We start from the raw sequence: 72,089 nt of genomic DNA, 5'->3' as shown, positions 1-72,089 counted from the left end.
ACCAATACTTCAAAGTCAACCCTATTGAAATTTAAATATGTCTTGGGCTGCTGTGCTCTAGGTTTGATAAAGGACATTTGAAGTTTTCCCTCCTTGATGTCAAAAGTTGACATCAGTCTTGTTTGATTTGTGGGAGTGAGTTTCAGATATTATGCATAAGTTTGAGCTTTCAGTTTCTCATTCCTCATTTTGATTTCTTTATACCTGTCCTTTATGTCTTGGTCCTTGTCAGCAGGCCTATTGAATGAAGACACTTCCACACTTAGTTGCCTTTCCAACATCTGAGTCTGTGATGTGGATGGCTCTTGTATGTCTCCAGATGGAGTTGTGGGCCTGCTTCTGTCTACCTCTGTGTTGGTTACCTGTGTTGACCCTTCTATATATTCCTGTTTAGAGGCAGGATTGAGCCTTTGCCTCTTGTTGTGACTTGTTTCCTGCTGCAGATTGGAGGTGTCCATTCCTGAAGTGGAAGCTCCCTCTCTATTTCTTTTTGGATTTTTCTCCTCATTCTAAGGAGTCTGCATGATAAGAGGGTTACTCATGGTGGCTTCTTTCTGTCCTGGCACCTGGAGAAATGAGCTCTCATCAATTTGCCTCTCTAAATCAATCAAGGTATTCTCAATGTCTACCTTTCTACTATCTCTATCTATAAGAGTGTTCTCCACCCACTCAGATTGATTGGCGTAGGCTTCTATTTCAAGTATGGGGTGATGAATGTAAGGCCCCAATTTGGCCTTTTTCCTAAGTCTGGTCATGAATCCCTGAGGGTCATATCTCCACATGAAACTCTGTTGGAATTTCATTTACTGCAAAAATTGGTTTGCTTCCTTCCCTACCTCTCTAGAATTGCAGATGAAGGGGCCCAATTGATCTTTGACTCTGAAATGGGTTTTCTTCTTGGCTGAAATGAAATTTTACTTCATCTGAGTTCATTATCTACCTATAATATTCCAAAGCAAATAACCTCATAGGGAGGTATTTGGGTAGTTTATATGGTGCAAGATGTCACCCATAGATCCTTATCTCTATGTGGTTTTGGTAAAGATACCAATCTCCCACTTTGGTTTGTTTGGATAGCTAGAGGACCCTTTTTATCTCTGGACTTATCCTAGGTGGAGGATTTCCTGTGAGCATAGTCATGACTGGATGTACAAAAGAGTCTTTAAAATCTGAATAAGTGTGTGGTGATCCAAATTTGTGAAGTAATGGGGTCCAAAAAATGACAGACATGGGCTGGCCTTTAGTATCAATCTTCTGGAGAGTGAAAGGAAATCTGTCTGGTTGGTAGTACAGGAACATATGATAGAGGATAGATGAGTACTTAAACACTCTTTCATTGCTCATTCTAGTAAACTTCTCATGCGTCCTATCAGCTATAAACTCAACAAAATTGTACAAAATGGCAGGAGGCTGTCCTGGGGTATAAATGGACATAAAGGCAAGTATAAGCTCATCAATGTATTCACTGGTAGTGTAGCCCAAAATGCAGGATATCATGGTCACAATCTGCTTTCCCCTTGTTGAGAAGTGTCAGACGGAAAGAGTCGATAGTGCGGACACAACCAACCTCCCTAGGAGCCTAAGACTCTCTAGTGACAAACAAGACAAACGAGAGCAAACCTTCTCTAAATATGCATTCACTATATAAGAAATCAAGTGTTTAGATCCTACCTGTAATCCAACGCTGTTGTAGCAGTCCAGCTCCACTGATCCAGATGAGCTCCTCCTTCACTTTGAAACCTGCATCCACTAACAATCAAACAATTAAATAGCACTTGATAATCTCATAGAATAAAACATATTTAACACATAGACCAAGGAGTACATGAAACAACTCATAAATAACAAGTTATTGAGAAGAATGGACTCATTTGCATTAATAGGAAACAAAAGGAACAATTACAACCTGAGCCTTGGTGTTGTGCAAGTCCCTCCCAGGGTCCATCAAGAGTTCTCCTTTACTTTGACAAAGCTCACCCACTTCCAAATAGAACAAGCAAAGATGGCAATCTCTCCTCACAAGCTTCTAAATGGGAGTCCTAATTCCAACAACATCTACCCTTAGAAATGTTTAGCTTCCAACCTCTCCTCCTTCTAGCCCAATGCCTGTATTTATAGTGGTCTAGAGGAAGTTATTCAGGTCCACCATCAATGGGATAATCCCCTCTTTGGATGGGATAGCTCCCTTATTGATGGGATAAGTTCCTCTTTGATAGGGGTACATGAACCATCTGGAGGTGCTCATTACACGTCGAACAACCTTCTAGAATGCTCTAGAAATGACCACAAGTAACTTTTTAAAGATGAAACTTGCGCATTTTGACCTTTACAGGGGGACGCACCTGCCCCTTTACATACAGAGCGTACAAGGACGCAGCTTTTGTGAACATTGGGTGCGTACCCGCAGGTAAGGTTGAGAGAACCTGCGTACCCAGAGATAAATACATTTATAAAGACTTTCTCTCTTTTTGGAGTTTGACATGGAGAGCAGAGGCATAAGACTTGCCCAGGAGGATAGCATGACTGTTGATAGAGCCATACTGACTGTAAATAGCCATGGTGACATTTTTTAGTGTAACAGATTGCCCCCTAAAGTGCGAAGCCTGTAATAGATTAGGGTTTTATATTATCTAGGAAGGGTGAAGCGCTTTATCATTTCAAGGATTATCTCGTGGAGAGCCTGGTCAGAACCTGCAATTTTCAACACAAAATACATGTATAAGATTATATCATCACTGAGGTAGGCATTCCCATACTCAGATCAAAACTTTAAACTAACAGACTAACTATTCTGATACAGGAATGATCTTGTAGTACATCATAATCTTAGACTTTTGTAGACACAGTATGGGCGCAACCATCTGTTTATGATTAGTCTACTTAATAATGAATACAAAACTCCTCGCAGCCTGGATGGTGGAAACTAGATCCAGGGTCTTCATTTCTACTTCCCGAATTGGTACGATTCTAGCCATGCGAATAAATGAGTTGATGTCGAACATGGTAGAAACCACTTGATTACCAGTCGATGATGTAAACTGTTAACAAGTGTGAGAGAGACCACCAGTAATGTCAATGGTTCTCAAAGTACCCAGTACAATCCATGAGATGTGAATGAATGAGTTGATGTCGAACATTTCACGGAATCCTTCGATCGAAAGTCAATGATGTAAACTGACGTCAAAGGCGTGAAACCTGCCATTGATGCATGCAGACTTCAAGGTACTGACGATTTCTAAGTCATATCTCTAGATAATGTGCTGATGTCGATAGAAAGCGACCCGTTGCAGGCAAGCCCACAACACGAAATCATTGTTCAAGTTGAAGAAATGTTGCTGTAAGGACTGACTCAGGGATGGTCAAATGGACGACAAGTATTTTGCAGATGAAAGTTTATTTGCAGAGACCTCTTGAACACATAACGACACGACAGATGGTTTGGTTACGATTTGACCCAAAGTTAATACCTGGAAACGATTGAAGAGTTTCAAAGTGGTTTGATCAACTTTTAAGGCAAAGGATTTCCCAACCCAGGTGAACGGAAAGTGTCGTGTTCAAGAGCGGTGATAAGGTTCTTCTGTAACAAAGGATAACAAATAGGTTCATTCTTCTCTCTTTTCCCCCACCATTTCTGGCAAGTACCTCTTTATTTTTAACAAGCTTGAGGAGGATAACATATGCTTGGTTATAAGCTCATCCTTCGGATGAGTCCAACTTAGTTTAAATTCGGACCCTAAGAAGGAGTGGACCGTTCCTGTTTGTAATCGAACAGGTCCTTTACTGTAAAATGTTTAACGAGCCCAGTATAGGAGAAACTCGGCGTTTTTCAATTTTAGAGAGTCTAAAAAAGTTAAGAAGACTCCAGGTTGAACTTTTTCGTAGATTTGTGTCCCTCAAGCCCGAAAAAGTATAAAATAATACCTGGGGGAACCGCTTGATCTTGCGACCAAGGAGTACTTTCATAATTAGTGCCACTGACCTAAAAAGTAAAAAGCGATCAAGGACACGTCGTTTTATTTCCAGTATCGAGTTTGAAACGACAAAAACCCGGCAACCTTTTCCTGTTTTTACGTCCAGAAAAGGGCTATAAGGGGACCGTCTTTTAATTCCGTTTTAACGAGTGTAAAAGAAACACTCGGCGATCTTTTCATATTTTAGGAGTCAGAAAAAGGGCTTAAAAGATGACTCTGAGGTTTCACTTTTTCGTAAGTTTTAACGAGTTCGAAAAAATGATAAAAATGTACTCATATGGCCGACTTTCAATTTAATTTACGAGCAGGAAACGACGGAAAGAACTCGGCATTTTCATTTGTTTTACGAGAATGAAAGATAGCAAAATAATCTCGGGATTTTCATGAGTTTAACGAGTCTTGAAAATAACCGAAATTGACTCGAGATAGGTTTCATTTTTACAAAAGCTTGAAACAGATAAAAACTATGCTTCAGAGTAGTTTCATTTTTACACAAGCTTGAAACAGAGATAAAACTGTGCTTGATGCCCCCTAAGCATAACTGCTAGAGCGCATGCCCCCCAGCTTCATTTCATTCAACTAAGTACAAGTTGGATGGAATGAAGGTTCATGAACGAGATCGTTTGAAAGACTCGACCTAAAACTGTAAGAAAATTATGTAAAAATCTGAAATAACTAACCTAAATACACAACTTAACATTTCTGAGATTTAGTCAAACTCTCGATTCAAGTAGAGGAGGATTTGTTTCATTTTTTAACGAGCTTGACACAGGAAAAGAACTATGCTCGGATTTGGTTTCATGTTTACGCAAGCTTGAAATGAAAAACTATGCTTGTTACAAGTTCGCATGCCCCCAGCATAATGACGCAAAACTAGGTACATGCCCCCCAAGCTTCATTGCATTCAATGAGGTGGATGGAATGAAGCTTTACTTTCGAAATCTTAGAAAGACTCGAGGGAGTTGTTTCATTTTTTAGTGAGGTTGACACAGGAAAAGAACTATCCTCAAAACCCTTGTTTCATTTTTTAAACGAGCTTGACACAAGATAAGGAACTATGCTCATAACTACTCTCTACAATCTACCTACTTAACCTACCCTTGTTTCATTTTTTAAAGAGCTTGACACAAGACAAGGAACTATGCTCAAGACTCCTTGTTTCATTTTTTAACGAGCTTGACACAAGACAAGGAACTATGCTCCAGAAGTTCGCATGCCCCCAGTATAATGATGCAAAGCGAGGTACATGCCCCCCAGGCTTCATTGCATTCAACCAGATGGATGGAATGAAGGGTTACTTTCAATATTTAACTTGAAAAGGATAACAAATAGGTTCATTCTTCTCTCTTTTCCCCCACCATTTCTGGCAAGTACCTCTTTATTTTTAACAAGCTTGAGGAGGATAACATATGCTTGGTTATAAGCTCATCCTTCAGATGAGTCCAACTTAGTTTAAATTCGGACCCTAAGAAGGAGTGGTCCGTTCCTGTTTGTAATCGAACAGGTCCTTTACTGTAAAATGTTTAACGAGCCCAGTATAGGAGAAACTCGGTGTTTTTCAATTTTAGAGAGTCTGAAAAACTTAAGAAGACTCCAGGTTGAACTTTTTCGTAGATTTGTGTCCCTCAAGCCCGAAAAAGTATAAAATAATACCTGGGGGAACCGCTTGATCTTGCGACCAAGGAGTACTTTCATAATTAGTGCCACTGACCTGAAAAGTAAAAAGCGATCAAGGACACGTCGTTTTATTTCCAGTATCGAGTTTGAAACGACAAAAACCCGGCAACCTTTTCCTGTTTTTACGGCCAGAAAAGGGCTATACCGGGACCGTCTTTTAATTCCGTTTTAACGAGTGTAAAAGAAACACTCGGCGATCTTTTCATATTTTAGGAGTCAGAAAAGGGCTTAAAAGATGACTCTGAGGTTTCACTTTTTCGTAAGTTTTAACGAGTTCGAAAAAAATGATAAAAATGTACTCATATGGCCGACTTTCAATTTAATTTACGAGCAGGAAACGACGGAAAGAACTCGGCATTTTCATTTGTTTTACGAGAATGAACCTATTTGTTTGATCCCTAGTGGAGTCGCCAATTTGTCAGGTGGAAAGAGTCGATAGTGCGGACACAACCAACCTCCCTAGGAGCCTAAGACTCTCTAGTGACAAACAAGACAAACGAGAGCAATCCTTCTCTAAATATGCATTCACTATATAAGAAATCAAGTGTTTAGATCCTACCTGTAATCCAACGCTGTTGTAGCAGTCCAGCTCCACTGATCCGGATGAGCTCCTCCTTCACTTTGAAACCTGCATCCACTAACAATCAAACAATTAAATAGCACTTGATAATCTCATAGAATAAAACATATTTAACACATAGACCAAGGAGTACATGAAACAACTCATAAATAACAAGTTATTGAGAAGAATGGACTCATTTGCATTAATAGGAAACAAAAGGAACAATTACAACCTGAGCCTTGGTGTTGTGCAAGTCCCTCCCAGGGTCCATCAAGAGTTCTCCTTTACTTTGACAAAGCTCACCCACTTCCAAATAGAACAAGCAAAGATGGCAATCTCTCCTCACAAGCTTCTAAATGGGAGTCCTAATTCCAGCAGCATCTACCCTTAGAAATGTTTAGCTTCCAACCTCTCCTCCTTCTGGCCCAATGCCTGTATTTATAGTGGTCTAGAGGAAGTTATTCAGGTCCACCATCAATGGGATAATCCCCTCTTTGGATGGGATAGCTCCCTTATTGATGGGATAAGTTCCTCTTTGATAGGGGTACATGAACCATTTGGAGGCGCTCAATACACGTCGAACAACCTTCTAGAATGCTCTAGAAATGACCACAAGTAACTTTTTAAAGATGAAACTTGCGCATTTTGACCTTTACAAGGGGACGCACCTGCCCCTTTACATACAGAGCGTACAAGGACGCAGCTTTTGTGAACATTGGGTGCGTACCCGCAGGTAAGGTTGAGAGAACCTGCGTACCCAGAGATAAATACATTTATAAAGACTTTCTCTCTTTTTGGAGTTTGACATGGAGAGCAGAGGCATAAGACTTGCCCAGGAGGATAGCATGACTGTTGATAGAGCCATACTAACTGTAAAAAGCCATGGTGACATTTTTTAGTGTAACAAGAAGATGGCTGACATATATGAAGGGGGACCTTTGGGAATATGTTCTTCTTCCACAATGAAAGTTTGGATTAACTGGGCCAATCTAGATGTATTTAACTTGGTGTACTGGTCTATCAGATCCATAATTGAGAGTGGGGTTAGATTGGGTCCTAGTTGAAAATGTAACATTTCATTTATGGATTTAGCTGTGATGGTGAACAAAACCTTCTGGTCATGAGACATGATAGTTTTATGGCTAGGGATGTAGCATGCATGGCACATGTGGACAATTTCTGAGAAGACATGCACTTTGGGGAATTGATATCTGGGCAAATTGGACTCCCAAAGGCCAATGTCATCTGAATGGTTCTGGTAGTTGTCTTTGCTCAAGCAATGAACTTTGAGCAAGAGCTCTGATGCAGTGGTATCTTTTATTTGGAAGTCCCTGTTAGTCAGGGGAAGGTGGTCTAAGTCCAAATGTGGGGTCGTCACAAGTCGGACATCCATGGCAATAGGGGCAGCCATTATTCAGTTCTCGAGGATTTGAATTAGGCATTGGGGGTTTGTTCAGAGGTTTAAAACGGAAATTGGGAAATCTCAAAGGGTTTTGGTCGCATGAGTTTTTAAACTTAAGGCATTTTTCAATTAATTTGACCTAATGAACCTACTGAATAGGCTAAGTGTTTCCAAATTTGAACTGGGAGTGGTATTCTATGGTGACATACTTGGAATTTGGGCTAACTGGCTTCAAATTGATGGTTCACAGCAGCTGCAGAGGTTTGTACGGTTTGGTACGAACTGGGAGGTTAGTTGGGCTGTCAGTAGCGTCTTCTGGAGTGAATTTGGAGGTTTGTTGGTCAATTCGGCGTTTGCAGGAGCCGCAAAGGTTTTCTCAGCTTTACAGGGAAAATGAGTGAAAAGGGCGAAAATAGGGTTTTCGGCCTTTTATATAAAAACAATGGTTTTTTGGCGGGTTCATTTACAAATGAACAGTTGGCGATTTATTCGGTTAAGTGGGGAAACAATATTGGAGGGCCATCGCACCACTTTTGTGGCACGGGTGGTATTCGGGAGGGGTCACCCGATGTGCCTTAGAGCACAACATGTAGCATTCATGGGGTTGGGGAAAACCACCTTATCGGGTGGGTAAAGGTCGGCGATTGGGTTTGGCCAATATGGATGTAGGCCGTCAGATGAGGAGGGCGATGATCGAACGGGAGTTGGGTGAGGGAATTTCACGTGGGATAAAGGAAAGGCTTTTAGGGGAGCCCATATGTTTAATTTTTGGCATTATGGGATTAGTTTAGGAATTAATCCTGGGTTAAGTGATCGGGCAGGGCTTTAATCACGGGATTAGGGGATCGGGTGAGGTTAGCGATGGGATTAACTTAAGTTTATCGAGATTAGGTAAACTAAGTAAAATTGTATCGGGATATGGGTAATTTATATAGCTTATAACTAAACTAGGGGTTGGGTTATTTATATAAAGGAATTAATTTAATATACGGGAAAAGGGATATGGGGGGATTATATAATAAAATTAGAAATTAATATGAAATTTAATGGGCGGAGGGGTTTTCCTAATTAAAAAGGTAAAACATAACATCTCTGTGCACTTTGATTTATACTTAGGATAAAGTGTTTTTTGTGGGTTTTTGAGTGAAAATGGATTTACATGGGGGTTTTCACTTTTCCTAGGTGAATGGTGTCAACCATAGGAAAAGGGGGGTTTATTAGGGAAATAAGGGGAAATGAAGGGAGATGAATTTTTTATGAAGGGGATTCTAGCACTTGTGCCCATAAGTCATTAAGCCAAGGGTCCGGTCCCTCCAAAAGTCAGAGAAATGCTCTGAGCCTCTTTGACTTAAATGATTTGAGTACTTAGAACTTAATTATGGGAAATTAGTAAGTAGAGGGGTGAAATGATTAAGGGGATGTTAAATAAACCAAGTTGTAAACCATTTTCCTTGCTTTGTTTACTGCTTATGCACATTTGAAAGATGCATTTAAAACCTAACATAAGTGCTTTTTGCGTGACCACTTGATATTTCTACAACCTTTCTTCTACTTACCCTTTTACTCACTCTACCATTTTTTCTTCATTTTATTTGGGTGCATTTAGGCTAGCAAAACCCTTATCAATTCCTTTTCTTTTACAAATAAAACTATCTAATTCTAACCTTATATCCATCCAAGGGCTCAGATTAAACTGATGAGCTCCTTTTATTTTCTCTACCTACCTAATGATCTGCCAAGATTAAACTGTTTGGTCAGATTCTATTCTCTAACTATATACATAAAATTCAAAACATGGTATAATCAAGATTAAACAATTTGATTACCATGGATCGTGGCATGAATAACAAGCTACACACAATCATTATTGTGTGTAAAAGTAAATAGGAGTGGCATTTTGACTTGCACACTTTCATGGTCTCTTTTGTTTTTTTGGGTTCATATATTTCATTTTTTTGACCTTTTCTTATTCTTTTTGTCCTTTGATTATTATTTTTTTTAGGACATACCCTCTTTTAATTTTTTAATTTTTTTAATATGGAAAACATTTGCAGAAAGCAAAGGTATGTACAATATTACAAGGCTTAACCTTGGTCATTCAAAATTATGACTCCTATTATTATAGGAACCTAACACACTCTTTTCATCATTTGATTGACTACTCTAACTAAGTTATCAATCTTATGATCAACAACATAAGTAGAAGGCTAATCTTTTATGGTAACTCTGTGTTCAGACTTTAGTTAGGATTTTTTGGCCAGGATGTTAGCTTCAACTTTAATTGCATTTTCTTGAATTTCTTCCAAAGTTGCTGGGTCTCTCTCTCTAAGTTGATATTCCATGTCTACATCAAAACCATATGGAAAATCAATCAGAGCTAGGCTAGGGGATGGATTGATGTCTTTTGTAATGGCATTGTAAACATTATTAAACCATTCACAATATTCTTCCACACTTTCATTTGGTTTTCTTTTCAAACTTTCATATTCATTTAGGAGTTGACGTGAATTCTTCTTGATCTCCCATCTAGCTAAGAAATTTTTATGGAAAGCATCAAGGATGGCTATACTTCCTGTAGGTAAACCCCTAAACCATTTCTTGACATCACCTCCTAAACTTTGGGCAAACAATCTCATTTTAACATCATCTTCAGCTACTTCTTGGAGGTCAAACACATCATTCATCCTATCCACAAGCTGCTGAGCAGTATAAGCACCAGTGTTATCAAAGGTCACAATTTTTGATTGATAATCTCCAGGCATATCATTTAGCTGGCCTGATAACACCAAAGGTGCATACCTTCCTGACGTAACTGCTCTGGAAGATTGAGTTGAAGATGGACCTAATGTAGGTGTAGTTTTGATAGTTATAGGGATAGTAGGAACAATAATTTGGGAAACCAAGTGCGAGGAGGTTGATACTATGTAATGAGTAGGACTGGGAAGTTGTAGATGAACTGACTGGGAGGATTGACTAGACAAAGAGGCTACTGCAACTGTTAAAGAAGAAAATTCAACAGATTGTTGAATAAAGGCTTCTTCAATAGCTTGGTCCAACACTAAACCTAGAACTTGTAATTTGTCAAATTATTGTAAAGATTCGAGATCAAGATATGTTTCAAGGAGTTGGGTTTGGGGTATATATGGTTGCAGTATGTCTTTATCTAGGACAATTTGGTCTACAAAAGACTCAGACTTTGATCTAAACAAACTTTGCTGGAAAGGCAAATCAAATTCTGTATCTTGTAAAGTTTCAAATTTCTCTGGGAGAGAATTAGACGTTGACAATGGAATATTCTCAGGGGGAGAATTAAATCTAGACAGAGGACTATTACTACCTTGACTCTCAGTAAAGCTTTTCTTTCTTAACAATTTCTTAGGGTTATCTACAATTTCAGCAGGGTTGGGATCAGGGTGAGACCTAGTGTGAATTCTTTTGGGAGCCAGGGCTATGAAAAATCATCACACAAAAATTAAAATTAGAACCATTGACACACTAAATATATACAAAATAACAAACTCAGATCATGTATTTCATAATGATACAACAATTGCTTATTGAAATACTGATTTAAAACTAGGGAATAATAATGTTTTGGATTAAAATGTATTCTTCCCCAGTATGGTCACCACTATGTTGTCGTTCTGTATTTTTGGGATTGAGGGAGTAAACACATTGGATAGCATCAAAACCACTTGGGAAGCTGGGATCTAGCCCTGCCAACTTCAAAGAGGGATCTCTCTGTTTGATTTAGCATTGTTTTATAGATAAATTTTAGACTAGCTATGATTGTACTTGTTTGTTTTGTTTGATTAGTTTGGTTGATTTGAGTGTTATAATTCCATTGGGCTATGGAGACTATAAACTAAAATGGACTTTGCATCAATTTTTAGAGGAGTTCTCACAGGGCAAGCTAGGTTGCAGTGAATGGATCTTTTTAGAATTTAAATGAATGGTGGAAAAGTAGAAGTGTAAGGTTTAGAAAAGACCAAAGAGCAGTTAAGAATTCTTTGACCCGACTTCAATGGAAAACATTAAAATTAACAATAGCCAAAATAGGGCGTTCTAGATAACGAATCCTATTTATCACAGTTTCTATTGATTAATTCATTAATTCAGAGTAACAGAGAAAGGAAAAACAATGTTTAAATAAATAAAGACAAGAAACACATCACCATTTAACACACCACATGAATCTTGTGAAAAGTCCCTGTATTATTGATGCTCGAGTACTTTAAAATTAGAATATGCAACATAAATTACATTTGGAAATCAACACTAATACTTCAAACAATGAAGTATTTATAATAAAAAATACAATAATGCTTACAAAATCGTTGTCAAATCGATAGTGTATTATTAGCCTAATTACAAACTAATATCATCTAATCCTGGCAAAAGAATAGGCCACATAGGCAGTTGAGGAAAATGGTGGCCTTGTTTGGGTGGTTTCTGTTGCTGAGTCATTCAAAATAGAATGCGATGCTGAACTGAAACTTTCGCTGGCTGTTGTGCTGGAAAAACTTTTCACTGCTGCTAATTTATTCCTTAGTCAAGTAAATCAAGTAACTCTTCCCATCTCTTTTCATCTGGTACTATTAACTTTGTCACCTTGTGGTAGATTTCATCTACCTCTGTATACTAAGCAAAAGTTGGTTTCACGGTAAAAATGTGTTTTACCTCACTCTGCACATGGAAGTCATTTGACATGGTCTCCAGAAATGCCTTTGCTCTCATGCTCCCTTTGATTCCACTGAACTTGATGCTGCTTTTGGCTACCTCTTTCATCTTCTGGATATAGTCCTCCTGAGTGATCAGCTTGTCATTGATGACATAGATACTGGGCAATCCTTTCTACATTAAGGCTTCAATCCTATTTGTAAATTTGTTCACTTGTAGCTCCAAGGTTTCACACCTTTCCTCCAACTGGTCAATCAGATTTCTCTTAGTCAAGACTTTCTTGACCTCCGAAATGGTGGCAATTCTATCACTGAATCCCACTTCCTCCAGCTCATATCTAGACTTTGAATTTAAGAACCTGATAATATTGGCAACTTCAGTTGGCATTTCTCCCAAATTTTCCCTTCCTTGCACAATGGTCTCAGTGGCCTTCTCTATTAACTCTTTCTGCTCAAATATAATTTGAATAGAAGGAAAAATCTCATTCATTGAGTCAAGTATGTTCATCCAAATTGTTTCCTTGGCTTGGGCCAAGGTTTGGCCAATAGATGTATCTATCTTTACCTGGCACAAATTTTCCAAAAGTCTCGGATATTTTTCCAATTTAGCAATCTGAGCAGCTTTAGCTTTGGCCTTTTGGACTTCTAAAGATTTTAGTTGCTCCTGCAAGGTCTCAATTTCCTTTGACTACAATGACATGTTTTGCAGTGTTTGTGCCACCTATTCAGCACTAGGTGTCTGAGTTGAAGTGGTAGGGGTAGTAGTTGTTCCTGTTCATGGAAATTGAGAAATAGGTACATCATCCAAGGGAACAATGGCCATATTCAAGCTATCTTCCTTCTCCTTTATCAACTTTTCCAACTCTGCTTCCATCTGCCTGATCTGTATGTTTTGGTCAATAATTAGTTTCATCATGTTTGCTTTCTAAGCTTCACCTTCTGCAATGTCCTTGGTCATTGGATTTTTTGTAGCTGGAAAATTGAACTGTTTCCTCAATGCTGCAATGTCCAAGTTTTTCTTCTTAATAATTTCTTCAGCAATAATAACATCCTTAGGGTCATACCCTATCTTAATCACCAAGTCTTCCAAAGTCTCGATCTTGTTGTCTTTGTCCAAGGAGGAGACCTTCTCCATATTCAACTGTGATTGCACATTTGTAAAAGAAACCTACAATTTGGATAAAGACATGGCAATGTTAGTGAGAGTGGAGGATATCATCTCACCAGTTTGTTTGTGCATCTCCATTTGATCAATGAGATGTATGTCATTTGTACTGAACTCAAAGGTGGTGCTCTTGTAGTCAGCTGCTGATTTGGGTTGTGGAGTCCGAGCCTCAAGAAAGACCATCTGCATTCTGCCATGTTCAGTATCATATACTGACAGAAGTCTAATTTGTGAACTGGAAGCCTGCTTCCAGAATTGGTTGTAGGTGCTGTTCTTCAAGATTTCATTTCTGAGCTTTATTTCTCTGTACCTATCAAACATTGTCTTCTCTTTTTCTGTCTGGACAGTGTGTCATTCCAACTTAGTCTCCTTGTGACTGTTTGAAGAGGAAGGTTCAAAAGGAGACGTGGTAAACTTGGTGGTTGCTGGTGGTGAATTTATGATGATGACAGCTGCCTGTTCTTCAATTTCTTTGTCTACTTATGGTTTGTGAGTCACCTTGGGATTATTTCTGTAACTAATTCTAAATTCTTTGGCTTCACTCCTGGTTGTAGATGATGACCCTTCCTCCCTCTGCCTTTTGCTGGATTTTTCTTGAGGAACAGGAATCTGCAAAATGGAAGTGGACACAATCTTCTCTTCAGCTTCTTGCAGGGCATTTTCTGCCCACTCCAACTGATTGATTGTTCTATGTCTGGCTTGGAAGTATGAATGTGGGGAGTGTTCTTATTGTCCACTCTTAGCTTTGAAGTGATGCCACAGGAGTCATAAGACCATGTGAAGCTCAAGCTGAACTTCATTTGCTTCAGTATCTTATTTGCCTCCTCACTTGTTGTTCTTGTGTTGCACACAAATGGGACCACCTGTGTTTTAATCCTGAATTGTGCCTTCTTCTTTGCTACTAAAAAGTGGATCTCATCTGAGTTCAACATTTACCTGATATATTCTAGTGCAAATATCCTCATTGGGAGGTACTTTGGGAGATTGTAGGGGGCCAATTCACTTCCATAGACTCTAATCTCTGTGTAGTTTTGGTAGAGGTGCCAATCTCCAGTCTTTGCTTGGTCTGATAGATGTAGTATTCATTTGATCTCCTCACTGATCCTGGGCTATGATGAGCCCCAAAAATGGACAATTATTTGGGCTCATTCAACCTCCTAATTTGACTTAATCCACCATTCTCATTAGTTTATTGCATGTTTTTGATTATATTTATGTTAATAGAGTGAATTTGGTTAGTCATTATGCCAACAAGTCTAATGGGTGCTTTGTGTAGCCTTTTTGGTCAATTTGGAGACAAAATTGAAGGTCTTAATGAGCACTTGGCAGCCAAATTCGTGGGAAGACAAGGGAGAGGATTTGTAGGACGGTGTCCCCTTCATTTATGGGCCCTTACCTCGAATTCTCCACCATCAGCTCGGAGTTCAAGGGCCAGCGAATCAATTAGCACAAGGGCAGCGAAGCAAGTCAAGTAGGACTGCTGTTAACTACAAGTTTTGGGCAGCCGAGTCCTAAAGTTTAGGAGGACTGTTGGGTCCTCAATTTGTATAAATAAGAAGGCTTAGGGCCTCATTTGGGTTAGCTAGTTAGCCAGTAGATAGTAGCTAGTGGTTAGTCATTTTGTAGCCAATAGTTAGCTAGTTTGTAGTTCGATTTTTATGCAATAGATTAGCTTTGCTTTCAGCTCATTTTCAAGTCCTTCTTGTGGACAGTTTTGATGTAACTCTTCATTTCTTGATCAATAAAGATGAATCCAGCTTTGCACCAGCTCTAAATCTCTCTTTGGAGGCTGTAGCTCTTGGGGTTGGGCCCATCTCAAGCGCCCAGTACCTCCTTTGTTTATCTTTATGTGTTTTGCTGCGTTCTTAAAATAAAATCTGCTATCTAGATTTAGATCTTTCTTTGTTATTTAGATTTCTTTTGATGGTTAAAGTAGCTTTTTATGTTTGGAATAGAGTGGTAGGATTTAGTCATGCATTCAGATCTTTTGGACTGTTCTTGCTCACGTGTTGTACATGGTTTCCTTGCAAATAAAGCTGCTGTCCATTCTTGTTACTGTTAGCTAGATCATATTAGGGTAGCATAACTAGATCTTTGTTTTCTTGCATGTCTTTGTTTGTTCAGTTTGAAAAACCACTTGCAGAGTACCTGTTATCCTTCCTTACCTGCCCATACTCCATCCAACCTACCTGCTTCATCCTTCACTTATAAACCTTACCTTACATTTGCCTCATCCGCTTACTTTGCCATGATTCTCATCTTCTTGTGCAACATCGCTTCATCCATCCTTGAACAAATCCAATCGCTCCTTAGCCTCATCCACCAAGTCCTAGACCTCTTCACACCCCTATTTCACCTCCATACTCATTCCTCCATCTTTTTCCCTCCATCCATGCTCCAAAATCCCATTTCGAAACATCCTGTAGAAGAATTACAGAACATCCTGTAGAAACCCCTGCAGACTTCCTGTAGAAGTTCATAAACATGGTTGCATGGCATCCAGACTTTGTGAAACTCTCAGAAAGAATGTTAGGGATCCCTTAAACCCTCTCTGTACCTTCCTGACCTCTTCCATGCATTTCTCCTCCTTGATCCACCTCTGCACAGTGAAAAGCCAATTAAAAGCACATGCATGATAATTCTAATAACTTAATAAAAAATACAAAAAGATGTTTTCTTCAGATAGTGATAACTTAGACACATGCATTTTACCTTCCTAGAAGTAATGGCATCTCTTTTCGTAGTTTGCATTCTCTCCTTTGCATCAGTAGGACTAGCTAGTAGAATTAGGGTTTGCTAGGGTTTGCGTTTCTTTTTGGCTTTCAGTTTCTTTTCGCAATTAGATTAGCTTCTTTCGAGTTAGCTTTCATCCATCAATTAAAAAGCTTCTTCTAAGAGCTCATAGAAGTTGGCTTAAGCTCCTAGCGGACTTGTGCCAGCTGACCAAGTGACAGCTGCGGCAAGAGCTAGTACTTGTGCATACAACACCGTCGCTTCCAAGTTTGTTACGAACTACCGGGTTGATAAAATTAAAGAAGGGAGTTCCAGGAGCTGTAGCATTATTGCTACAATACTGGAGCCCACCATCTTTTTGGCGCCGTTGCCGGGGAAGCGTCAGAGTATTGGTGATTGTCGCTTTTCTTCTATTTTCCACTACAATCTTCTGCTAAGTAGTTTATTTCATTTCCATTATGCAATTTCGTTTATGCAAAAGTAGATTAGCATTTCCCGCTTTCATAGATTAGCATTTCAATTCCGCAATTTCATTTCTGCAAGTGTAGATTAGCAATTCAATTCCGCAAGCGTAGCCTAGCATTTCATTCTTGCAATTTCATTTGTGCAAAATAGATTAGTCCTTTCATGCTTTCATTTCAATTCCACATTTTCGTTTTAGCAAGATAGTTAGTTGCAGTTCAACCTATTTTAGTTTTGCAGGTACAAGAAGAAAAAAAACCAAAAATATTTCCTTTCATGCCTTGTAGGAGTAGAGATAAGTTAGAAAAATGATTGCACAACACCCCCACTGCTTCACACAGCCAACGTTCTCTCTTCTTCGATGGCTGTGATTAAAGAACCCCTGGGTGGACATCAAGGCATATTTAAAGAACCTCTAGGGAAGAAGAAGAAGAAACCATTCCTCTGGAGCAAATGGCTACAAGCAGGAATGTTGGGAGCAGTACCTTGTCCCAACACGAATTTGCAAATCAGCTGGAAGATTTCAAGAGTGATATGAGGCAGTTTCTTACCATGCAACTGGATACCTTACAGATCCAAAGGAAGCAAGAGGGAGCCAAGAGCGCTTTGGTCATCTTTTGTCCTAGGTGCACTAGAAAGCATCCTAGGAACGAATGTCCAATGCACTCCCTAGAAGTGTGTTTCATCTGTGAAGAATACCATCCTACAAATTAGTGCCCTTCCTTGCCTGGACTTAAAGTTGCATATCAGAGAGCCAAAGGAGCCACTGAATCACTCTATTATATGAACCAAAGGAGGCCACATGGACCTAGAGCTTACAAGCAGGAACTGCAAGGGACATCCGAGACCTATTATGACCCTTATCAAGCCACTTTCATGCCTTCTTGGGGTCCCCCTGCTCATCCTTCTTGGTTCACACCTCCTCCTTGTTCCTTCACAGATCCAAATTATGCCCAACCAGTTGCTCATTCATTTCACTCTTATGCTCAGCCACAGCCTCAGTGGAATGCACATCATCAGGGGTGGAGGCCCCAATACAACACTCCTCCCGCTTATTTTCCTCCACCACCTGCTCATCCACAACCATCGCCTCCTCCTCCACCAAGTCAACCCCAAATGCCTACCCAACCACAATGCCATCCATCTCCATCTCAATTTCACACCTCCACTCAACTACCCATACCATTTCCAAAGCCATACAATGAAGTAGCTCAACCCAATTGCAAAGCTGAGGCACAACATGTGCAAATGACTCCTCTTGAGCTCAATGATGTTCACCAAAGCTCAGGAAGAGTGTTGCAAAACAGAGATTATATTGACAACATTGAAGGACCAAAGGAAAAATAAGATTCCAAAGAGGAGATCAAAGAACCATGGGCTGCACTTGATGAAGAGAAGAGATCAGAATCAGAGATCGAGAAAGATCCCTCATGGTTACCATCAAATATTCCATGTATTCAAGAGAAAGATCAGCAAAAGGAGGAAGATAAGAAAGTCATGATAGAAAGTGACATGAAGAATGATCCAGATCAGCAAAAGGAGGAAGATGAGAAAGTCATGATAGAAGGTGACATGAAGAATGATCCAGATCAGCAAAAGGACCAAGGATATCAAAGCTATATTGAGACATGGTTCCAGACAGTCACTAAGTTGCAGCAATACTCTCTTCCTCAGCTATGTTTGATCCCTTCAAAGTCAGATCATTTGGTCTCTAAAGTCCGGATAGTTGTCCAAGCATGCATTTCGAGCCTTCACATCATTTTTTCTCTAATCTCGATGTGCACATGGCTCCATTGGAAGTATTCTTATACTTGAAAAGAATTTTGTTTTTCAAGTAGGGTAGGGTAGAAAAAAAAGAAAAAAAGAAAAAAGAAAAAAATGAAAATAAGAAGAGAATTAAAATCTAAGGTGAAAACCTCCTCGGAGGCGCCTTAGATTGGCTCATTGATTGAAAACCTCCATGAGGCGGTCAATGGGTTGGAAAGAAGAGAAAATAAAAAGGCAATAAGATCTTTGGGTGAAAACCTCCCTTGGAGGCGCCAAGGCAAGCAATTAGGGTGAAAACCTCCATGAGGTGCCCTAGTTGTTTTTCAAAAAAAACAAAAGAGAAAAAGAAAAAGAAAATAAAACTAATTTCCATTGGCTAATTGCAGGTTGTAAGAAGGACGTTTCATGACAGGAGGAGCACTCAAATCAAGGTCAAAGGAATTTTTTTTTGTGCCTTCTACAGGAAGCTCTGTATTTCTACAGGAAACATCCTGTAGAACCTTTGGACGAACCAAATTCAAATTCAAAATGGAATCTGATGGTGGGAATCTGTTGATTAGACCTGCAAGCACTTGTGTGGCCATCCCTTGCCTTTCTCCATCATTTTTTCCACCTCATTGTGCTTCTCATTGTGCTTCTACAGGAACTTCCTGTAGAAATTGTGGGAAACTAGACATGGATTTCAAAAAGTGGTTTGGCGAACATGGTAGCTTCCTCAAGGGTTCAGAAGCCCTCATGCAATCTTCCAACTCCTCCTCCATCATCTCCATACCTGCATCACAGCCCAAGCTCAGTTTTCCCTTCCATGCAAACACTTGCAAAATGCCTTGAAGAAAAAACACATGGAACAAAATTTGTTTTTGCCATAACTTGAAAACCATGCATCCATTTGACAAACCGTTTTATGGGGAATTGTACAAGGGTGATGACAACATGCCTGAGCAGTTTCATGCCGTTCCGGTGCACGGTTTCCAAGAAATCAACCTCCATCGCCATCAGCCATTTTTGCGTTTTCTCCATATCCGTGCATCCATTTTAAAACCTGTTTCATGGGGAGATGCACATGGGTGATAGTAGCCTACCCAAGCAGTTTCAGCCGATTCCGATGCACGGTTTCCGAGAAATCGATCTCTGAAATCTTCAGCCATTTTCCATTTTTCTCGAAATCCGTGCATCCATTGATCACGATTTTGCTATGGGAGATGCATAATGATGATAGGAACATGCTCAGCAAGTTTCAAATCAATCCGGTTTACCGTTTGGGAGCAATGGCGAAAACAAGTTTTGGTTCTGTGTCAATGCAGCAGCAGCAGCTTGAACATGCATATTTGAACGTGGAAACAATTGCCTGGAGCTTAGATCTGGCCAGAGGACACCTGCACAAGGAAAAACAATCAAAAATCATCAGCCAAGCCCTCATGCAACCAAAGGATCCAAGCATGCAGCAGCAGAATATGAGCATGCAGCAGCAAAAAGCTTCACAGCAGCCATTTGACTTCAGGTACGTGACTAAAACCTATTCCTCTATTGCATGAATCTAATTCAAGAAATGCATGAACGAATGGAATGGTGAAATTAAGCCACGAATATAGGAAGGTTAACTTGACATCCAGTTCTCTAGCACTCACGAGAAAATCACGCAGCATGCATGGATCAGTCATGCACGTGAAATTTAAAAAACACAGACAGTGTGGATATTCTAAACTCCAGTGCAACTAATGGAAGTGATCCAGGTGGATATTGGTGGCCACCTGCCAAGTCCACCTGGACCCCCACCATTGTCTTTCTCAGCATTTTCAGTTTCCTTAATTGTAGCACAACTTACTATTTTTAGCAGTTTTTCGGGTCCTGAACTTCCGGAGCCGTTTTGAGGCCCTAAACGACGTTTTTTGGGGAATCCAGCGGCAACACGAGTCCATGGAATGGACTCGTGTTGCCTGTTCCAACAATGATAGTGCTCGGATAGATCTTTCTAATGAGCTATTGTACGCGTCAAACGGAGATCATATGCCAAAGTTACGACCTCGGGAAGTTGATGTACCAACTTACCCCCAAACGGGGCCCACAGTTTGGCGTTTCATCTCCTAGGGTTAGGTTTTGGAATGTTAAGGGTCTTTCCATTGTTTCTCAACAATAAATAGGCCTTCGAGCCTCATTGTAACACAGTTCAGAGGCATGTAGCCATCACATCTCTTCTCAGAGATAAGCTACCATCGCCCTAGCTAGTTTATTTCCATTTCTGTCTGTAAGCATATTTCAGTATTTTCCATTAATGAAATGAAGTATTATTTCCGCTGCATCTTTGTGTATATGGTTATCTCTGTAATTTGTTGCATTCCTGTTTAAATCCGGATCAGGAAGTGAATACAAGCAGAGAAAAAATAGTTAACCACTGCAGTTCATGATAGCACAACAGTTTGCATGGGCCAGCACACGTCTTTGCCACCTCACTCCACCAAAAATCACGCAGAAATTAATGAGCGCTCAGCTGAAATTCATAGACTGTTATTCAACTTGCACTTGCAACATGTTCAACTGAAGTATACATCCTCTGCTTCCACAAAATGATTAACCTATCGTCCTCCGCTGAGTTTTTCTACCTGTTTTCGAATTTCTCTAGTGCATCGGGCTCACTCAAAGGCAGAATAACATTCTACAGGAAACGGGTGGGGTCTTCTACAGGAAACGCAGAAACAACCATGCAGAAAGAAAATATGGGATTTTCATCGAAATTCAAGCTCCAAACGAGTGAAATCGAGTACCACATAAAACAGGCATGAAAGAGGAGGACAGACTTTTGCTGACTAGCTTAGGTGTTGTATCTGCTAACCCAGATGACATTGAGCACCAGCTACTTGCTAAGGCTGAGAACAGAGCTCACAAAAACATCAGTCAACTTGCACAGGTAAGCGATGGTGGAAAAACTCCTGAAAGAGAAGAAGGAAATCAAGAAAATTTGCTTACGAAGGTGCAGATTCACGCTCAATTAAGGGCACTGGAGGCTGAAATAGCTGCAGTTTCAGCAGGCCTTGAAATAGTTCAAAGCATTGCAGACAAAGATTCAGAGAGTTCAGAAGGTGAAAAGGATGAAAATGATCAAGACTCGAGTGAACATAAGCCTTTTGTAGTGGATGGAGGAGTGCTTCAACGAGCATTAGCTACTGAAAGGCTTAGAAGCCTTAAGCAGGAAAGAGGACAGCTTAAGAAACACCTAAAAGCTTTTAAGGGAGATGGCAAGACATGGGAACTTGAGGAACATAAAGTGCTTCTGGATTCAGTGAAGAATAAAGAAGAAGCAGTGACTAAGGGAACTGGGCGTCTGTTGGATAAGCCAACAAGAGGGAAAAAGAAGATTGTTTCGTTGCAGGAGGATGATGAGCTTGATGCAGCGTTGGATGCAGCAACTTCAGGGCTCATTGAAACTAAACGTGATAAGCTTATCCGTAAAGGAGTGTTGACACCTTTTGACCAAGTCAAAGGTTTTGAACGCCGTGTTCAAAGGTCTCGCCCAACAGAGGATGATGGGGACAAATTTTCTTTAAATTCTGTCTCAAAAGCTTCCAGATCATTGTCTGCACTCTCAACAGCTCGACATTCAACAAAGTTGCTTGATGCAGGAGATTTACCTAAACTGAATCCTCCCACACATGAATTCCGAAGGCTTAGAAGGTCTGTCAATATTCAAGAATCCAACGAGGTTGAGAAACCTCCAAAGGATCAAACAAACCATTTAAGAAAGCGAAGAAGATGACCTGTACCTGATCAATACTGGAGGAAAGCTACCTCAAGTGATGATGAGCCATGGAATGATTCTGATCACCATGAAGGCTGGGAAGACGACATCTTGCAAAAACAGAATGATAGGAATGAACAGCAGGAAGTTAGCAGACTGTTTCTACAGGAAGACAGAGAACTGTTTCTACAGGAAGTTTGGAGAAAGGGAAGCAAAAGGAGAAATCGGCCGAGATTTTAGCTGAGGAGACCACCAAGGCCATCAAAGATGAGGAGAGAGATTGGTTGCTCAGAGGATGAGCAACACTTTCAGTAGGGGGGTGATGATGAGCCCCAAAAATGGACAATTATTTGGGCTCATTCAACCTCCTAATTTGACTTAATCCACCATTCTCATTAGTTTATTGCATGTTATTATGTTAATAGAGTGAATTTGGTTAGTCATTATGCCAACAAGTCTAATGGGTGCTTTGTGTAGCCTTTTTGGTCAATTTGGAGACAAAATTGAAGGTCTTAATGAGCACTTGGCAGCCAAATTCGTGGGAAGACAAGGGAGAGGATTTGTAGGAAGGTGTCCCCTTCATTTATGGGCCCTTACCTCGAATTCTCCACCATCAGCTCGGATTTCAAGGGCCACCGAATCAATTAGCACAAGGGCAGCCAAGCAAGTCAAGTAGGACTGCTGTTAACTACAAGTTTTGGGCAGCCAAGTCCCTAAAGTTTAGGAGGATTGTTGGGTCCTCAATTTGTATAAATAAGAAGGCTTAGGGCCTCATTTGGGTTAGCTAGTTAGCCAGTAGATAGTAGCTAGTGGTTAGTCATTTTGTAGCCAATAGTTAGCTAGTTTGTAGTTCGATTTTTATGCAATAGATTAGCTTTGCTTTTAGCTCATTTTCAAGTCCTTCTTGTGGACAGTTTTGATGTAACTCTTCATTTCTTGATCAATAAAGATGAATTCAGCTTTGCACCAGCTCTAAATCTCTCTTTGGAGGCTGTAGCTCTTGGGGTTGGGCCCATCTCAAGCGCCCAGTACCTCCTTTGTTTATCTTTATGTGTTTTGCTGCGTTCTTAAAATAAAATCTGCTATCTAGATTTAGATCTTTCTTTGTTATTTAGATTTCTTTTGATGGTTAAAGTAGCTTTTTATGTTTGGAATAGAGTGGTAGGATTTAGTCATGCATTAAAATATTTTGGAATATTCTTGCTCACGTGTTGTACATGGTTTCCTTGCAAATAAAGCTGCTGTCCATTCTTGTTACTGTTAGCTAGATCATATTAGGGTAGCATAACTAGATCTTTGTTTTCTTGCATGTCTTTGTTTGTTCAGTTTGAAAAACCACTTGCAGAGTACCTGTTATCCTTCCTTACCTGCCCATACTCCATCCAACCTACCTGCTTCATCCTTCACTTATAAACCTTACCTTACATTTGCCTCATCCGCTTACTTTGCCATGATTCTCATCTTCTTGTGCAACATCGCTTCATCCATCCTTGAACAAATCCAATCGCTCCTTAGCCTCATCCACCAAGTCCTAGACCTCTTCACACCCCTATTTCACCTCCATACTCATTCCTCCATCTTTTTCCCTCCATCCATGCTCCAAAATCCCATTTCGAAACATCCTGTAGAAGAATTACAGAACATCCTGTAGAAACCCCTGCAGACTTCCTGTAGAAGTTCATAAACACGGTTGCATGGCATCCAGAATTTGTGAAACTCTTGGAAAGAATGTTAGGGATCCCTTAGACCCTCTCTGTACCTTCTTGACCTCTTCCATGCATTTCTCCTCCTTGATCCACCTCTGCACAGTGAAAATCCAGTTAAAAGCACATGCATGATAATTCTAATAACTTAATAAAAAATACAAAAAGATGTTTTCTTCAGATAGTGATAACTTAGACACATGCATTTTACCTTCCTAGAAGTAATGGCATCTCTTTTCGTAGTTTGCATTCTCTCCTTTGCATCAGTAGGACTAGCTGGTAGAATTAGGGTTTGCGTTTCTTTTTGGCTTTCAGTTTCTTTTCGCAATTAGATTAGCTTCTTTCGAGTTAGCTTTCATCCATCAATTAAAAAGCTTCTTCTAAGAGCTCATAGAAGTTGGCTTAAGCTCCTAGCGGACTTGTGCCAGCTGACCAAGTGATAGCTGCGGCAAGAGCTAGTACTTGTGCATACAACACCATCGCTTCCAAGTTTGTTACGAACTACCGGGTTGATAAAATTAAAGAAGGGAGTTCCAGGAGTTGTAGCATTATTGCTACAATACTGGAGCCCACCAGGCTACACTGTGCTAAATAGAATGTTCATAGCTGGATGAACAAAGTCTTCTATAAATTGCTTGTAGGTGAATTCTTGCTGTTCTTTCATGACCAGTGAGGTCCAAAAGATCACTAGTTGTTGGTCACCTACATCATCCAATTTCTACAATGCAAAACTGAAATTATTATCTCACGTAAATTAAAACAAAGGTGTAACTGAACACCTTCTCTATGAGGAAATTGATGAACTTCTCATGGATATTGTTAGCAAAGAATTGACTAAAATTGAAAATTGTAGAGGGCTTGCTGTCCGTGGAAAATGTGGAGAGGAATCCTAAAATGGGCTCATCTACTCACTGATCAAAATGATAGCCTAGAATGTGAGAAAGGAGGGAAATAATTGTTTGGCTTGATCAGGGAAAATGGAAGAAGGATAAGGATGAATATTCTTGGGCAATTGGGCATTCTATGGCAAGAAAATCTAAAAAATTCTAGCTCTGGTGGAAAAATCCAGCTTTTGATAAAGTTGGGTGAGGGCTTCTAAGGAGAAAGGGGCAACATTTTCCATAGAAGGGGCCAAAATCATTTGGTTAATAGATTTGGCTATAATGGTGAACAAAATATCACATGTAGGGGCAATTATGGCTCTTTGGGCAGGGACATAACAAGCTTAGCATCTTCTGGTGAATTCTAGGGCTTGAAATGTCACAGGAAAGATATAATGGGGGAGGTTTGACTCCCAGAGTCCTATCTCATCAGTTTTATCAGTTTGTTTATCCTCTAGCTAGCAATATAACTTGAGGAAATCACTATCACAGAGTGTTTGAATTATCCGGTAATCCCTATCTGCAAATGGTGTATGATCGAGGTCTATAAAAGGTGGAATTAACGGGTTAATGGCATGGTCCTCGGTCTTAGTTTTAGGAGGCATGGCTATAACAATTTTCTGAAAAAAATGAATACACAAAGGAGGCTTATCAGGCTCAGAAAAGATAACAATCTGTCAGGTGAAAAAGAACAAGGAGGTCAATGATTGTTGGGATGTTGGTGGCAATGAAGCTCTGGCAGAGGTTGCTGCAGGAAATAATGAACAGAAGAAAGCAATGAGAAGTAAAGATTGAGCATGATGAGTTTGGGATTTATGTAAATGCAGAGGCAAAGTCCCATTGGAAATGGCACGTGGCTGTTACTAAACGGTTACCAGGGAAAATTAAATGAGAAACGGGTATCAAGCGGGAGGGCATTTAATTGGAGCATTGGTCTAGATAGGTGGCAGGCGGAGAGTGGTAGGGAAACAACAAGAACGGATATGGGATAGGCAGTTTCCGAAGGGGGTGACGGGCAGTAAGCGGTATCGGCAGGGGGGTTGCAAAGTCACCGCGATGCGCCATGTAGAGAGTAGGGCCTGGTGGAAGAAACTGCCTTCTAGACCCCCCCCGGGCGGTAAAGGGACAATGCGAAGGGGGGATGAAAAAGAACAATGGCCGTGGATGAAGCGAGGGACCAGATCCCAAGGTGTCGAATGAGACTGAGGGTTAATAAAAAATGACAAAAATATTTGTCCTCCTGCGCTTGTATGATTTTCTTTTCAAACTTAGGATAAAGGGGAGATATAACGTAATGAAATATTTTATCCCCATGCATATAATTACCCTTTAAACTTAGGATAAGGGATTAACAATAAACATTTTGAAATACATAATGCATAGCTTGCACTTCTACCCTTTTTTCCCTATCCTCAAACTTAGGATAAAATTTATGCATGTTGATATTTAAGCAAACCACCTAATCTACCTACCCTTAGCTAGACTAGCATTTTTATTTTAATCTCCAGGGTGCACTTAGACTAGAAAACCCATTTTTATTTTCTTTTATGCAGAAATAAAAACTATCTAACCTATCCCTTATTTCTCCTATTGACCCAGATTGAACAGTTGGATCAATGTCATTTTCTACCTAACTAATGATTTACCTAGATTAAACTGTTGGATAAACCTTTATTCTCTATCTAATTTATAGAAATTTAAAGAAGTCTAATCATGATTAAGCAGTATGATTAAACTAAAACAAGTGATTGTGGCATTTTGAACAAGCTGCACACAACTTTATTTTACAAAAATGAAGCAAAAACTATGTATGAGTAGTGGCATTTAGACTTGCAACACTTTCAGTATTATTCTCTTTTGATTTTCTTTCTTTTTGGTGGGGTTTAATATTTTCTCTTTTTTCAATATTTTTGTTTTTTCTCTTTGTTCTTCTTCTTTATACCCTATTCTTTTTTTTTTGTTTTTTTTAATATGGAAAGCATTGGTAGATGACAAGTATTTACAAAATAAGGTTCCTGAGATACATCACTCAATTACCTTGAGATCCTATAAATTATAGGACCCTAACACCAACTCTCTGACAAACATTGCAACTTTTTGCGTACTCATTATCATCCCTGTGGAGGGTAGGCCACCACAACCCGACTTGTAGTATTTTCCTTGCGGTAGCTTTTCCCCTGATATGGCCTCCTGCAACCCCAGTGTGGCATTTCCATAGCATGTCCTGCCTCTTATGTTGAATGAGACAACGTCGAAGAACTTGATCAAGTCCCATCTTGTATAGATTTCCTACAATTAGTTGATAATCTGTCACTCTCACTATTAGGTGTCTTTTCTGCGTCGACGTGTATCCCTCCGGGCAGTGTCCTGTTGCTAATAACACAAAAATCTCCTCTAGGTAGTCTGGTATGGCTTCTATTCGGAACAAGTCAGCGTCTGGAAGTTGATCATCTAATGGTCCTTCATTCTCTCCTAACTCTAACATGGACAGATGGTTTGGCCCCACATTTAACCTTCCCAGTTTTATGACCACTTCAAATGTGAATTCTTGGAACAATAGCAACCATCGACAGATCCTTCCTTCCAAGACTGGCTTGTTTACCAGATATTTTAAAGTTGAATGGTCCGTGAAGAACTTGAATGGTGCTCCCAGTAGATAGTGTCTGAATTTTTGTAGGGAGTAGACCATGGCCAATGCTTCTCTTTCTGTTGTTGTTTAGTTATTATATACTGTAGACATTTTCTTACCGGTGAAGTAAATTGGGTGGTCCATGTTTATTTCTCCGGGTTGCGCCAATACTTCTCCTAATGCTATTCCTGATGCATCAATGTGTACATGGAACTGCTTATTCCAGTCTGGGTATACAAGAATAGGAGTGCTCACTAATTTTTCTTTTAATTTGTTCAGTGCTACTTGACAGGCCTCTGTCCACCTGAAGGCTTTCATCTTCTTCAGCAGTTTCTCCATGGGAGCCGTAATCGAGGCATAATTGTGGATGAATCGACGGTAATATCCTGTGTGGCCCAGTGCTGATTGCAGTTGCTTCACATTATTTGGTGGATCCATATTCACAATTTCTGAACCTTTGCGGGATCGAAACACACACCATCTTTGCATACAATATGGCCCAAAAATGTTCCGAATGGAACTGCAAAGATGCATTTATTCAGATTTAAGGTGATTTGTAGCTGCCTACACCGCTCGAACATTACCCAAAGGGGACTCGTGTGTTTCTTTAACAAGATATACACTGTCCAGTCATCCATATATACTTATGAGAACCTGTGAATGTAATCTTTGAAGGAAGCTATGACAATCCACGAGAAAACAAATGGTGAGTTCTTCAGAACGAATGGCATGACATGATAGGCATAAGACCCCCATTCTATGGTGAATGATGTTTTCTTATTATCTTCTTCTGCTATGCGAACATGATGATATCCCGAAAATCCATCGGTGAAAGAGTAGGCCTCATTCCCCGCAACATTATCTAGGAGCTCATCACTGAATGACATTGGAAATGGATCGTGTACACATGAATTTTTTAAGCTCCTGTAATCTACATAGACCCTAATTTCCATGCATACTTCTTATTCTGTATTACAATCGGTCTGATCCATTCTGCTTCATCTACTGGGAATATAAGTCCTGTTTCTAACATTTTATCAATCTCTTTCTTGACCTCCTCTTTTACTCTTATGTTTAGCATGTATGGTCTGTGATTCACTAGGAATGTGTATGGTTTCAACATAATCTTCATCTCTCCGATGCCCCCTTTTATTCCTTTTAATTCATCCATAGAGGCTAGAAATAAGCCTTCGTATTCCTACAACAAATAAAAAATTTCTTTAGTTGTTTTCTTGTCCCAATAATATCCAATGGATTCCATCTTAGGTTTGTTTTCTGAGCCAATATTTTTCTTCTGCAACTTTACTCGGAGAAAATGTGTAGTGTCCTCTGAAGGGCCCTCTTGAATATCTCGCTCTCCTTCCATTTCTTGAAATGTCAGGTGTCTAAGTCCTTCTAAATCATCCTCCTCTAGATCCGCGTTAACTTTTCCACAAGACATGAATTCTGGATACCCTGCTTCATAGAAATACTGTAGGAATCTTTCATCAACGCATCCCTCCCATAGTTTTCCCAGAGTAAACATGATCCTTTTAATGGCATACAAGGTTTCAGTCAGGCGTCGATCACTATCTTTGAATGAGAAACTGATGCTGAATTGGTTAGCCATAACATCCCAGTCTACTATTTGTCTACAAATTTCCTCCTGTATATACCATGCTTGTGGAATTGTACCCAAGGTATGTATGAACATGTGCACCCAAAGTTCCTTTGGTACTCACTCTTTTTACCACTTCTTTGTGCCATTTTTTAATGTTCCCAGGGATCTGAGTTTCCTCTATACTTCACCTTCTCATGTGGCTAATCTACTTCCTGTCTAAATCTTTCCCTCATGGCTCACTTGATAGTCTCCCATTCACACAAGGTGTTGCGATGTGCTCCCCACCACCTTGCTGGGGTGGCTTGTAATGCAATATCCAATAGCGGGACCTTGTGATTTTCCCTTATAGTTCTATCCACCTTATTCAGAAAAGTGTCTACTAATTTGATGCCATTAAAGGTTGGATAATTACTTACCTCCTCCTTCTTGCCATGCATTCCAAGCGTCTTCTGAACCAACTTCTGAACTTTGTATTCTCCTCCAATTGACCAAGCCTCCTATTATGGGATTAATGTAGTCCTCTCTTTTTTCTACAGTTAGCCTGTACAATTGATCCAACATTCTCAACTTATCTTGATCATCCACAGGTTTGGTGAACCTTGGTCCCTAATATGGATCTAGCGGTTGTATTACCCACATCCCTTCTACTTCAAAAATCATCAAATCCTTCTTCAGATCAATGATGACATAGTTCTCATATTCCTAGTCGATACCAAGGAGTGCTGGGTAAGGGTCCTTATCACCCATTATATCTATTACTTCAAATTCAGTATAAGTTTTTACCCCTGCCACATCCACTTCTACATCTTCCAGCCTTCCGATGGGAAAGATGTAATATTGGTTTTCCATCCATAGTTGGATTGGTGAATATTTAAGTTGCGACTTCCCCAACGCTTCCCATGTTTTTCTAGGAAAAATATTTACATCGGATCCCATATCTAACATTGTATCTTTAATCTGAAATCCTACAACTTGAGCATTAATCCAGAATTCTCTACCGGTTCTCTTTTTGTTCCACTGTACCCTTCTCGAATGTCTTTCAGGTAGGTTTGTCGATAGTGTTTCTCCTTTCTCTTCTTTCGGTAACACTGCTTTCAAACTCCTGCGCAACTCCTTTAGCATTTGTTCATTATCAAAAATTTGCAAGAATAGCCTAAACCATTCTTCAATTGGTCGAGAGTTAGCAACTATGCCTGAGTCCTGTTTCTTGTCTCCTTTTGTCTCTGTTAAACCATCAAACAACTTGGCCGCTTCCTGATAGTATTGTTTCTATTGGGTGGGGTTGTATGATTGTTTTGGGGATGCCACTCGAAAAATTGATGGCTAATCTGCCATACCCCGATCATCCCTTGTCTTCTTACCCCCTTTGGTATGTTTATTATATTTACTGGAAGCGTGTCAACGGTTCATGGTTTTGCATTGATCAAATTAGTTCCCCTCTGTCTAGTTCTTTCTTCCCATTTTTCAATCAACTTGGGACAATATTCTGTGGCATGTGCATTAACCCAAGATTGTGAGCACCAAGGCCTTCTTAGGAGCGGACAATCTCTGGTGACATGTCCCTCCTGATCACAATTGTAGCACCTTACAAGTCCTCTACCTCCTGTTCTCCCTCCTCTCATACCTCCTCCCCGTCCTCCATGATTAGTTTCATTGATTCTGATTGTGGACCTGTCTAGCCTCTCCGCTAAGGCATCCAATGCTCGACACTGATCAATGTATTGAGTTGTGGATGCACCTAACTCATAGTAACTGCTTTTGGAAACATTGGAGTACTTTTGCAATATTGGACATACTCGCGACAAATGTCCATAATTTCTATAGACTTCACTGTAGTCTTGCATATTTCCACCCACGGAAGCTCTTTGCAATCCCATCGCCGCAACACCTACTATTGGTGGGGCCACTGATGAACCTGCAATTCCCGCTGAACTATTTTTGCCTCTTAGTCTTGGGCATTCAGTTGCCACATGGCCTTCTACTAGGCAGTGAGTGCACCATACATTGGGTCTCACTGGTCGAATTGGTTGTAGATCTTTTAATTTCTCTATTAGACTGGTGATCTGATTTTGGAGGCCCATGATCAATGGGTCTTGCGATCCCATCCCTCCCCAATACTCATGTGGGTATCCTACCATGGCTTCTATGCGCGATGCTTACTCTAGGGCATCTTGGAGAGTTTAGTCTTCTATTGCGGTAATGATGTCCTTGTAAGGGGTAGAAGCGCTTTAATGAACCAATCCCTCTGGTGATTAGGATCTATGGTATATCTTAACTTTCCAATATCATCTTTAAACCTCTGCATCAATTCCCAAGTAGTCTCTCCTTCCTTTTGCTTGATCTCCCATAATTCAGATAGTCCTTGCTGATCTGTTTGCGATACCTTGAACTCTTGAACGAAGCCTCTCTTGATGTCATCCACAGAAGGATTATGATTCTGTTCTGCCCATTTGATAAACCATTTTAGAGTTCTTTCTCTTAATGTATTCTAGAACTCAATCGACTTTACATTATCTGGTGTTTGGCGGGCTCTCCATATAGCTTCACATAGGTACTAATGTTGTTCCACATCTTCATTCCCTCTACTAGCGAACTCCGGATATCTAGTAAAGGATCCTGCCATGTTGGTTCGAGTATGTGCTAAGAGCACGAATCCTTGGTTTTCAGGTTGCTGAGATCCTTGTAATCCTAGGTTACTAACACTGTTAGGCCCACTACTATTAGATGTATTAAAGCTCGTCTTATATTTTTCATGCACACTGTGTACTCATATCACTTTAATCAACTTAGCAACAATTTTATCAGGGTTTTTGTAAAGCACCAGGGGAAGGTTGGGGTGAACACTACCTGAACTTTGGGGATTTTGCTGCTGAACTTTATCTGACGTATCATCCTTGGTGAACAATCTTCTCATCACATCACACATCTCACCTTCCATCTCCTCCTCGTAATTGTTGCGAGTGCTTCCTTCCGACATCTTACCCACAACCTGTCAGGGAGAGTCCTTGTCATTCTCCTGGCTGCTACCTATCCAATAGACATCCCTCTCTTATTATGCATCCTTTTCCATTTTATTTCCCTCTTTTAGGCTCCCTGACACCGCTCCTACTTGGTGGGGTCCCATATGTCTCTTCATCAACACTTGTACTGCTCTTTCCTACCAATTTTACGCTATTCACAATCTCCTTTGAGCCTTGATATCTCTAGCTCTCCGCGGTTCTTCTATATCCATTCCTTTAGTAACATCTACATTTCCCCAAATGGAAACATTCTCCCCTTAGGCCCTTCCCCCAGTACTGGGGTTTTACGCTACCATATTTTCTTTGGGTAAAGGTAACAACCCTTCCTCCACCATCAACATCTTAATCCACAAGGGCACTTCATTCACTAATTTCCCTCTCAACCCTAATCTGAACACCGCATCCATTTTCGAGAAGGACTGATAGTTCTCTGCTGTGAACTCAACTATGTACCCCTCTATGGTAGTCTGTACCCAAAAATCTACTGCCCTCGTCAGCTCACTATCCAAGTGTTGGAGTGTTGTGAGGTCTGCAGGAACCTAGTCGCGATGAGCTGGCATAGTTCCTTCTAGCTGACTCTTCACTTTTAACCTCCTCAACCAGTTATACAAGTCTTCTGGGAACTTACACCAGAAGATCTTGTACTGATCACTCATAGCCTCTGAGTACAAAATTTCTTCATTCACCTTAGAGATAGGTTGGCTTCAACGAGTAGCCTGCTCTAACATGAACCGATCTACTCGGTTATCCCACCAGTCCCAAATCTCCTTCTTAAATATCCTTGATACCATATTCCAAACCACTCCTTGTGATTTCAGGTCTCAGAAATGGAACCATTTGTTGGCACAAAAATGTCATCAGGGAAAGACCCTAGGTTCAGGCACAAGGGGCCAACAAGGGTTTGCTGTAGTCTAGGACAACGCTGACATTTTCACCTTACCCAAAGGGTAAGGAGTCTCACCCAAGGCATGCCGTGACCAAAACTAAGAAGGATTTAGAAGGATATCAAGGACGACCCAGACATTACCTCATACACATCTTAAAGAATACATTCATCACAACATCATATTATTATAGTTATCATATTCATCCGAGGAAAGACCATTAATATAAAAACTTTTGAGAAGGTCTATAAATCATAGTGATACACTTAAACACAATTCCATACAACTGGTTCATTCACTCGTTCATATTAATTCAAAGGAAGGTTCATTACAACATACATTCGACATAAAGCCTTGATAATATATACATAAAATACCATGGCCACAGGATGCCTTAGACCTTAGGCCAAGCCTAGCTCTGACCTCTCTGCAACTTCTCCGGTCCTCAGATCCTGTTCCTCTGTGCTTCTGGCTCCTACTAGATACCAACCCCTTCTTCGTGTTGTCTTCTCCTTTTATCTACTCCTCAGTTTCTCACACTGCTAGTTCCGTTCGACTATCTTTTCCCTCGGCTTCTTCCCGTCCTCCTCCTTGTCCAATCAACTGTTTATGCTTGCTTTCGACACCTTTCCACAATTTCCCATTGAAATCATGGTCTTGCTTCCTTTCCCAGCTGTCCTCTCCACAACTTGACCATTGCTCCCGCCACCTATTTTCTGCCTTAATTCCTTCAAAACTTTCAAAATTCAAAACGAAGGCCCTAAAATTTGGCATAGAATACTTGGCCATTTGCATCCTGGAGCTTTGAAAATCATGCAAGAGATAACCACAAGCCTCCCCAAGGGAGAACTTGAGCAACATGATGTATGCAAGGGGAAGTACACAAAATCCACATTCCATGATTGGGACAACAAAGCACACGTAGTCCTTGAAAGGATCCACTATGATGTCTATGGATATTTCTTGACAACCTCCACTGCTAGACACAAATATTTTGTCATTTTTATTGATGAATTCTCACAGAAGTGTTGGATCTGCTTCATGCGGAATAAGGATGTGACAATCTCAAAGTTCGTAGAATTCAAGGCACTGGTTGTGAAAGAAACGGGAAAGAAGGTGAAGGATCTCAGGAGTGATAATGGAGGTGAGTACATGTCGAATGAATTTAAAAATTTCTGTGCAAAATAAGGCATTGGACGAGAGTTGACAACACCCCACAACCCACACTAGAATGGGGTGGCTGAGAGGAATAACCATAAAATTGTGGGAGCAACGAGGGTGATGTTGCATGATCAAGGCCTACCTCTGCATTTATGGGTCGAGGAATGCAACACAATAGCTTATTTGTAGAACCAGAGTCCTCATCAGATTCTTGGCATGATTACACCAGAGGAGGTTTTCTTGGGGAGAAAGTTGGATGTATCACACTTTAGGAATTTTAGAGCCTTTATTTATTTCCATGTCTCCAAAGAATTGAGGAAGAAGCTAGAGCCGATAGTAGAATTGGGGGTATTTGTGGGTTACAAAGAAACTCCCCACAACTATAGTGTGTACTTTCCATCCCTCAGAGTGACATTTGTGCGAAGGGATGTAAAATTTGACGAAGATAAAGTGATGTGGTGCTCTCTTGAGAGGGAGCTTTAGATCCCACCAAAAGAGGAGCTTTTAGCTCCAAAGGAGGAGCCTGAGGAAGTTGTGGAGCAGCCACAAATTGAGGAACAGAGAGTGGGGCCAACCAATTAAGTAGAACCATCCAGAGAAGGTAGGAAAAGGGCCAGGGAAGCTGAGATACTTGTGCAGGATGTGAGGGATAATGTGGGTGCTCCCTCAAATCAACACAGGCAAAGAAAGTCACCAGATCAATACACTGGATACATGGATCTAATGAATGAGATTGTAGAGAATGAGCTATCCTCTTTCGAGGAAGTACTAGAGAAACCTGTATGGGTTGATGCAATGGTGGAGGAATATGAATCCTTTGTTAAGAAAAACATTTGGGAAATCAGTTGTGAGTTCATGATGGATCTTCAAGGTAAAGCATGCAACAGACGAAAGCATAGAAAAGTACAAGGCCAAATTTGTGGCCAAGGGGTACTCTCAAGTTGAGGGGATTAACTATGAGTAGACCTTTGCTCCTTTAGCAAGGTACTCATCCATCCTATAAATTCTTTCTCTGGCTGCACAGATGGGGTGGAAGATCCACAAGATGGATGTGAAAATAACATTCCTCAGTTGAGTTATTGAGGAGGAGGTGTATATCAAGAAACTAGAAGGCTTCAAGACTTTTGATCGAGAGTCTCATGTGTGCAGACTCAAGTGGGCATTTCATGGTCTCAAGCAAGCACACCATGTTTGGTATACCAAGATTGATAGATATCTCACCGGTTTGGTCTTCACCAAAAGTGAAGCGGATGCAAACCTCTATCATATCTTGGTAGAAGGTAAATTGTTGATTATTGTATTACATGTTGATGACTTAATTTTGACTGATGATGAGAAACTGATCAGATCTTGCAAGGAGGACCTTACAAGAGAGTTTGAAATGAAGGACATGGGTCTCATGCATTACTTCCTTGGATTGGAAGTATGGCAAGGTGATGGAGAACTGTTTGTCTCTCAGGGAAAGTATACCAACGAGATACTTCAGACGTTCTGCATGAATAGTTGCAAACCCACAGAGACACCTCTAGCGACCAACTGGAGGAAGGATGATGCCACTTCAGGTGAGGAAGTGGATGCTACTATCGACAATTGGTGGGTTCACTAATGTATCTTGTGAACACACGACCAAATGTGTTATGCAGTCAACAAACTGAGCCAAGCCATGGTTAGGCCAACCGAACTATTTTGGAAGGAATCTAAGCATGTTCTACGGTACCTCAGAGGCACCACCTAGTTTGGACTATCGTACAGACAGACAGAGGGAGTGAAGCTGTTTGGCTTCATAGATGTAGATTGTGTAGGGAGTCCATTAGATTGAAAGAGTACATCAGGTGGAATTTTCAGTGTTGGGTCCAAAGCGGTTTCTTGGTACAACAGGAAGCAAATATCTGTGGCACTCATCTCAGCGGAAGAAAAATACATGGATGATAGTCAAGCAACAAGTGAGGCTATCTAGATGAGAAAGATACTTGTTGGATTGTTTGGTCAGATTATGGATCCAAATTTTATCTTCTGTGATAAGTAGAGTTGCATCAAGCTCTTTGAAAATCCTACTTTTCACGATCGATCCAAGCATATAGATATCCAGTATCACCATTTACAGGACTGTGTGCAAAGGTGGATACTATTGTTGCAATACATTCCGACAGAGGGACAACATGCTGATATTTTGACAAAGGCCTTCTCAAGAGGAAATTTTGATTTCCACAGGTGCAGGATAGGGGTGGTTGATAATCCCTTTATTACTGAGAGGGAGCGTTGAAAAATACAACAATAAATTCTCAATTTTATTTTGCCTTGATTAAATTGAAAAAAAATGAATTTCCACATCAAAAAACAACTTGGATGATGTTAACTTGTGTGACATGGATTGTGTCACCTAGCTTACTCAATAATTTTGAGTTGGAGGAGATAGAGTTCAGTTCTGCACATGCGATTGCTAATTTCTAGCAATCAAGGTTAGTTTTCTCAGGTTTTTCCTGTTAATCTAGTTCCAACTTTTGGAGGAACTAGTGGAAGGCCAGTTAAGGAGTGGGACTTCAATAAAACTCAATGATCATCTAGTTAACTTATCAATCAACCCAAAATAGCTAGTGCATGTAGAGAATTCGAGTTACCCAGTTGAGGTGGATATTCCAAGGCAATGTAACATCAGTTGTAGACTAGTCTTGAGTGTACAGGGGTTGCATGTAGTGTTACAGGTGTTGCTTTTGTGTAGATAGCTAAAATTAATTTCAAGAACCATATACCATTCAACCATTTGAATTTGTTACTATCATTGTCGCAAGCAGTTGGTATATGAAAATGGAAAACCGCTTCACCCTGCCAATTGGAACATGGCATCTTCCAGCCACAATCCTGGGTCAACGATGGTAATAATTGTTTGTTATAATGTAATTTCAACAAACCAATTGCATTGTTCTTACTAATATCATTTATGTACTAATGTTCAATATTTTTTGAAATTAGGATTCTAGTAATGATGAGTGAACCACCTCCCATCTTTTTCTGCACCCCACTACAAAGTCAAATCGAGAGAAGGCTGCATTAAGAACAAGACCCAGAGAGGAATCATACAAAGAATGCTTGAATCAACCACATATTCAATTCCCATTATGTCCAAATTCACCAATTAGGAATGACTACAACAATAGTAGTTATTCATCATAAGTTGGCAATGGAGGCAATCAAATAAACGCTGGGATGGATGATTACGTACGAAATATAACTACCATGGAGACAATGTTGTTAGATGCATTCCAGAATGGTGAGCTAGGGGATGATGCTCATATCGCTGATACCTTATTCAAAAGCCTAAAATGTGCTTCCACCACCTCTCCATTTGGACTTGTCAGCTTGTCAAAGTCTACCCAACTAGGGACAACGATATTATTTTATAACTTGAAAGCAAAGTATTGCATGTCGAATGCATGTTCCTTGGTAATATTGATGTAACTGACCTGCATGATTGATCAAGTCCCTTATATTTTGAGAAATCATGTCACGCAATCAACATTAAAAATGGTTATGAACATTAAATATTGACATTGTACATTTATATTTCCCACCAACTGCAGGTTTCTCAAAGATAAGGTTATTCTGAGTGATAATGTCTTGCTGGGTAGCTGCGAAGAGGTAAAGCAATTATTGAAAATGTTGGGTGTTGAGTACATATCATATCATGAATGTTCGAATGATTGTATTCTATATAGAGGAGAATATGCAGACAAAGAGATATGTTCGAAATGAGGGCATGACAAGTACCATAAATAAAAAAAACTGGTAAATCACATAGTACTCCTCATAAGATATTGAGACACATGCCTATAATCCCAAGGATTAAAAGGCTCTTTTGCTGCAAAGAATTAGTTATGTTGGATGGATGACATGCCTCACATTGAAGTGAGTCAGGAGTTATGCAAATCCCAACAGATTCAATAGCCATGAAGCATATAGAGGATACATGGCTTGAAAAATTCAAGGATGAAGTACAAAGTCTATGACTCAGCATATCCATGGATGGCATCAACCCATATTCCCTCCAAAACACCAAATATTCTATTTGGCTTGTAGTAATAATCAATAAAAATATCCCCCCATGGTTGTCCATGAAGAATGCACATCTTATGTTAGCTCTCACAATACCTAGTAGAAGAAAAGTGACAAATATGGATGTCTACTTACAACCATTGTTAGATGAATTGAAGGAATTATGGGAAAGGATACATGTATATGATGTATTAAGACCCATCGCAAAAGAGAGGAGTTTTATGTTGTATGGCATATGTTCTTACACCATACATGATTATTTTGGATTAAGAGTATTCTATAGTAAGTTACATGTTTATTGATTTGTTTATATACGTAAAAATATTGTTTCGAATGTTAATTTAATTCGTTGCAACTGTTATGATCTTCATGATCACTAATGTTCCCTATATACAATAATTTCTTAGGTCTTGTAACAAAAGGGTATCATGGATGTAAATGTTGTGGACCTTCTCTAAAGGCTAGGTGGTCCGAACACCTACGAAATCCATTGTATGACTGCTCTAAGGTATTCCTCCCATAAGAATGCCCTTACAAAAGAACAACATCCACTTTCAATGGTAAACCAGAGAGAACCCAAAGGCTTGGAATAACGACACCAACTGAATGGATTAGAGCATATGAGAGAGAGAAGGAGAAGGAGTTTACACAAATGTTCAATTCAAATGGGGAGCCTGGTTCGATGATCCATAATTCTTCGACATCTATGTCGATAAATTTCTCATTGGGATGAACATGAAATCTCTCTTTTATGAGCTCCCATATTGGGAGCATCTTAATATTGCCCACTTACTAGATCCCATGCATATATTTAAAAATGTTTCATCTTATTTATGGAGGGACATATCATCGAAATAAAATGACACATTGATTGTTAGGAGAGATCTTATTTCTTCAAAAACTAAAAAGAAATATTGGCCAAGACATGAAACTAGAGGAGAGGCCACTACCTCTTGGTCTTTCAAAGAAGGTGATGTCCCATGGATTTTAAACAAATATGATCTTTCTTTGGCAAAGGAAGTTATAATGGGTGTGAGGGTGTCATCCCTATATGGGTCTTCACTATGATGCTGCTTCAATGTGGAAAATCATTTTTCGAGGTTGAAATCGCATAACCATTTGAATCTTCTAAGAGTACGTATGTCAAAAACATGATTTTATTATTATTTTTATACAATGGGACATTTTATAATTAGTTTTTGTACATATGTTTTACTTTTAAATGTCGTTATCCTTTGCTCGTATGTGGGTGTTTGAACCATGACTTCCCCCAAGACCTACGACATGCCATATCTAAATTATCTGCATTTGTATGTTGGATCACATCAAAGGAGCTAGCATTCCAAGGTGGAATCAAGAGATAACTGAGTATTTTTGTATGTTTGAGAAGGAAACGCTGATGAGTTTCATGGGCTTGTAGGTTCATCTTCTAATTCACCTAGTAGATGAGGTTGAATTAGTTGGGGTGGTTTCTTGTTGTTGGATGTTCTTCTTAGAGAGGTACATGAAGAAATTAAAAGGTTTTGATTGACAAAGGGCAAAAAACGAGGGGTCTATGGAAGAGGGGCACATATTGTATGAGTCTTTCTATTATGCTAGCAAATACATCAAGTAGATCGAAAACACATTAGGTGCAGTGATTCAGGACAATGAAATGGATGAAGACAAAAGAGAAGGGGAGCTTCTACGAATGCATGAAAAAATGTGCATGATCAATAGTAAGTGAATTATCATATTAAAATTTCTACATAGTCACTATTCACACAGAACTTCATATAAATGCATATTTTGATCTCATATGCACTATATATGTTGTTTTGATTTCATCAACAATTTAAGAAATTGAAGCCATCAACAGATTCATTCTTTACAATTCAGAAGCGACACAGCTGTGGGTCACATTATACAAACAAAAGAGGAGGAAATGGGACAATGATAGTAACAAATTCAAATGGTTGAATGGTAGAAGCATGCCTTATCCTAATCATTTAAAATAAAATATGCCAATTACATGCCCTAATAGTTGGGTTGCTGATCAAGTCAGGGAGAAAAATAGTGCATCTGGTCGTTACTCGGGTGCTGAAGAGGATGCACTAAACATAGGGAATGGGTGCAACAACTCGATAATAACCTCTTTCTATACATTTTTAACTTCACAATGCACATTTAAATGGTAACATCTATATTTTATATTTTAATTATGTTTGGGTTATTAGACACATGACACTGTGATTTTTTCACTTTTTTTATAAGTGCATTTGTTCCCATCTATGTGGGCATATGGACATCATTTTTCACTAAGGATGCCAATGATGGATGCATGACACAAGAATAAGTAGTGGAAGTCGAGCTCAAATAATCTAGTCTTGCTAGCCACTTCGATTAAAACCTAATACAGGTGATTGTTGAAGTATGAAATTGTTTCCTTTTTGACTACCTTTTTCCATCTCCTTCACTTTTTTGTCACCATTTTGGTAGCAGTCTTAGCATAATCAAGGTAAATTCAACTTATAAAAAAGTATTTATCATCCATGTTTATAATCTATGTTTCTTTATGAATTATAACAAAAACATTCCTACAATAACAAAATTGTGAACATTCCACAACTAATACTGAATTCTGCAATGATATTCAAGGTTAGATAGGTTGCAGTGCATCAACGAAGGGATGAAGAGTATCTAAAGATGACAAATTTTTACCACATGGATGACCACCTATCAACATGACTTGGCAGGCTATAAAGATCAAGAGATCTAAGAGTCAAACTCATTGTGAAACTTTGATTATGAAGGTGCAACGGTCAAGCGAAGGTAATGAGAGATTAAAACGACATTAGGCTAACGTGCATAAGACTTGTTCAATCACGAGGATATGATTTGAGAAGAATTCCTCATGATTTTCTCTTTTAGTAGCAAATCATGAGGAGATAAAGTCTTAGTTTAAATCTATTTCCTAGATGGCAAAATAGTTTCATTTCGTATCGACATAAAAATATTGAATTTGTTTAATGAAAAACTTGTATAAAAGCCATAAGGCAAGACCCAAAAATTAGTTTAATTATTAAGTTTATTGTGGTTCATTTCTAGAAATTGTGACACTCTGTTTCAATTAAATACAATTCTCTGTTTTCAATGCAAGAATAAGAAATCATTTGATAGATAGTAGACTTACGCTCATGGGAGGGACCCCTGTTGAGTTGTAAGGATATCTAGTTTTGTTTATGTTTCCATTCGTTCATAGCATGATAGTATTCTGAAAATTATTTTATTTTAGAATAATTTCGTTACAATTATAATTCAATCACTTGTTATTCTAGTATTAGAGTGCTCATAAAATAAAAAATTACCAAAAAAGATTTAACTTTTATATGCGTTTCCTCTCAAGTTTCATTACTCAGTTAATTTCATAGATGGACAAAGATATGTATTTTAGAGATAATAACACACATCAATAATCATTTAGAGTTACAAGTTCTCATTTTATTTCTATTCCCGTCAATAGTTTATTTTTGCAATTGTAATTAATTTCTTTCTACAATTAGTTTTTCTTCTGCAATTTCCTTTTATGCAATTAGTATAGAAGTTACTTTCTGCAAAATAGTGATTATAGAATTTTCAATTCTGCAAGCAGCGTCAGGATTTTTTTCTTGCAATTTAGTATTAGCATTTCCTTTTATGCAAGTAGAAGTAAGTTTTGAATTCTGCAATTTTCAATTCCACAAGCAATAGATTTCAATCCAGTTAAGAAATCTTGGTTTTGATGTAACTCTGAATAGAAAGAACTTGTGCATGTTTACTCTCTAAATTTGATTTGAACATTTTTCCATACTTAGGATAATTTCATACTTAGAATAATTCAATGCATAGATAGAATTCCTAACATATATAGTGCACATACATCTCACAAGAACATGAAACTTGGTTGACAATTAATGAAGTAATTTAAGAACAATTAAATTACTCAACATTTTGGCGTCGTTGATGGGGAGGTGTATATATGATTCCATTCTTGGTTTGCATATAATTTTAGGTGTATTCAATTTTGTAGATGCATAATTAAAGCATGGTAAAAAATCATTTATGCATAGAGAAAGGTATTATCGGGGTAGATTTGTAAGTAGACATAGAAGTTCAATTCCAACATCACCACTCACCCCCACTAGACCCCTAGTGTCACACCATCCACTCATACTCACATTCCATCATTGGCAAGTAGACATAGACTTCCTGAGGTCCATAGATATGGAATCCAACCAAAAGATTCACCATCTTCCTCTAGCGAAGCTGTATTTGAAGAACCTACATCCCCAATAGAAGGAGTAATTTTCCTCTATTCAATAGGAGAGCAAATTCTAGGACAAGAACTAGAGGTTCCTAGTGAAGAAGAAGAAGAAGAAAATTATTATAATATACCATTAGTAGAGGAGCCAGAAGAAGAGATAGACAATCCTATCATAGAACCTTATATTAGCTCTAAGGAATCTACAATGACAGGTGAAGGAGAAGGAGGAGTACATAATGTAAAAGGTGAACTTAGGATTGTAGGTGGTAGGGGAGACCGAGATCCTTATGGATTTCCCATTTTTGATGAAGATACCATAACCACAATGAAGAATATCTCACCCTCCATCCTTCCTAATTTCCATGGTTTGAGAAATGAGGACCCTAAAACATTTCTTTCTTATTTTGAAGTTTTATATAGAACTTATGACTACTTACTTGATCCTAAAAAAATGATATTATTTCCAACAACTCTTAAAGATGGAGCACTTAAATGGTTCATGGAACACATACTATTAGAACATGGGAATAATGAAAAGCGTGTTCTTAGAAAAATATAAGGATTATTGCATGCCCTTTAACCTTATGGATGAAGTCTTTAAGATGATACAAAAAGAGGATGAAAGCCTTGAAGACCTAGTTGAAAGATTTTCTTACAACATTAAAAGGGATAAGATGCATAATTTAGATGATGAAACATTAAAAGCTCTTTTGTTAAAATCCATCAAAGATGAATGGAATGACCTTCTTAATTTAATGGGCAAGGCATATGTTTCACAACTTTCATTTGGAGAAATATGTGATTTGTGTAAGGATATTTTAAGGGGTAAGGCTGGAACTGGTAAAAAACCAAGAGATCATGTGATGTCTAGAATTAATAAATCTACAATTGGAACAATAAGTAGAGTTGAATTAGGAAATTTTCTTGATAATTTCAAAACAAACATCCTAGGGAGTCTTAGTGAACAACTAGATACCCTTAAGATACAAAACAAGCAAAAAAATGAGAATGATGCATTATCTATTTTCTGTACCAAGTGTATAAAGAAACATGCCTTAATTGAATATCCCCTTGATAGTATAGAAATTTGTGTCATATGCGCTGAAAATCATAATACGAAGGAATGCCCCTCGATACCTCGTATTAAAGTTGTTTTTCAAGATGAAGCTGGAACAAGGCAAGTTGAATCTCTTTGTTTTATTACTAAAATACCATGGCAAAATCAACAATCAAATATAACTAAAGGTTTCAATACACAATCATATGCACGACCACAGAACAACTGGAATGCGCCCATGCCATGGCAACCTTGTCCCCCATAATCTCAAAATCCATCTTGGGCACAAGGTTGGAAAAATCCTTATGGAAAATATCCTTAATATCCTCAATTCCAACAACCTTATCCTTCTTTTCCACCACAATATTACCCTCCTAAACCAACCCAACCTCTTCAGATTCAAAATCTAAATCAACAACTTCATTACCATTTCCTCAAAAATCGAATCAACTACTTGCTTAACCACTTTTGAATACAAATAATAAGAATCAACAAGCTATTTATAATATTGAAGGACAAATTTTTCAAGCTTGTATGATTACCCCAATAGGTCTAAATGATGTTCAATTTAGATCTGGTAGGGTTTTACAAAAGAATCCACCAACAATCGCCATCCAAAAATCTATAGAGGATGAAGTTCATGAAAAAGATGAAAATCTTGATCAAGAAAATATTCCTCTAAAGGAAGATGTTCCTGTACAATCAAACGACGAGCAAATAAAGCAAGCTCCTATAGTTCCTCTAGTAGAACAACCTTCTATTCCTTTGTAGGATCCACCTTTTCCTTAAAGGCTCAAAATTGATAAAGGAATAGAAAGACAAATTGTTTTACCAGACTATGATATGCTAGATGAACTTAAGAATATTTGCATCAAAATGCCCTTACTCCAAGCTATAAAGTAAATGCAAATATTTACAAAACTATTAAGGAGTTATGCATTAGAAAACCAAGAAGAAAGCGAAAAGACGTTAAGAAAATCCAATTGGTAGAAAAATTGCTAATATCATGATGGGGAAACCTATTGTTCAAAAATATCTAGATCCCGGTAGTCCCATTGTGAAAATTCATAGAAATGGTGTTGAAATTCGAAACAATTTAATTGATTTAGGAGCAACCATTAATATCATGAGTAAGCAAACAATGGAGCAACTCAAGCTTCCTAATATTCAATATACTCCTACATTATTACAATTAGCAGATAGATCTATTATCAAACCAGATGGAGTATTAGAGGATGTGTCTATTTCTCTAGATTCTTGGGAATATCCTATAGATTTCATGATTTTAACTCCCAAGAATAATTTAGGAGGCCATCCATTGATCATTGGTAGACCTTGGCTAGCTACAACTAATGCATTCATAAGTTGTAGATATGGTGATATGTACATCTATGATGGAAGTTCCACTAAGAAATTTACATTGTATCCTCCCGCAAAAACAATAACTAAAATAGAAAGTGAAATTTGGATAGATGATGATAATGAAGACTTTGATTATATGCAACCCATTTATATTCTTTCACAATTATATGAAGAAGATCAATTGATAAATTTAATGAATAGTAATGATCCTTCTTTATACTATGAGCAAGATCAAAGTTTTCAAGAACAATGCAATATTGAATATCTATCATCTCACCAAATGGATTTACATTCTATGGAAAAGTTTGGCAATTCTCAAGTATTTTTTTTTGAGATAAAACATTAAATATTAATAATAATTTGGAAGAATTTTAAAAGAGTAAATTGATACAGATGTTACAAAAACACTCTTATGCTTATGCATGGGAGTAAACTTATATGAAAGGGATTGGTCCTAAAACATGTATGCATCATATTTATATTCAGGAAAATGCCAAACTAGTTATACAACCTCAGAGAAGGATGAATCCTAACCTGAGAGAAATTGTTAAGGAGGAATTATAAGAGTTACTTAATGTGAATTTCATTTATGCAATATCATATAGTTAATGGGTGCCACCCTTAGTAATTGTTCCTAAGAAAAATGGAAAATAGAGAGTGTGCGTTAACTATAGGGAATTAAACAAGGCTACTTTAAAATATCATTTTCCACTATCCTTTATAGATCAAGTATTAGATACATTGCCATGAAAGAAATATTTTTCATTTTAAGATGGTTTTAGTGGATACAACCAAATCCAAGTAGCACCAGAAGATCAAGATAAAACTACTTTTACATGTCCATGCAGAACATATGCCTATAGGGTTCTTCCCTTTAGATTATGTAATGCACTTGCCACATTCCAGAGAACATTTTTAGGTATCTTTTCTGATCTAATTCATGATTGTGTGGAAGTATACATGGATGATTTCACTGTGTATGGTGATACTTTTGAGGAAGCTATTGAAAATTTGGAAAAAGTTCTTATTAGATGTAAAGAGGAAAACCTTTCATTAATCCATGAGAAATTTTTTATGATGTTCAATGAAGGGATTGTTTTAGGCCACCATATTTCAAGTGATGGAATTAAAGTGGATACATCTAAAGTAGAAATAATTTCTAAAATTTCAATTCCTATTTGTCAAAGAGATGTTAGAATTTTTCTTGGATTTACTAGATATTATAGAAGATTCATAGAAAATTTCACAAAAATAGCCTCTCCACTTTTCAAACTCCTTACAAAATATTATGAATTTGTTTGGAATTTTGATTGTCAAAAAGCTTTTGAGACATTTGAACAAAAGATTACTAAAGCACCAATTTTAAGAGGACCTAATTGGGCTCTTGCTTTCCACATTTCTACTGGTGCTTTAGATACAACTCTAGGATCTACGGGGACAAAAAGATTTAACTCCTTATGCTATCTATTATACAAGCAAAATTTTGACTCCAACAGATTTAAATTACACTAACAGAAAACGAGTTTTTAGCTATTGTGCATGCCATTAATAAGTTTCGTCATTATATTACTAGTTATGAAACTTTCATTCATACAAATCATTCTTCCATTAGATATCTAATGAAAGAAAAAATACTAATGGTATAATTACAAGATGGTTTCTATTGTTACAATAATTCAACATTAGTATTCTTGATAGACCAGGAAAAGAAAATACAATTGTTGATTTTATTTCTAGAATGCATAATAATAATGATGATGTTCCTATAAAAGATAACTTTCCTAATGAATAGATTTTTGCAGTATTTAATAAAACAACTTGGTTTGCAGATATTTCTAATTATTTGGCTATAGGAAAAATACCTCCAAAACTATTCGCCAGAGAAAAGAAAAGTGTGATCAAAACCAGTGCACCTTATTCTTGGATAGATGGAGAATTGTAAAAAATTGGAGCTGATTTGGTTATCTGAAGATGTGTTCGAGAAGATGAAGTACCTGAAATCTTGAAAGCTTGCCATGATGAGCCATGTGGAGGAAACTTTGCTGACAAAAGAACTTCTTACAAAATCCTTCTTTTGGGACATTATTGGCCATCCATTTTCAAGGATGCTAAATAATATGTCAAAATATTTGATAGTTGTTAAAGAATGGGGAAGCCTATTCCATCAGATGAAATGCCTCTATAGCCACAATTACTTGTATAACCTTTTGAAAAATGGGCTTTATATTTTGTTGGAACAATAAATCCTCCATATAAACAAAAAAGCCACATGTTTGCACAAATTATGTTACAAAATGGGTAGAAGATAAACCTCTTTTATTTACAACTGAAAATGTTGTAGTTACATTTCTTTTTGAGGATATTTTTACTTGTTTTGGTGTTCCAAGAGAAATTGTAATAGATCAAGGTACTCAATTCACATCCAAGTTGGTGCAAAAGATCATGGAGCAATATAAGATCAAGCATCAAAAGTCTACTCCATATCATCCACAAGCCAATGGACAAGTAGAATCCACCAACAAAGTACTTGAAGCAATTCTTACCAAGATTGTGCATTTGCATAGGAAGGATTGGGCAAAAAAGCTTCCAGAAGCACTATGGGCATATCGAACTACATGGAGGAACACAACTGGACACACTCCTTATGAGTTTGTCTATGGAAACAAAGTTTTTCTTCCAATTGAGATCCAAGTGGAGACCTTTAGAACAATAGCTAAACTAGGCCTTGATCTATCAGAAGCTCAAAAACAAAGACTAACACAATTAAATGAGCTAGATGAGATATGACAAGATGTTATTCAAAGAACCAAAATAATTCAACAACAAAGATCAAAGTGGCATTGCAAATTCATCAAATCTAAAAAGTTCAAGCAAGGTGTCTGGGTTGTTCTTTTTTGTTCCAAATTCAAATATTTTCAAGGAAAAATTTAAACTCATTGGCTTCGTCCTTATGATATTGATATTATTTTTGATAATGGAGCAGTCAAAATCAAAACTATTGATGATGAATAAATTAATTTCCTTGTTAATGGTCATAGATTAAGGTTGTATCATAAACCACTAACAAAGGAGGAGTTTGTAAAATATTTGCAAGGGAATTCAGAATTCAAGTTGGTCAAGAAAGGAGATTCTTCTCCTCATTCTCCAACTTCATTGTAATTTTTCCATAATAATAATAATAATGCAAGTATAAACATGAAAACCAACTATGCTGGCATGTTTATACAAAAAATCTTAACCGAAAACCAATATTTATTGGCAGTTTAGATTTCCATAATTCTATCTTTCTTGTCCCATTCCTTTCTACCCTTCTTTTTCTAACAAATTTAAGGTGGAAAGAAATGCTTCTAAGGACCAATATTTTTATTGACCACAAAAAGTAGCAAAAAAAAAACATTCCTCTCATAAAAAAAGCAAAATTCAATAAATGGTAAGCAACAAAAAAAATTATGTCATTCTGTAGTTGGTCTTCAATTCTGCAACCAAGTCTGAAATCTACATTAACATTAGAAGATCCATAGAAAAATAATATCAAGGGAATTCACAAAAGAAAATGTATGTAGAATGTTGAAATTATTTTTCATATAATAACTTAGGTTTTAATTCATGGACGATTTTATCAAAGAAAAGTTTGAAGACCTTATAAAACTGTTAAAAATTACACCCATTATGATGACCTTATACCCCACTCCCTCATGATTACTTAGTCAGTCACATCAATATGATTGAAATCAAATACATTCCACCGATCCTATGAAATCAGATATAGGGATTGTGGGTAATCACATGGAAGGAACAATCCGATCATAAAACAAATAATTCCGAGGACACCTTATTCCACTATCATTTTACTCTGTCTCATTTCATTCTGCTCCATTCTGAAACCCCTTCCTTTCAAACTTCACCCTTTATTAGTCTTCGATCATCCCTGTCGAAAGGAAGAGTTGAGGACCAAAACTTCTTCTCACCATGGGGATTATTTTCCAATTTGAACCAAATGGAATTAAGTTTATTCAAGCATATCTGAGAGTTATAGATCAGTTGCAGCAAGTAGGGTGGATTAAGTCCTTTGAAAAATTCGACAGGCATGAGGCAAAGGTTACTAAAACTTTTGCTCAGGATTTTGATGGGGTTGAGGTAGAAATTGGAGACATCAAGCTTATTCTAACAAAGTCTACCATGGAGGAAGTTACAGAATTACCAAGAAATGGAGAAAATTGGTTCAAGAACAGGAAAATCAAGGAGAATGAATTGATACACTTTCTCAGAGAACCAGGTATGGATATATCCATCTTTAAAAGGGGAATTCCAATTATGACATTAAAAGAAAAATGGAGAAATTTATTGTTGGTTATCCAAAAGTTTTTAACTTGTGAGGGTAGATTTGGAACTATGTTTTTCTACCATGCTTGACTTTTAATACATTTCATTGACAAGAATGATGATCAACTTTCCTTACTTTTTGATTCAAACTCTTAGAAAGATGGCATATAATATACATAGAGATTCTAGATCCATTGATAATGCCCTCTACCATCATGGACTCATAAAAATCCTTATAGAGGAACATTTAGAAGCTAAGGGAGATAATTGGCAAGATTTCTTAGTCTAGAAATGATTAATCTTGAAGAAGAAGGGTAAAGAACACCACCTCACAAAGTGATCCCTATAAGAAAAACTCTAGACATTGACCCAGTCTAGCTGGAAATTTATGATTATGTAGAATCTCTGGAACAAAGAGAACAACAAAGGGAAAATCTCTCTCAGTATAAAAAAATGAAATTGGTCAAAATTTCTTGACATAACAAACTCTAGAATAAGAACGCAGAGTTGAATATGCTTTGAAATATGACATATATGAGCTAGAGGTTTTTAATAAACACAAGACACAAAAAAGGGAAGCAACAAAAGTACAAAATGAGATATTAAGAACCCAAAATGATAACATACTTCTACATCTCTGCCATTACTATAAGAAAAATAAGAAACTCAAGGCTAATAATAAGTTTCTTAAGAATAGAATGAGGGGTTTGCAGAGTAAAATTCTGATGAAGAGACCAAGGGCCACCTTCAACATTAGGAAGAGAAAGAAAAGCACTAGTCTGGATGTGCTTGCACAAGCTTCATAAATCATACATTAAAGAAGAAAATAAGAACCAATTTTTAATTTTTGGTGCATAAGGACATGCAATACCTTTTTTGTGGGGGAATGTTGAATTCTGAAATTGTTTCCTTTCTTACTACTTTTTTCCATCTCCTTCACCTTTTTGTAACCATTTTTGTAGTAGTCTCAACATAATCAAGGTCAATTCAACTTATAAAAATGTATTTATCATTCATGTTTAGAATATATGTTTCTTTATGAATTATAACAAAAACATTCCTACGATAACTTAATTGTTGTTGGGCATGGAATCCCCCCAAGGCAGGTTTTGGGGCTTAAAACCCAAGTTTTGACCGAATCTTTTTGTAAAATCTCCGTGAATTGTAGGCATGGGGCGTGAAGTTATAATAGAGTAATAGGGTTGTCTGCCCTAGTTTTTGTAAGGTAATGTCGGCTGGATAGACCTACCCATGGTCTGTGGACCATGGGATTGTATAAATAGAGCGAGGCTCTAAGTGTATAAGATAGATAATAGAGAAGATGGAATAGAAAGGCAAGACAAGTCTAAGGGATTGAGGAGAAGTATAGAGTGTGTCAGTTGGGTCATAGAGTAGGGAAAGGCTTTGCAGCTAAGTGCGCAGGTCAGGTCAAGTCTGTAACTGTTGGAGGAATAAATAAAGAGAAAGTTTACCATATTTCTGTGCATCTTTTCCTGTTTTAATATATGATTGGGTATAATTTACGAGTACACTGTTTATATGCTGCGTGAACTTATTTGAATGTTTTGTATACTTAAGACATCCAAGCACGCGAAGGTAATTAACTGGAATAGGAAGATAAGTAAGATCATGGGTAATAGCACAGAGCGTGGCTCTAGTAGTGTGGAAGCTCCACAATCCCTGGTTAAGGCTGCGCGAAGGCAGTGTATCAGGGCATAAGGGATAGGGAAGTGAGTGGAGTGACCTGCACATAGGGACAAACAGTGGGACTAGTCAAACCTCTCAGACATCTCAAGGGTGTGGAAACCTGGTTCTAGCACCACCCCATACTACTTCAGGTGAGACCTCAATCCGCACTATGCGGACTGTTGTTGAAAGGGCCAGTAGTACCGGGATTTGTTTGGCTAATTAACTCCGAACTTGGGTCAGGCCCCAACAAGCCAATAAATGGTTTTGTTGCTGGGACCGGGATCCTGTATAGAGATGTTTGATGTCGTATCATTGGAATCCGACAAAGAAAGGAATTGAAGATTGGTTGGACAAGAATATTCACGAGTTTTCGGCGCAGGAAAATAGGAATCCATGACTATCAAAGGAAAAGTGGCTAGACTGCTACTTATGTACAGAGATCCACGAAATTTTCTTTGCATCCTTCCCCATTGAGTTCTATTAGTGGATCACGGATCTAGTAGATAGCCAAGGAAGGTGTAAACTCGACAAACCTATTGTGTGGACTCCAGAATTGGTGCGCAGACTGGAAGCATCGAAAAATAAGATCGCGCACACTGTCGATCACTGTCTTGATCTAATCATAGGAGGATTCATCACTGCATTCATGGTAGATACTTCAGTCAGTTATAGAGAGGCAGAACGACACTTCCTCAAGGGACTGCGAGGTAAGTACGTTAAATCTTTGAACACTTGGATTAAAATGCTACTATGTGAAAAACAGGTTATGCAAATAAATTGATGTTTGGGGCTACGCGGAGTGGGAGAATCTACAGAAATGAAGGTAGCATAGAACTAGAAACTAGCCCCTTGATTTCACCTCCGTGAGGGGGTGAAGAAGAGCTCGCGAAGGTCTCACCAAGAAGTGTGATCAATTTGATAAGGCATAGAATTCTGCGCATACCACCCCCACCCACACCACCACTAGTTTCACCATCTTCACCCCTGTCTTCACCCATACCACCTCCGCCACCACTGCGAAGCAGTATGGCAAGCGCGATAAAGCTACTAGTGTTCAAGGGAGTAGGGAATGAAGATCTGGACTAGTTTTGGTTCGTGATAAAAGATGTATGGGAAGCACAGGGTGTCACAGATGACAATATAAAGAAGGTAACATTGGTTAGCACTCTACAGGATTTTGTGCTGACCTGGTACATTAAGCATTCCAATGATAATCCGAATATGGGGATCACGGATATCCAAGCTGTGATAAATAAAGAATTTAGCAGGTTAAAGTCAGAGGCACAGTCAATCATTGGGTTCAAGGAAATCACAATGCTACCAGGCGAGACCCCGTGGGAGTTGGATCAAAGACTGAAGTGCACAATTTGCGAAGCAAACATGAAATTAATAGATGGGCAACACTGCGAATGGTTTGTAGCATCGTTAACGCCGCATCTATGGAATGCACTATCACAGTAGAGGCTAACCACTTAGGCCGAGGCCTTGGAGGTCGCGATGAGATTGCATGAGACCCCGATACAAGATCCCAACCTGGGAGTTCAACAGATTCACACATAGATGAAAAAATTGTGCTTGTAGATGCAGAGTTTGAAACAAGATAGGACAACCCGCCTAGAGATGCGTGATGAGGTATTGTGCGTAAAATGAAAGGGCCAGGGGCATGACAAGGACCACTGCTTAGTGTTCGTGAATTACCTTGTGGGAGGAGGGCCAATGACACTAATACTGGAGGCACAAGCAGGACCAAGCGCGGTGCCTACACTATGGTGCGTGATTTGTTAGATATGAGGAAAGCATGCTACAGATAACTGCCATCTATTACAGAAGTATACACAGAATTCACAGAAGTTGTTCTATAATTTCTGTAGGTCAGTAGGACATGGTGAGCGCACCTGTAGAAGTTATGAGTTGATGATGGATCGAACTCCTACATACAGAGTTCATACCGAAACATGACCCCTCGATCAAAATGTAGGAATGGCGCGCACTGGATTTCAGGGGCACGGTAGAGGCCGAGGTGGAGGGGGGCCAGGAAGAGGTCGTGGATAACTGATATGTTACAATTGCGGAGGGTAGTGACATTATGCCCACGATTTTACGAATCCAACACAACTATCATGCTTGTATTGTACGTTGTTTGATCATCAGATGGAGGACTGTCCCACACTGATAGCGAGTTTACACGATAAAGGAGCACTCCAACCACCCCCGACTTAGAATATGCAAATGATGAGGTCTGAGCCATGCAAGGAAGACCCTAATGTAAATATCGTGCTCCGTAGTGGAATTACAATAGGGGATGACAAAGGCAAGCAACCTGAAGAAAGTACCTGGGTTCACAAGGCTCCAACGAAGGAACCAGAATTTGATTTGGAGAGCGCTAAGGAGACTTTCATGGAAGCGAAGAGGAGCTTCGCTGATGCCTCCACTTCAGGAAATAAAGACAGAATGGAGCCAGAAATGGACCCATTGATGCTCACTACATTCTTGGAGACATGCATGAAGCTACTGTGCGAAAACAAGGCTATAAAGGGGCTACAAGAACTCATAACTAGATGTGCTGGGACCGTGCCAGGAGAACCACGTGTTGTCCGGAAGCTTGGGAAGCACACGACGTGAACATGAAGAGATATAAGATTGACCACGCAGATTGGGGAATATGAGATGGACCAAGTGATTATGGATCTAGGATCGGACGCAAACATCTTGCCTAAGTAGACATGGGAGCGCATGGGCAGGCCTGTGTTGCAATGGTCTCCTATCCAACTGCGAATGGAAAACCAGCAAAAGATCCTACCTATGGGGATATTGCAGGGACTCACAGTAGATATTGAAGGATCAAGCACTCTAGCAGATTTCAAAGTAATAGAGATTCTTGATGACAACAATCCCTACCCCGCGCTACTAGGAATAGATTAGGCCACTAACATGAATGGAGTGATAAATCTGAAGAAGCGCAAGATGATCTTTGAGAAAAAGTCACTGCATGTAGTGGTACCTTTAGACCCTGCATAAGGATCACACTACACGGAGCCAGTGCATGACTACGACAACGATGATGATCTGGACTGCATTTACAAGATAATTGCGCAGGAGAAAGACTGGGTAAATCCAACCGTGGATGGCTGAATCTCATGGGAGTGCAAAAGCTCCTGCACATTAGATTCTGATGAGGAGATAGAACGATGGTAGAACCGGTTACACGAGGTAACTATGCTCAACTGTAACATGATGACGAGGTCACTGTGTTGCGTAGCAACAGAGGTAAGAGAGCTGCCTACGTATGACAAGTTAAGCGAGGTGGATGACTTCTTGAACAAGTTTGAAAGAGAAGTACCGGAACAGCAGTGCTTCGACGCTCTGAAATGGGTACTGTGAGCTATGCCCACAAGATGGTGGGGTACGCACCAAAGAAGTTTTGAGGACTAGCACGAATGTAGAAGGATGATGCGCATGCTGTTTAGGAAGCCACTGATGCGATTTACAAACAAGATTGTCAGATGAACCAGCCCGCGGACCCACCTATCCGGGTGGATACAGGCATATGGTGCAAAACCTGCACGAATGCACACCGTCCTCGCGGTAGGAGACACGATCAGTAAGCAGGTGCGAGTAAGGAAATCATACGAACAACCCCTCCAGTTGGAACCACAAAGTATGGAAAGACCAAGTGCGCAGAAGTATATCCACGCAGAAGCCTTTAACAAAGTACACGAAGTGCTGGACAAGGTCCACAATGTGAAATAGACTGATTGGGACCTGCACGTACCAACGGTTCTATGGGCTTATAGGACCACATGTAAGAACCTGACCACACAGGCACCACCAAGGCTAGAGTATCAAGCAAACACTGTAAGCCCTATAGTACATGGAAAGCTTAGACCACGCAAGCACCGCTAAGGCTAGAGTATCAAGCAAACACTGTAAGCCCTATAGTACATGGAAAGCTTAGACCGCGCATGATAGCACAAGTAGATACGACGGTTCACGAAACCTTGGAAGAAGAAATCCAACTGGGAAATTCTAGGCTCCAAGCACTTGAAGAAGAAAGGGTACAATTAAGGAAGAAAAGTGCTCTGGTGGACGCGGAAGTCAAGAAGCTAGAGGATGAGATAAAGGAATCTTTTCTCAGTAAAAAGACCAGGGTGATAAGGCAGGATGCACACAATCATGATAACATATTTGAGGCACACCGTTGTGAACTGATCAGTCTGATGCCTTGGCTTGGACCACACATTACTAAGTGAATAGACTAGGGTAGCATGTTACAGATGATAAAGTGTGCGATGCCACCTGTAACAATGAAAGGTGGGTATTTTCCAGGAAACATGATGGATGATAGGATGAAACTTTATACAGGTAGTGTGACCACCTGACTAGCTGAGGGAAGTATATTCTTAGCACTCTAGGCAATTGAAAGGGAGCGCGGGACTATAAACTACTCTGCCCGGGAGCTGCGCGATGTTGGAACTGCGCGTAGAATCAAAGAGTCACAAGGTCCGTGCACGAGGGGTTACGCTGCCGTGCGGGTTGGCCAAAAACTGACTGTTGAACTCACTGTTCACGATGGGATGCTCGACTTGAGACCAAATGGAGCGGGCAACAGGCATTTAAGACGCGATTTATGGGAAAGATTTGGGAAAATATGTTGCCAAGGGAGCATTGATGAACCAGATTTGGGGGGAACAGTCGAATTCAAATTCAAAAAGTGCTATAAATTACAAGGGGCTACCCAGCAAACAACACTTGGTCATTTGCAAATTAAGCTATTGAGTAGAGCCCTGATTGTTGTGTGCCGAGCGTTGATTGAGCCCCTGAGTTCGTGAGTGCTAGATTTCTGGATGAACACGATGACAACAACTGAGGAAGTTATGGAGATAACAGAAATGACCACTAAAGAGGCTGTGTAGGCCCTGACTGTGGGGATGCTCCAGAAGGTGCCAAGATTGTGGCAGAAATCCCAAAATCACTATACACGCCAAGACCCAAGAAGGAAAAACAAGTGATGGTTCCCGTACGTGTGTCCCTGCGGAACCCGCTGCAGACCAAGTTGTCAATAGAGGACAAGGGGAAAGCTGTCACCATAGAGACCGATGAAGATGAAGAAGACCTGGAGGACATAATTATCAAAGAGGATGAGGACGAAGGCATGGGGGAGGAAACTGAACCTGTGCACCCCCCAAAAAAGTTGCCTGCCTATGTCCCCTCGTGGAAAGGGAAGGCTAAAGTGCCCAAGGACCTTGACAAGACCAAGAGCTCGCTCCACACCCAACTCCTCCCATACAACATTATTTTTTAGGGCATGCACCTGGGACGTGTGCTAAGCTTAAAATTCGAAGATTGGGACCTCGCTGACCACGAGAAGTTCCCTCACCTTGAGACCTCACACCTCATGAAGCCCAAGCATAACATCGCGACGGGGGTTACAGAATTAGAGCCACAAAAGTGGTTGCGTAGAGTGGAAAAGGCCAAACTACTTAACCTACTTTGCGTGTCGCATTTCCACTGTGCCCCAATAACCATTTTCGTGATCAGGCAGCGGCTCTGCCTGGTGCATGATGGGTGCTTATGGCTGGAGGATCCCATCCCCTTCACAACAGACTTGATTCATCACATTTCCCTGCTTCCATGCAAAGGAGAGGACCTCGTGGACATCTCGGAAGGGAAGAGCAGTGACTTGGCCATCGTGGAGGCCATGAAGAAGAAATACAGGCTAGCAAAGAAGAAAAGGGGCTACACCATATCCAACATCAAAGATAAAGTAGTGAGAGTGGTGACCCAAATAATGAATGGTAAGGTTATGCGCAAGTGCCGCGTGGATAAGGTACCCGCGCCAGTGGTAGCACTTGCTGAACAGTGTGCAGAGGGGGTCCAGTTTAACTGGTCCGAGTTCCTTTGCAAGGGATTTTTAGAGAATTGTCATGAAGCTCAGGAATAGGGAAAAGCATTCCACTATGCATGGCTTCTGCTGTCCATAGTGCTCGTGGCAGGGGAATTCCCAGAAGATAGTCAATTCCCCATAATTGACAGGGATCTGCCAAAGGCCGTGAAGTGCGCTTCGCTCTGGGTAATAAAGGATGCCAATAGGATCCGCGACAATAAAATATTCTAGGTGTTCATGGAGATGAACCTCAAAATGGGGATCAATCGCAAGCTGCGGTTGTCGCCCACTGTCTACAACAGCCTATAGAGTTTTGCAGAATTTAAAGCAGACATCCATAGCATATACGTCAGAACGCGCAAGGACCCGACCAAACAATGGAGGAAGCTACCCTTTGTAGCCACAGACAAGGTCATCTTTAACGTCCTGGAGACATGGCTGTCGGAGTGGCATGCCCCAGACATCTCAGAGATAGAGAAGTCGACGGCACAAAGAAAGAAAGAAGAGGCCAAACTGCGCATCACACAGTTGGCAAAAAAGAGAAGGAAGGAGGCAGCGACAACAGAAGCACGGGGGCATGGGACGCTGCACAGTTAGCCACTGAGTAGGAAAAGGCCACAACAATAGCAATAGCATAGGAGGCAGCCACAAAGGCGCGCGAGGGCCAAACATCACCTTCACATGGGCAGGAAGCAGAGGAAGAAGAGGGAGGCATGGACCCACAAACTGTGTCTACAAAGTTGAAGCGCTAGCACCCAACTGAGTGGATAGGGCCACAAAAGAAGGTCAAGGCATCGAAGTTGTCTATTGATCCAATCACCATAACCGAGGGTGATCTGCACGAATCGGCAAGAGAGTGCACGATGTCACCTCCGAGGCCCTCAAAAATTTCATGCAGGAGAACCAGATTGTGTTAAGGGTCCTCAGAGCGCAGCTGCAGGAGTTGCAGGTGCACCCTCCTTAGGCTGGTACCCTTTCGACCAACCTCGCAGTTGAAACAACGACAACAGAACAGATGTTGCGCGCTTGAGTGACGAGTACCATAGTGCTGCCAGAAGGGGCACTAGTGACAACAAATGAGGCCGACAGGCCTACGATTAGCGCACTGAAGGGTCTCGGCATCAACTTGGCTGCACTCCCCCAGGAGACCTTCTGTAGGATGGGATAATTGTAGAACTGCGTGATAGGGAGAGCCACACACTACAAGTCCTCAACGAGCAGAAAATCAATATGGAACAATTGAACCTACAACGCGATGAAGTGGTGTCGCAAAATCAATAGCTAGTGCAGATAATAGATGAAGCTTGTCAAAGCGTCATGGCCATCCCAATAGACACACCAGTAGAGGCGTAGATCCACAGGTTAGCAACAACAGTATGTGATGTGAGGGAGGAGATGACAAAGGTTCAGCTGGAGCTGAACCTTCAGATCGTCGAGCTGCGGTTAAAGGTGCAACTGTCCACCCCTCCGAAAGTCTGAGGGCAACGCAATACCACTATTTTTGTGGGACTTGACAAAATTGGTAGTGCAGTGCGAGACTGCACCAGCATGTTGGAAGAATCATTTGAGGTCCTCACAAATTTGCAGGAGGATCCCAACATCCAACGCTTAGAGACAAAGGCACGAGAACTCCAATAGCAGTATGACAACATCAAAGGAACTGCACAGATGGTGGCCCTCACTCAGAGGCTGACGCAGATGCAATAGGCCAAAGAGCTAAAAGAACAGGTGGACGCGGCACAACACAAGGAAGCAGTCTTGAAGGCATGCGTTCAGCCTTAGATAGACGAGGCCTTCACCATCACAACAGAAATTGAAGGCAAGCTCACACACATGCAGGGGATACACACACTGGTGCAGAGAAGCACTTCTGACACAACGGTCTCGGAACAACGCATGCAACAAATCCACCAGGCAGCAGCTCAGTGCAACCTTGTCACAGTTCGAGCAGAGTTGGAAGGACTCCACGCAAAGATCTCTGCGTTGACAGAGTGACTCGAGGGTGAGTCATGATGTTTGTGTTGGAGGCCTATTAGGCATGGAATCCTCCCAAGGCAGGTTTTGGGGCTTAAAGCCCAAGCTTTGACTGAATCTTTTTGTAAAAGCTCCGTGAATTGCGGGTGCGGGGTGCGAAGTTATAATAGAGTCATAGGGTTGTCCACCCTAGTTTTTGTAAGGTAATAGCAGCTGGATAGACCTACCCATGGTCTGCCGACCATGTGATTGTATAAATAGAGCAAGGCTCTAAGTGTATAATATAACTAATAGAGAAGATGGAATGAAAGGCAAGAGAAGTCTAAGGGATTGAGGAGCAGTGTAGAGTGTGTCGGTTGGGTCGTAGAGTAGGGAAAGGCTCTACAGAGGCCTAGTAGCCTGCAGCTGAGTGCGTAGGGCAGGTCGAGTCTGTAACCATTGGAGGAATCAATAAAGAGAAAGTTTACCATATTTCTGTGCATCTTTTCCTGTTTTAATATATGATTGGGTATAATTTACGAGTACACTGTTTATATGTTGCGCAAACTTATTTGAATGTTTTGTATACTTAATTATAACATAAGACATCCAAGTACGCGAAGGTAATTGTTAGGTCCCTATAATACTAGCGATTACCCCATTACTATTGTAATTTTATCCCTTATTAATATTGTTGTGCCCCTATTGTCCCCATATTGTTATTACTGTGCCCCATAGAATCCCTCTATTGTTATTTTTGTGGCTTTATATTATTATTGTTAGGTCGGCTGGGTTATATTGTGACTCCTTAGACTCCTATACATAGAAAGGAGGTTTTGTCATTTGAGTCATCCAAGAATTGTTCATTTATGTAATGCAAAGGAGGTTGCCCCCTCGAAGAGACTGAATTCTAAGGCGTTGATCTATCTTTTCTATCTTTTTGTGAGCTGGTTTCATAACATTTGGTATCAGAGCTTTGGATTCTAGGGTTTCGCTGCTCCAAATAGGTCATCGTGGCATTTTCACTATAAATTTTTTTCTGCAATGTTTCAGAAGCTAAAAAAAACCCACTTGAGATGAAATTGCATTGAACCTTAGGTCTGAATTTTAGAGCTTTTTGCACTATATTTGCGGAGATATGATCTAAGGAAGTTGGTCTTTTTGCAGACTCCTGAATTAGATTCCAAATAAGTGACCTAGGGAAAATTGTCATAACTTTCTCTCTGAGCATCAGATTGAAATTTCACAAGAAGGTACAGAAAGAGGACGAACTTTAGTTTCTTGTATATATTTTTCAGAGCCAAAGGTCGAAACAGTGACTCATGGCACGTCATACAATTTCGCTCCACCGAACTAGTCTATAATCAGGTCACTATGGGAGATTTGGCATAACTCTTCCATGGAGAATCCAATTTGGATCAGACTGGTGGCATTGGAAATAGGATGTAGAGGGCTACTGTAGGTTGCAATTTTAGAACTCGATGATCCGAAATTACAGAGATACATCATATTCAATATCAAGCTCTTACAAAGTGAAAAAACGTGTGTAGTTTTTTTAAATTTTTGCATAAGCTTGGTTTGAAAAATTAGTTTGAAGGAATTCAAAGGGCATAATAAAGCATTATTATCAGTAACTGATGCCCCAAGGAAAGAAAATGCAAACACCTAGTAAGCAACCTGAAAGCTCTAGCATGAATCATGAAGAAGAGGAAGAAATGCAACATGATATATCAAAATTATGAGACAAAGTGCAACAAGTGTCACTTGCACAAAAGGTAACAGAATCTAAGATGGATGGTTTAAAGAAAGATGTAGAAGCTAAGATGGATGGTTTAAAGAAAGGCGTAGCAAGCTAAGAAGGATAATAAATTATCACCCAAGTGTTATGGTCCGTTCAAGGTGTTGCAAAAGATTGGTACTATGGCATACAAATTGGAGCTTCCTGCAGCTTCTCGAGTGCACCTAGTTTTCCATGTTTCATGTTTAAAGAAGGTTATAGGCGACAAGCTCCCAGTTCAAACAATATTGCCAGAACTTGACGAGGAAGGAAAAATTATATTGTAACCGGAAGCAGTCACAGAAACAAGAACTCGACAGCTACGGAATCGATCAATTTCAGAGTATCTCATCAAGTGGAAGAACTTATCCGCTGAATATTCCACATGGGAGGATGAGAATTTTATACAGAGGCATCCATAACTACTCAAGCGTTGAGGAAAACACTTTTTTGAAGGAGAGGGGCATGTTAGGTCCCTATAATACTAGTGATTACCCCATTACTATTGTAGTTGTATCCCTTATTAATATTGTTGTGCCCCTATTGTCCCCAAATTGTTATTATTGTGCCCCATAGAATCCCTCTATTGTTATTTTTGTGGCTTTATATTATTATTGTTATGTTGGCTAGGTTATATTGTGACTCCTTAGACTCCTATATATAGAAAGGAGGTTTTGTCATTTGAATCATCCAAGAATTGTTCATTTATGTAATGTAAAGGAGGTTGCCCCCTCGAAGAGGCTGAATTCTAAGGTGTTGATCTATCTTTTCTATCTTTTTGTGAGCTGGTTTCATAACAATAATTAACTGGAATAGGAAGATAAGTAAGATCATGGGTAATAGCACAGAGTGTGGCTCTAGTAGCGTGGAAGCCCCACAATCCCTAGTTAGGGCTGTGCGAAGGTAGTGTATCAGGGCGTAAGGGACAGGGAAGTGCGCGGAGTGACCTGCGCATAGGGACAAATAGTGGGACCAGTCGAACCTCTCAGACATCTCAAGGGTGCAGAAACCTAGTTCTAGCACCCTCCCATACTACTTCGGGTGAGACCTCTGTCCGTGCTCTGTGGATTTTTGCTGAAAGGGCTAGTAGTACCGAGATTTGTTTGGCTAATTAACTCCGAACTTGAGTCAGGCCCCAACAAGCCAACAATTGTGAAAATTTTGCAACTAATATTGAATTCCACAACGATATTCATGGTTAAACAGGTTGTAGTGCATCAATGAAGGAATGCAGAGTATCTAAATATGAAAAATGTTTACCACATGGGTTACGACCTATCATCATGACTTGGAAGGCTATAAAGATAAAGAGATCTAAGCGTCAAACATAAAGTCAAACTATGACTATGACGGTGCAATGGTCAAGTGAAGGCAACATGAGATTAAAATGACATCAAGCAACTGTAAAAAAGACTTGTTCAATCATGAGGATGTGGCTCAAGAATAATCCACCATGATTTTCTCTTTATGTAGCAAGTCATGAGGAGATAAAGTCTTAGTTTAAATCTATTTCCTAGATGGCAAAGTAGTTTCATTTTTATCAACATAAAGCTCTTGAATTTGTTTAATGAAGAAATTGTATAAAATCCATAAGGCGAGACCCAAAACTCATATCGATTATTAAGTTTATTGTGGTTCATTCCCAGAAATTGTGATACTCTGTTTCAAGTAAATACAATTCTCTGTTTTCATTGTGTGATTAAGAAATTATCTAGTCGGTAGCAAACTTATGCTCACGAGAGTGTTGGCATTATGATGCATGTATTTTACTTGATGGCAACCCACTTGTAGCAGAACAACTCACTTGCATATGGTAACTAGATGAATCTACAGAGGAGATATCAGATGTGACAGAATGCTTGATAGTAGTGTTTACAGATGTGATGAAATGCAGGGAAGCTTCAAGGAATCAATTCAAAATGCAACTGACTTAGATGAAAGATCACAGTTTAGTAGGTAAACAGAAAGGAATTACAGATCAGTCTTCACAGAATGAAGAAAGAGATGTATACGCGGGTTCACCATTGACCAAGCTGCATATACATGCAGGTTCAGTGTATACAAGTCGCGTATATGTACACACGCACTTTCATAGAAGGAAAAGCACGTATACCTTGGAAAACTAAGTTTTTGGTCCAAAGTATTTGGTCCATGGTATTTTGATCCATGGTATTGGTCTAAGGTATCTAGTCCAGGGTATTGACCCTAGGTATTTTGTCCAAGGTATTGGTCCTAAGTGGTTTTGGTCCATGGTATTGAGAAAGGCCTAAACGTATAAAAGGAGGAGAAGATCATTAGACCAAGGTGTGCAAGTATCGAATATTTGATGAAGTGTGAGATCTAGTATGCAGGTTATTGGGTTATGGTGCATTACTAGATTTGAATCAAGGATGAACCTTAGCTGATGATGAGGGATCAGATCTAATGATGGATCGGGAACTTAAGGTGTAAAATGAACTATCATTATGTGTTTTTGTTCATGTGTATTCTAGATCTGAATACTGACGGATATATTATTCTGTAAACGATATGATCTGGGTATAACTGAAGTCTGGAATAGCGGCAAAATCATGAATGAATATTTACAAATGTATACGCTGGCTGACTTTGGTAAAAGTGCATATACACGCAGGTTCGACACATCGAAGTAGTGTATACCTTGTGAACTATGATGTTTGAAGTTCCAATTGATTCTTGTTGTTGATGCAGAGTTCTAGGTTTTTCTTTATGTTCTAGTGACTGCATTCTAGTAACAATGTTCAGATTGATAGTGATTTGCTTTAGTGATGATGGTTGATGGATCAGGATCATAATGAATTATCATTATGTGATCTGATGGGCTAGATCTGGTTGCTAACACATGTATTATCCTTTATATGTGATGATCTGGGTATGTCTGAAGTTGGGAAGTGCAACGAAGTTATAAGTAAGTATTTACAAATCTATATGTTGGTTCACTTTAATGAAGTTGCGTATACATGCTGGTTCAGCTCTTCCAAGTTGAGTATACACTCTGATGTATGGTTTTGAGGTTACAGCAAGTTCTGAATGATGATGCAGTGTTTTGGGTACAAATCTGTGTATTGGTTATAGTGATCTCTCTGTTCCAGTTGATTTGTTGAAGTTGATTAAAGTATGAATGAATGTTTGATTCAGTTGTGTCAGAGATTCATGGATTGATTGATTCAACTGTGGTTGATTCAGAAAGTGAGGATTGAGTTGATGCAGATGTATTTGATGGTTGTATTACAATGGTGATTGATTTTGAGCTTCAATGTTGTTGATGGGTCCAGTATGAAAATTGGATGAAACATGGCCTTCAGATTATGGTGTTGTGTTCCAGGAGTATCCAGTATGAAAATTTATGAAACGTGGTCCTTGGAGGAAGAAAGAAGGTTGTATCCCTCTGTAGGTCAGCGCCTACATGCTAGTAAACATATTGTCTAGTACAAGAGCTAGGGGGTTGTAGCTCCCTTCCAGTAGAAGCTGGAGAATGAGAGAAGGTAGTAACCTTCTGCAGGTAGAAGCCTGTGTACTGGTATGAGTCTGCACTAGTACAATGTTGTAAACAGATTTTCTTATTATTAAAAGAAGACATAGACAACAACAGCAGGTGGTTTTCACCCACATTGGGTTTCCACCTTAAATCTTGGTGTTCATGTGTGTTGCTTATGTGTGATGGTTCACTCTGTTATTAACTGCATATGGTTACTATTTAATGTTTAATAAAGTACTGATGCACAGACTAAAGATCAACATATGATGAATTAACTGAATCATTAGTTTGCTGGATATACACTTGTTTCCTTAAACACAGTTGCGTGTACACGTGGGTTGCCCACATGGAAGTAGCATATATAAATTTGAGTATGAAAAGAAAAAGATTATTGACTTGACTAATACTGATTCACCCCCCCTCTCAATATTATTTCCAAAAGAGAGTGCTCCCTGTCAAGTTGTAAGGATATCTAGTTTTGTTTATGTTTCTATTTTTCTTACCATGATAGTCTTCTAAAGTTTATTTTATTTTAGAATAGTTTCATTATAGTTATAATTCAATCATTTATTATTCCAGTTTCAGAGCACTCATAAAAGAAAAATTACCAAAAATATTTAACTTTCATATGCATTTTCTTTTAGGTTTCATTACTCAATTGATTTCATGGATGGAAAAATAAATATATTTTAGAGTTAATAACACACATCAGTAATCATTTAGAGTCACAAGTTCTCATTTTATTTCTATTCCTGTCAGTGGTTTCTTTTTGCAATTGTAATTAGTTTCTGTCTACAATTAGTTTTCCTTCTGCAATTTCCTTTTATGCAATTAGCATAGAAGTTCCTTTCTGCAAAATAGTGATTGCAATGTTTTCAATTATGCAAGTAGAATTAGTATCTTTTCCCTACAATTTAGTATTAGCATTTCATTTTATGCAAGTAGAAGTAAGTTTTGAATTTTGCAATTTTCAATTCCGCAAGCAATAGATTACAATTCAGTAGAGAAATTTTGGTTTTGATGTAACTTTGAATAGAAAGAACTTGTGCGTGTTTACTCTCTAAATATCATTTGAACATTTGTCCATAATTAGGATAAATTCATACTTAGAATAATTCAGTCCATAGATAGAATTCCTAGCATATATAATGCACATACATCTCACAAGAACATAGACCTTGGTTGATAATTAATGAAGTAATTTACGAACAATTAAATTACCCAACAAGGATGTTAGGTTATGTCAGAAATATACAAGAGATCATTGAAGTGGACTTCTTTTCATTCCAATGTATTATTTTTAGGTGCAAGTGATAGGACACCTTTGATCAGAATAATGTAAAGGAAGATCGTGATAGTGGGCTAATATTTATCAACTCTAGAAAAATGTGGCATGAAGCTAGGAAGCCTTATGTTTTCCCCAAACACAGAAACCATGTGTTCTTTTACCTATGTGTGTTGGATAGGGATTGGTGGTTCGTATTAAGACACAACCCTAGATCAAAACATATTTTTGAGAATAATAGTGTTAACGTGGCAAGCGAGGAAGATACTTGGGGTAATGACAATGGAGAGTGATATGTACTTGTGTTATTTCATCATTTATACTATTTTTTTTCAATGAAACAATTATGGGACTACTTGGTAGAACTCATTTATACTGTGTTTTTCATAATTTTCACCAAATAGAGCATGTCTCTGGAGATTTGAACTTGCCACAGCCAGAAACACAATATGTGCCTTTATCGCTTGAGCTTAACTCTTCGACATTTCATTATTTATACTATTCTTGTATGTTTTTAGTCTTTATTTCACTAATTATATTGTTTTTTATTCGTCTTGTTGGCATTTTATATAATTAGTGAGATTCACAAATGTTTTTACACTTTTTTTTCCAGTGAAAACATTTTTACACTTAAAACTAAGTATTTCCAATTGTGTAATTTATAATTTTAAAATTAAAATTTTAACATATTTGCTTAATGCATTTAAATCTAATTCACAGTAGACTTCTTCTATATACTTTGGATAGACATCATGATGGATCAAAATATTGTAATTATAAGCATGAGTTATAAATTTAGCACTATATTTTATTAAGATATCAATCTAAATATACTCATATTATCTCCTTTCTCAAATGACACTGTTATCAATCTAAAATAACTCACAAAGTGATATAAATAGAGAAAGAAAATCATATTTGTGTTATATATGTGTACTAAAAGGCCTACTACAACCATTGTCAAAGTTTTTCAATATATGAAAATAACGTCCCTTATTTTCACTATGCAACATATCTCCATAAATATAAATGTAGTTTAAAACATGGTGCACAATATCTATGATAATAAGGATTCAAGGTGGAAATCGTTCTCAAATAGGAAAATGAGAAGAATATAACTAAATTGAGGAAATAGGAAATTTGGAAACAATATTGAAGATTTGTTCTAGATTTAGATACTTATTGGTTTATTAATCAATTCACATGTTTTTTCTTCAGGTTTATATCAAAATCAATATAAATCATGTAGCGATAAATCTATGAGGATATTAACAATGAAAAAATTATGTATTAATATGTAAGATTAAATTGTTGACATGAGAGGTAAAGTCATGTTTACTATATTTAGATTCTAGTTCTTGCAACGTTATGTAAACTAAAAGGAGGTCTTATGCAAATATAAAATGTTGATTACATCTTTTTATGGACCATAAAAGAAACAAATGGGATTACATGGATGCAAGAGAGGTTTTAATTTTTTCTCCATGGATAATGGAAGAGTTTTGACTATTCTTTTCAATGATAATTATAAATAAAGTTGAATTAACAAATATTTTATGGCTAAGAATTAAATGATAAATAATGTGATGGTGATTAAGAGGCATTTGTTTGACTTTCTAATAGTCTTGGTCATGCATTTTCTTTCCTATTTAGATTATGTAAAATAAATATCTATTTTTATGTATTTATAAATAAATTATTTAACGTAGACTTGTCTTCATCATTGTAATCATGATGTAATATTAGCTAAGAGAAATGTGAAAACATGAATTTTAGTGACTATCTTGTGATAAGTATGTGGAAAAAATAATATTTCTTGAGTTGTTCATTAAGAAATAATCAAATATATTATTTGTCAAAAATTTAAATCTTATATAGGATGATTTTTGTATTATTTAACACATTTATTATTAAAAAAATAAGATTTAAACCACAATAGCAAATAAGGAACCAAAATAACACCAAAATGTTATATCTTTATTACTAGAAAAAAGTTCACTTTCCTCTTTGAGGGAGAACTTCTAGTAGAGCAAACCCCAAACTACAAGTAAATTCACAAGCCTTTACATTTCTTGATCCTCATATTTAGAGAGAGAAATTTCTAATTTAAATTAGTAAAAGCTGCTATAAATATTAACTTTAAATTGCTTGAAACTCTCATAACTTTAGGGCTAAATTAAATTTTATTAAAATATACATTTTTAAGTTATATTAAATCTAGATTAATTATAAAAAATTCAGACTTAAGTTTTTTAAATTTAATAATACATTGAATTTTATAAACGAATATAGATCCATCTTAACAACGGATCTACCAAGAGCCGAGATGGATGATATCTCATTATATATGTCAAAAGATTTAATCTTTTTTAGTGCTTCATAAATTTGTGATTAAGATGGATCTATAGTGGTTTTCTATCTATATATATAGATTGACCATAGTGTAATTTTTCATTGTTTAAATTGTATTTTTGAATAATATATTATTATTAATATGTTATATTAAAAATTGAATGAGTTACACATTTTCATCTTATTAAGAACTAACTAAATTATCTTATCTTTAATTATTTTTTTCTTGTGAGTATTGGAATATTTTACTAATTAGGTTAGAATAAATATGAATGAACTATCTAAGCAATAGAAAAACATTTATGGTAATTTTACAATTATAGTTTCAACCATTCTAATATTTGTAATTTATAAAATTATCTTTGCATTTTTTTGAAGTCATTCATTTTGCATGAATTTCATATATAAAATTTTGATATAACTTCACCAATACATAATCTATAATAAATATTATTTCATAAAAATAAACATCATGATTGTAGCTATCTAACAAACATAAACATCATCTAAAATATGCATTCAAATTCACTAACATCATCTAATTATATACACCTCTAGCACAAATAAACGCCATAGCTAGCACACAAATCTAATAATCTAACTGGGCGTCATTATCGTGTTCACATATAACAAAACACAATCATTTTAATCTAAGATCATCACCACACACATCCTCATACATACATCTGATGTCAAATAACTTCGATCACATATGCATCTATCTGCAAGCACATTAAATGAACATATCTAACATGACCTAACAATAGACACATCAACACCAACATATAAATTAAGTACATCAACATGAACTAAAAAAATGCACCATATATATATATAGACACACACACACACACACAAACAAGTCAAATAACTACTATAAAATATATGATACAAGAGACGTAGTAATGGTTGCCTAGTCTGTAGCATAAAACGATGGATGGTCATGTACTACCTCAATAGTCGAACTATGAGGTGGAGGAGAAGGTGGCTGGTCTGCTCTCTTAGGAGAAACATGAGGCACCACTACCAATACTAGGTGATCATGAGGTGAATGATGAGGGGGTGGAGCATTACCAGAAGGATCACCGACACTAACCATGATCTGATAGGGTATTACTACCAGAAGCACCATCACCACCCTCATCATCATGATTTGATAGGGTAGCGCTAGGTGAAGACTCATGTGACATATCTGTTGCATGCCCATCCCTCCTTGCTACTAGTAGATAGGTAGCTCCGACGATATGACACATAATACTCATCATATCATGTGAAAATTTCCTCAAGAGCTCCATAAGCCTAGATTATGCTCTGATGTCTCAAGCCCTCGCAAGGAGGACTCCCTCCTCAACCAAAATTCTAGAGAGTTAGTCACAATACTCCATCCTGAATCTAACACCAACCCTACACACTTGCATGCTCACGCCCCTTTACATTTGATGATGTGCCTCATCCTTCAGGGCCTCACCCATCTCTACATTTACCTCCAGTGGGGTAGGAGGCATGTCCCCAAGAAATTGTCGATGCATACAATATATAGTACAAAATAATAATTAGAAAATTTCATTAAACAATTTAATAAAATAAGTTAAAGAATGTGCCAGAATAAATTTTATTCTAATTAATTAAGACAATAAAATGAAATGAGATTAATTTAAATAAAACAATAATATTAACTCTGTCATTTGCAGGCTCATTCGATGTGAAGAGTATGTTGGGAAACTATCTCCAATCCATCCATGTGTATGGACATGACACCAAGATAAACATATGGTCATCCTAAGTCTCTAATAGCTCCAGTGCCTCAGTGGAAATCTTGGTCGGATACTCCAGCAAGCCTCTCGTGGGAATAATCTTTCCCCGCATGCGCATCGGCATCTCATTCATCGGCCTAGGAGGGTGACGGTCAAAAGTAGGCCACATCTATGGAAACCTCTAAAAAAATAAAAAAATATCTCTAAAGCGAAAGGGAAGTTCACCCTCCCATGTATCATAGCATGACATCTATCTAAAGCCCTACAAAACTACTGCAAAAAAGTGGGATACCATTTGATACATCATGGGCTCTACACCAAAGAATCAACATAAAACAAAAGAGGGAAACTAATGCACTTCGCATCACTAGTATAGTGTGAAATGGCACTCATTAATAGTGAGAGACACCTAACCTCCTGTGCACCAAAATAAGAAATCCGTAGCTATCCACTAGACACCTGAAAATATGTTGCATGCACTACATGATCCTCAACGTTTCCCTGATAGTAGACAAGCTGACTCTCTGCTGCAACACCATGGGGGACATCAAGGAACTAGGGAAAAACCTCCCCTTTCATGGATAAACCAGTGATAAAATAGATTTCCTCCTTAGAGAGTCTATACCATGTGTTAGGATTGACACAGAGAGATTGTTGGTGTACATCCCACCGACATATTAACTTTTCCAACAAAATCGAGTGTGCCTCTAAGGATGTAGCCTCCTTATAGTACATAAGGAGGCCTATATTCCTCAAGAGAACTTGGGTCATTGTGGTAAAAGGGCGAGGGTATAAATATCTTTCCCTCTCTCGTACCTCCCTCGGTTATAACATATTGTATTGGTCTACCATTTTCTCCTGCTCCAGTTGTTGTTCCCTTTGTTGACGTCTCTACTACATGATTGACATATAAAATACATCAACCTCACACATAAAACATATTTTTTATTTGATTCATCATCCGGATTAACCACAGTTCTCAGTTCATTATGCCAACGTTTCAAACCCCAAAGGGGGTCCATCATCAGGACAAATTTGAAAGAATAAGAATGAGAGATTATTGAGAGAGAAGAGAATGCGACCTGGAAATAAATACATGAACCCTAAATTCATAAATAAAGGCCGACATATAATTTATTATTTTCCAATTTATTAGAACAGGATTTTTATTATTTAAAATTATTAAATTTTTACCATAATTATTTTTTACTATAATTAAATAATATATCAATATAACTTATATTTAATTTATATAATCTTCTTAATTTATATTAATTTATAAAATCCTTCTAATTTATATTAAAAGATATACCATCATTCATCTATACTAATTGATTGATATAACTAAATTATATTTATTATAATTAATATATATAATATATATAATTAATATGAATACAATATAATTAATTTATATAATTATTCTAATTTATATAATTAATATAATTTAATTAAAATCATTAATATAGTATGATTATAAATTAATTAATATAATTTATAAATTTTTTATAAAATAATATAATTAATGTAAATTAATTAATAAGATTTATATAATTAATATAATTAATAAAATTAATATAAATTAATTTATATTTAATTTATATTAATATAATTATAAACTTATGTAAATAATATAATTTAATAAAGGTTAATTAATATAATTTAATAAAGGATAATTAATATAGTAATATAATTTAATTTTTTTTTTTTTTATCAATTAAATAATATAATTTATAAGATTTAATAAGATTTTAATATAATAGAAAATATAAATTTTTTTTTATTAGAATGATTAATAGAATTAATTAATATAAATTAATTTTACCAATTAATATTAATATAATTAATATAATTATTATATACTTATATAAATTTTTTAATTTTTATAAATTTTTGCTTACCTGTTTTAAGTGAACTCCCGAAATGCAAGACCCTTTATTTCCGATCCTGAGCTTCCAAGGGTTCGGGTGGGGTGTTTATTTGCTTTATCAGAGGAAGCCAATTTCCACTGATTTCACTCCCATTGTCCCTGTTGAGGTTCCGAGGGTATTTCATAATTTCGATGGCCTCCCTGATTTTTCTTTTGTGATAGTTGTCTTCTCTTGCAATAACCCTGGCGCTTTCCAAACACACCTGATGTTTGGTTTTGGACGAGTGCTCAGCAAGGGCTGATGTGCGGGATCTTTCATTCTTTATGTCAGCGGCATGTTCTTTAAGCCTTATTTTCAGAGATCGACCTGTTTCCCCGATATAACTCTTGCCACAGGAGCAATCGATCTTGTACACCCCCTTGAGTTGCTGACGATCAATGCTATCCTTAACCGACCTCATTATTTGCCTTATTGTTCCACATGTTGTAAATTGAGTGTGAATGTTCTTCCTCCTTAAAATTTTTGCAATCTTATCTGTAATCCCTTGGATGTATGGAAGGTAAACCTTCCCTTGATTATCTTTTTTGTCTCCAGGGGGATGCTCAGAGAGGGCCCTATCCCGTGCCCTTCTTATAGCTTTCGCGATACTCCCTTCTTTGTATCCAATGTTTTTGAAGACAGAGGTCAAGTGATGTATCTCATCCTTTATGTGATCAGGGTCAGAGATCCTAAAAGCCCTCACAGCTAGGGTGTTTAAGACGCCGGATTTTTGGGAGGGATGATGATAAGAGTCAGCGTGAAGATAACTATCAGTATGAGTTTTCTTCCTGTAGACCTGGTGTCCCAAAGTACCATCCTCCTTTCTACTGATCAGAACGTCCAGAAAGGGGATCTTACCATTCTCCTCAAGCTCCATCGTAAATTT

The sequence above is a fragment of the Pinus tabuliformis genome, chromosome 4_1, assembly GCF_031772625.1.
Source record: "Pinus tabuliformis cultivar Carrire ecotype Pingquan chromosome 4_1, CPIR1, whole genome shotgun sequence".
NCBI classification, from domain to species: domain Eukaryota; kingdom Viridiplantae; phylum Streptophyta; class Pinopsida; order Pinales; family Pinaceae; genus Pinus; species Pinus tabuliformis.
The sequence above is the reverse complement of the archived record's forward strand: the minus strand, read 5'-3'. Positions refer to the sequence as shown.